This window comes from Eulemur rufifrons, chromosome 2 (assembly GCF_041146395.1).
Source record: "Eulemur rufifrons isolate Redbay chromosome 2, OSU_ERuf_1, whole genome shotgun sequence".
NCBI lineage: Eukaryota > Metazoa > Chordata > Mammalia > Primates > Lemuridae > Eulemur > Eulemur rufifrons.
The window spans coordinates 60,706,661-60,760,904 of NC_090984.1; the positions used below are offsets into that span (position 1 = coordinate 60,706,661).

Below are 54,244 nucleotides of genomic sequence, written 5' to 3' on the forward strand. Positions count from 1 at the left end.
GGGCCTCGAGAGTGCCAAAGTAGGGAATGAATTCCCATTCCAGATTTAATTTGACCTTACCGCTGACTAGTATATTCCTTCTCCTAAGTCTCCTTCCCCTTCAGAAATACACTGGGGCTGGATGGCACTTGGTGCTGAATGCTGGAACTCTGGAATCTCCATTCTCCTTGCTGCTCATTTGTAGCACACTCTTCAGTTCCAGGATCACTTAAATTAAAAAAACGCTGTGTGGACCACCTCCTCCTTCCCACTAACACTGGTAACCCTAAGTCTTACAGCATTTGTCTCCAGTGTAAAACCATTATTGTGGCAATATTAATAAATGTTCTCATAATTTTTATTGTTAATTAAAAGAGAAAATAGGCTTAGAAAGCATTCATATGTTTTCACTTTGAGCCTATAGCAACTTACCCCGAGAACTGCTTTGTTTCACCTATCACCAGCCTTGGGTTTAGCCCCACGGTGGGCTCTGGAGAATAAAAAGTCCCTGAGTTTCTGCTTCCTTTCTCCCAATTTTGATTTACTCACTGCTGGCTCTTACAGGAAACCCTAGGTGGTAAAGAGATCAAATCCGAATTCCTAGCCAGGAAAACCCTGTCTCTTAGCTACAATGACCCTTCTCTGTCACTGCATTCAGTTCTATGGCAGTTAACACCAGAAAACCTTCATCCGGCTTCACGCCCTCCTCACTTTTCTTCACTCGAGTCTTACACAATTTGTCGCTGATGGCAGACTTCCTTCTTGCGCTCCTTCGGTAGTCGTTCTTAAGGCTTTAAGCCCTAAAGCTTCCTAGATGCCTGCTACAAAAGGGGTGCTTTCTGAGACTAAGCCTTTTCTCTCTTTCTCATCCCTCACATTCTCAAATCAATGCCCTAAAGGATGTGTTTCCCCTCAGAGTATCCAATGACGCCCTTAGAAAGCCAGCTTGATGCTGCTAAAAATCCCATTCCTCACCCATCTCCCTGCTGGAGCTCCTGGAATTGGATTTTGCAGCCTCCTGTCATTCTAGCCTCCTTTTCCGTTCATTTGGAAGCTTTTCTCCATTGCCTTTGATAAATTCCTGGCTTGGCAGAAATCCAGTATTTAGGAAGATCCTGCAGAATGGGTTCCCTGTCTCCGGCAGCTTGGTTGACCCTCAGAAGGATCTGCTCCTGCCCTCTGCCTGCAGTGCTGCCATTCCCCTGTGCCTGGCCTGGGCTGGGGGGGATCAGTGTGTGGAAGTCCTCTGCACAGACATTCCATCCCTCTTCATCCCTCTTTTTCCATCTTGGCAAACAAAGCATGTCTCTGCCCCTTACTGCCTCCTCTTCCTTCTCCATTATTTATTTCTTCTTTGCCTTCCCCTACTTCTCCCTTCCCTTCGTGTACACCTTTCATTCCTCTTCATTTAAATCTCCTTCTTGTCCATTTGCTTCCTCTTGCCCATCTGTGCCCACTCCTCCCCCCATCCCGTCTTTCATTTTCAATAGCTGTCTTCCTCATTGCCTGCTCATGCTGAGGAAGCAGCATGGTATAGGAAGAATGGCAGCACAGGAGGTCCCTGGTTGCCAGGGTAAGCTATCCTTTTTTCTCCGGAAGATCAGTGGCTATATTTTCCCATCTTGTCCTCAGTGGTCCTTAGGAGTCAGGGAACCCCAAGATGCTGACTGTCTCTTGGGATGAATAAGCTCTCCTCTTGGCTTCTTCCAGTGTTGAAGAGGAGAGGAGTTACCGGTGCAAGTGCCTCATTCTTTGGCTCCTGAGTGTGGGTCCGTCCGTGTGTCTCCCTCCCTTTCTCTTGTTTGCTCCCTCTGTCTCTCCCCAGCACAAAGCAGCGGCAGGACTGAATGAGTCTGTCTAGAGACTCTGCCAGCCTATGCCCCTCACTTTTGCCCCTCCCCCCTCGCTGTGCGTGCAGTTAGGGGGGTTTGGAGGGCGGTGGCATGGTGCCAGCCAACCCAGAACCATCTGCAGTGCCTTCTGCACTGAAGCGGGCTCTGTCTGTCCCGCCCTCCTCCTCTCCCACTCTTCCTCTCTCATTTTTAATTAGCTGCTGAATTAATTAAATCCCGCATGCTAATTAACATTCCTACAGGGAAGAATGCCAGGTCAGAAAAATGGGGGGTGGTAAAGCAAGGCTTCTGTCCATTAAGGCGAAGAGATTTAGGAATAGGAACAATCTAAGAGTGGAAAGAAACCTGAGAGAGGTATGAAAAGACAGAGAAGGGAAAACATGGAACCTATTAAAAAGGAAAATAATTTGAATTATTAGCACTGGAGAAATGAAAGTGTCTTGAGGCCTCTAAAGGTTAGGAGGTAGAGCTGTGAATCTCAAACATTAGCATGCATGAATAACCTGAAAAATAATGACACAGAGCATGCTAATTTGCTGCCTTAAATATCTTCTAAAGAAATAAATTTTAATTTTTATACGAGTACTTTAGGTTAGAAATAAAGGAGAACTTCCTTGTTGCAAGACAGTGGATTGCTCTACTGAAGGATCTCTTTAGGAGGTAAATTCTTAGCTGTTGGGAATGATTAAAGTTTGCCCAAGGCCAGGGAAGGTACGTTGAAGGTTTTTTTCTAGATAAACAAATACTAATCCTGTAGTGTGTACTATGTCCTTAGAGAACCAAGAAAAATCCAGGATGGGAAAATTCAAGATTCAATCTCTGTTCTCTTTCTTCTTTGCTCTAGGATGAACTTTTGAGTTTGCTCTTTGTGGTCCTGTCAGCTTACTAGGGATGAACCTTCTCTTCAAATAAGATCATTGTTTTCCTGGGAGGTTTGGAGCACTGATTCCTAGCTAGGACTTCAAATAATGGTTGTCTGATGGCTAGCATGGCTTCTGTCCTTGACTGAGGGGTAGAGAGAGAGGAGAACAACTGGAGTTCTACATGGGGCCAGGAGAAGGGAAGTCGGGGGTGTGGATCAACAAATGTATGGCTGGCACAAAGGACTCTGCTAAGGTCACTCCTGTGGCCCAACCTGAAAAAAGGAGGAACAGCTTGCTTGTCATTGCTTTTGTCCTCTGAAAAGCAAAGAAAACCATATTTAGAATATATCTAAACTACCCCCTGCCTGACCCTCCCACCAAGAACTGAAGTCTGGGAGGTGTCCAGCAGGTTGGCAGAACCTCCTGATGGCAGCTACTCAAACCTTTTTCAGTCTGAAATGCACCAGGGGCAAGTACTATCTTATATTCCCCTAACCACCATTTACTTAATTAGATGGCATTCCCCACCATTGCTGCTATAATAATTCACTCAAAAATATTTGCATGTTAATTATGCAGAACATAGAGTATCATTAATTTATTAAGCACCTACTATCTACCAGACACATTAGGCATTAGGGTTAGATACAAAAATAAGGAATGAGATAGAGTTACTACATCTACGGGGTTTATATTCCAGTTCAAAGGTGGGGGAATGCCATGCAGAACAAAGGGTAGGAACTCCCTCTGAGTGTACATACGCACACAGATGTGAACTCCCGTAGTGCTTGTTGCCTGTATTTCTTTTGTATCATCTGACATTGTTACTTATTCTTTCTTACCTGTCCACAGAATGGGTAGCTCTTTCAGGGCAGAAACTCAGATCTTTAAAGTGAGGTGCAAACAGCACTGGCCTAAAGCCTTGCACATTAGCAACTACTTAGTAAATCTGAGGGTTAACATATACCCATATGTCAAGGTAGAACCTTGCTTTAGAGCCTGTGACATGCCAGTTGTGGCAAATATTTGTTCTCTGAAAGAAGCTCTTATTTTTTAAAAGTTGCAAAAAGTGTGATGGTGAGTAAGATACAATTATGTGATAAGTAAGATAGGCAACTAAATAGGATAGTATTCCTTAGGCTTCTAAATGGGATTTGAAGCCAGTTCTTCAAGGGTGGCAGGCCTGATGAGATGCAGTGGAGAGTGGAGAGAAAAGCGCACAAGCCTGTGCTTGTATGTACTGTATTTCCTCTCACTTTTTCCCCCCACATTTCCCACCATCTTCCCACTCCAAATTATGATTAGGCAATTTATATACATTTATATTGTTTTGTTCACTTAATGTGTCATATTTTCCTATGCTATTAAAAATCAGATTAAAAACATACTTAATGAACGTGTACTATTCTATTGTGGATGTACCGTAATTTGTAAAACCATTTCTCATTTGTTAGGCATTTAGAATGTTTCCAGGTTTTTTGTTGTTGTTTTTTTTTTTTTTTTGAGACAGAGTCTCACTCTGTTGCCCAGGCTAGAGTGAGTGCCGTGGGGTCAGCCTAGCTCACAGCAACCTCAAACTCCTGGGCTCAAGTGATCCTTCTGCCTCAGCCTCCCAAGTAGCTGGGACTACAGGCATGCACCACCATGCCCAGCTAATTTTTTCTATATTTTTAGTTGTCCATATAATTTCTTTCTATTTTTTAGTAGAGACGGGGTCTCACTCTTGCTCAGGCTGGTGTTGAACTCCTGAGCTCAAATGATCCACCGGCCTCGGCCTCCCAGAGTGCTAGGATTATAGGTGTGAGACACTGTGCCTGGCCTGTTGTTTGGTTTTTTTTTTTTTTTCTTTTCCTTCTATGAGGGACACCCACATCTTTATACATAAATCTCTGCAGTTTTCTAAAATGGAATTTCTGGGGCAAAGCATAAGAGCTCCTGTTCTGGTCTGTAAATTGATTGCATTAGATTCACCTGCATTAGTTTCGCTTATTTTTATTATTTAATTTTTTGAGGATTTATTTTTTGAATAGGTACAAAATTTAAACACTACAAAAGAGAATACGATGAAGTTTCTTTTTACCTTTGTCCCTCATTTCTCCTTCCTAAGGGTGTTCTATGCATGTGTGAGTACATGTGTAGGTATAGAAAGTTTTTTAAAAAGAGAGAGATCATTTGATCCCACCTACCAGAATTTCTAATCCTCTCTGAATTGGAGACTTGGAATATTTCCCCCTCCCCTCAAAAGATTTCTAGCTAATTCTATCATGCAGTGGATTTGGTAACCGATAGGTTAGATGAATTCTTGGGGTTCTTTCCAGCTCTAAAATTTAATGACTGAAACTCACAGAGTTAGTAATTTGAAAAAGAATAATGATTAATATAAAGACTAAATCATAATCAAATGTCATATAGATTCTCTTTGAAATGATCTTAGGGATCCAATTTTTGATACAGAATTTATTAGTAGTAATACAAGTAATACAAATATTGAGTGCTTATCTATAGCTAGTTCTGTGGAAAGTGCTTTATACATTCTCACTTAAACCTCATAGCTCCCCATGAACCAGCTATATAATTCTTAAATCAAGGCTTTGGAGAGATTAAGCAGCTTGCCAGTGATCACGGGACCAGTCAGTGGCAGAGTGAAGATCTGAACTCACACCTCTTACTCTAGTCTAATGTTCATCTTCACCCTTCCCCTGCCCCTAACTGTGAGATTATACTATGCCTGATGTTGGATGACATCTTTTTTTTGTTTTTTTGTTTTTTTTTTTTGAGATAGAATCTCACTCTGTTGCCTGGACTAGAGTGCTGTGGTGTCAGCCTAGCTCACAGCTGGATAACATCTTAAAAATCTTTAATTTCATATAGAAAGGTAACCTTTAGGCCAGGCGCGGTGGCTCACGCCTGTAATCCTAGCACTCTGGGAGGCCGAGGTGGGCGGATCGTTTGAGCTCAGGAGTTCGAGACCAGCCTGAGCAAGAGCGAGACCCCATCTCTACTAAAAAATAGAAAGAAATTATATGGACAGCTAAAAATATATATAGAAAAAATTAGCCGGGCATGGTGGTGCATGCCTGTAGTCCCAACTACTCGGGAGGCTGAGACAGGAGGATCCCTTGAGCCCAGGAGTTTGAGGTTGCTGTGAGCTAGGCTGACGCCACGGCACTCACTCTAGCCTGGGCAACAAAGTGAGACTCTGTCTCAAAAAAAAAAAAAAAAAGAAAACCTTTATATCTTAGTTCATTTTAAATTTTATTTGTGATTATTCACCATACGTGAATACATTCCTAAACAAATTTCAAATAATGTAGATAAGGGAAGACCTCTTTGATCCTTACTCCCCAAATTCTTGTAATCACTGTTACCAAATTGGTGTGTATCTTTCTGGACCCTTTTATTTACATTTATGTATGTGTAGGATACTATATGGTTTTGTGAGTGTTTTGTGGTGGTTATTTTTACATAAATGGGAGGACACTATACAGGAGGTTTTGTAACTTTTTTCTCTTAACATGATACCTTGAAAATGTCTTAATACTATACCTTTTCCATGTTTCTGCCCAAAGATCTAGTGTTCTTCTAAAGAACTAATGTCTATAGTTCATGTAACTATTTCCCTAATGATGGGAATTATTGTAAACAATGCTATTATCAAGAATGTTGAATTATTTCTCCAATAAATGCCTAGAAGTAGAATTGCTAGAGAGAAGTTTTAAATGTTAATGGAGACGAAAGTTGCCCTCCAAGAAGGCTAAACCAGTTTATACTTCTACTAGTAATGTATGACAGTACCGTTTCCCTTGCCAGCACCGGACAAACTGCGGCTCTTCACCTGAATTTGCTTTATGTTAATTGCTTCTATTGGATGGTCTCTTGCAGAAAAAGCCAAATATTGACAGATCTCTTTTGACTAAACTCTAGGGTAACTTTTCGCCTATTATTTCTGACCTCTGTCTGGGCTTGTTCTCTGAGATACATAGCCTTTTTTTTTTTTTTTTTTTTTTTAAGGGTCTAAGTGTCTAAATCTTGTGTCTTTTCTGGAAGATCCTTGTGCCTGTCTGCATTTCCCTTTTGTAGTGTCTACTATGCCTGGAATGGTTTAGGTATTACTCTAATGCTTAGAGTTAGAATGACTTCTCTTCATTACCTATTGGCACAAGGGGAGGCAAATTGAAGAATTTTTTTTCCTTCTCCAACAGCAAGCTTTTTGATGAACAATTACATAATGCTTTTTTTTTTTTTTTAACAAATTGCTTCTTTTCTTTCTTTCTTTTTTTTTTTTTCTTAAGACTAAGCAATGTTTATGGATCTTATTTTCTATTTTAACACTTTCTTTGTTTGGTAGCAATTATTTTGCTCTATTTGTGATTTGTTGAGAATGTGTGAGTCAGGCTGCCTTGGGGTGGAAGCCACTAAAGGATAGGATCAGAGTGCATGTGTATGCTCGCCAGTTCAGCAGAAGCCTCTGGGTCGTAGGGGCAGCACTCGCTAGCGCACAGTGAAAATGGGCTTGCCTTGATGACAAAGAGTACAGTCAGCTTTAAGCCCTACTGACTTTTGGATCACACACATAGAAATAAATAAACACTTATTTTTTAAAACAAGATGTAATAAACACTTTGCTACATTAACAAGTTCAGTTGCCTTAATAGTTATTATAGAAAAAATAAAGGAGGTAGGTGAATTCAGGAAACCTTCTATTCCTGAAGGCCTTCCTTGACTTTTCTCCTCTGTGAGTAATGGAAGAATAAATGTGTGGAAGGGGTAAGAGGCCTCTTCCAGCTCCAGGGATCTAGGATCCTTGAATAATTGGAAGTGTTTGGCTCTGTGGCCATAGAAAGTGCAAGTTGGGCAGTTTTGCTTCTAGATCTTGATACTATGAACAGATCAATGAAGAAAAACTGACATTGAGAGATTCAAGAAAGTCCAGAGCATTAGAGCTGAAAGGGAGTTTGAAGGTCATTTACAATGGCATATGGCTTATTGCATTTGGGATCTGAAAAAACTGACCTTGAAACTCAACCACTTGCTAGCTGCATAGCTTTTGGCAAGTCACCTATCATCTCTGGGCTTCTGTTTCTTCATTTGCAAAATGAAGATAATAGCTACTTCAAAGGATTTTTATGAGGAATAGAAATAAGTATAAAGCATTTCTCAAAGTGCCTAGCATATAGAAGCCACTCAGTATATGCAGTTATCATTGGGCCAGCACCCTCATTTTGATGAGGAAACTGGTTCAGGGAAGTGCAGTAGCCAGCCTGAGGTCACAGACCTTGTGAGTAGCTGAGGCAGCCTGGAGATCTAGGTATCTTGACTTTTGGTCCACTTTCCTTTCCACCACACCTCAATGCAGTCTTTTAAAAAATTTATTCTTTATTTTGAAAAGAAAAAAATTATGTAGTCCTGGCTGTTCAGAAGGTTGAGGCAGGAGTTTGAGGCTGCAGTGAGCTATGATCATGCCACCGCACTCCACCCTGGGAGACGGAGCAAGACCCTGCCTCTAGGGGAAAAAAAGCAAAAATGTGCCACTACCCTCACACCCCCTCCCCCAGCACACACACACACACACACACACACATCACACACACGCACGCACACACATCCTTCTTTGTCTTTCTTTGTGTACAGGGAGGTAATTGAGATAGGAACCTTATACAGGTATAGGATAGGAGGAAGTATTCAGTGGGACTTAACTGACCAGCTTATCAAAAGGTCTTGCCAAGCTGGCAGTGCACCCGTGATTCTGGATCCAGCTCTGGCAGTAAGCAGTGAGGAATGTACTTTGAGCTCCTCCACTCCCCTCATCCTTATCTCCTACTATGCTCACAGGCTCTGGTTAGCTGGGACTGCCAAATGGGTGAAGCTGATTTGAGCCAGTATCCTATTGGCCAACTTTGTTTCCTCCTAACCAGGACCTGCTGAAGGAGGAAAATAGCTTGTTGGTTTTTGAGATTTCTTTCTGCAATCTGCAGAGGGAAAGGAGGAGGAGGTGAAACTAGAAGATCCAAGGCTGAGAGTCTTGCCTCAGCAAAAGCAGGCAAGTGTCTCTGGGAATACTTGGCTCCCTTATTGCTAAATTCGGTGCAGAGATTGTCCTGGATGGATTGAGTTGACAACACTTACCTACTCTCCTTTTATAAAGAGCTAACTTCAGGGGACTGTCAAGTCCTATGTTAACCCCTATAGCTGTCAGATCCCTCTTCACTGTGGCACCCTGAGAGCTGGAACTTTACCTGCTTTTCTTAATCATATTTTATGTTTTCCTACTCCCATTCCCAAAGGGCCTTATTTTGTTAGGAGACAGTGAATAAATCATATCAGCTGATCAATGCTAATGTGTTTGTTCATTGTTTCTTTCCCAGGTGACATAATGCTTTAAACTATTAATAGGTAAGAGTAGCACATCTGCCTGCAGAAGGCCCTAAGGGAATGACTCCAGGCATGGGTAATTTGGGCAGCATGGTATCTGCAACAGGTGGCATTTGCTAGGCATGCACTAACTCTTTCTGAGCACTGCTTTTTGTATTAGGCACTGTGCAAGGTGCTGGGCTGAGACAAGATCAGATCCCTCTCCCAGAACAGTTCACAATTTGGAAGAGAATTGGGCATGTTCAAATAGTCATTTCAGGCCGGGCGCGGTGGCTCATGCCTGTAATCCTAGTACCATGGGAGCCTGAGGCGGGCGGATCGTTTGAGCTCAGGAATTCAAGACCAGCCTGAGTAAGAGCGAGACCCGTCTCTACTGAAAAAAAAATATAGGAAGAAACTAGCTGGACAACTAAACTATACATAGAAAAAATTAGCCAGGCATGGTGGTGCATGACTATAGTCCCAGCTACTCGGGAGGCTGAGGCAGAAGGATCACTTGAGCCCAGGAGTTTGAGGTTGCTGTGAGCTAGGCTGATGCCATGGCACTCTAGCCCAGGCAACAGAGTGAGGCTCTGTCTCAAAAACAAAAACAAAAACAGTCATTATAATATAGGGTATGCTCTGGAGTGGACCATTTGTGTAAGGTACTATGTAAGATCAACTGAGTGAATCCATTAGACATGTCAGAGAGATTTGGGGTCCTTGATCCAGGCCTCTGTGGTCACAGTGGGGGGCCTGTACTTTAGCTGTCTGCAGACTCAGGGTCATAGGGAAACCTGGTACAATCAGTGGTGGAGATACTCCTCTCTCTTGAGGGGAGTTTATTGGAGCAGAAGCCTTGATAGAATTGTTGGGTCACACCTGGGGGTAGGGACACTCTTCACATGCTTTCACCAAGTGAAAGAATCTTGGAAGTCTGCTTAGCTGGGTTCAGCTTCTTAGGTCAGTGATAAAGCTAATAGTAAATAATATTTGGAAGAAAAGATCTGGGAACATAGGACTCTTGGGTTCCTTTGCTTTTGTGCTTGATCATAGGGTCTGTCGTGTTGGGGAATCCAAGAGGATTCTGAGGGCTCAGGTTTCCTAAAGTGAATTCTCTGTAGATTGGTCCAGTTACTAATAAGGTTACTATATTAAAAATTCAAAAATATGCAAAATATAAAGCTTAATGAAAAAGGGATTACTTATAAAATGATTGGAGACATTTATGTGCTGTAGAGAACAAAACCCTGGACTAAGACTTAGCAGCTCCGCATTCCTTGGCTTTGCAGCTGATTTTCTGTGTGATCTTTGATAAGGCGCTTCTCCAAAGCTGGGTTTCACTGTTTCTCTCTACGTTGAGATCTCTCTGGGTTGACCACTTGAGATCATAGACTTAAAGTTTTTAAAGCTTATAAAGGAAGGAAGGAAGGAGATGAGTATGTGTTAGCATTTATTGAGTGACTCGTAAGTGCCAACCTTATACTTTCTGCTGCACAGCAATAATCTGCTTGTAGTTCCGTTGCCCTTTTGCAGGCCTAGCACAGTTCCTGGCATTGAGTAGGTGCTCATTAGTTGTATGTTGAATGATAGTGAAATATATTAATTTGAGACCCCCTGGAATAGAAGTATTCCAGGTTCAGAGCTTATAGAGTAGGATACTAAGGGACCAGCTTACCTATACAGCTTAAAATTTTTCTGAGGGGGTATGTGAACCCTACTGACTTCATAAAATTCTTTCCTGCTCTTGATTCTATGGTGGGGGGTAGGGGGCTCCAGTCCCAGAGCTGTCCTGGAATTTGGGAGACTTAGACTTAGTTTTGGATCTATTATTTGGAGCAACTAACATGCCATCTCTAGGCCCAGAATCGGTGAGTAAGCAATGTAGTTAAAAGAGTGGGCTCTGCCTTTACTTGAGAAAGACTCACCATAAAAAATAAGTATGTGAGGTAATACATATATTAATTAGCTCAATTGAGGCTCTTCCACAATGTGTACTTATTTCAAAACATATTGTACACAATAAATGCATAAAAATTTTTCTTTTTTTTTTTTTTTTTTTTTGTTTTGTTTGAGACAGAGTCTCGCTCTGTCACCTGGACTAGAGTGAGTGCCGTGGCATCAGCCTAGTCACAGCAACCTCAAACTCCTGGGCTCAAGCAATCCTTCTGTTTTCAGCCTCCCATGTAGCTGGGACCACAGGCATGTGCCACTATGCCCGGCTAATTTTTTTCTATATATATATTTTAGCTGTCCAGATCATTTCTTTCTATTTTTTTTTTTAGTAGAGACAGGGTCTCGCTCTTGCTCAGGCTGGTCTCGAACTCTTGACCTCGAGCGATCCTCTTGCCTCGGCCTCCCAAAATGCTAGGATTACAGGCGTGAGCCACTGTGCCCGGCCGAAATTTTTATTTTTCAATTAAATAAGTGAATTAATTTTTTTTTTTTTAAAGAATGGGCTCTAGGCCGGGCGCGGTGGCTCACGCCTGTAATCCTAGCACTCTGGGAGGCCGAGGCGGGTGGATCGCTCGAGGTCAGGAGTTCGAGACCAGCCTGAGCAAGAGTGAGACCCCGTCTCTACTAAAAATAGAAAGAAATTATATGGACAACTAAAATATATATATACAAAAAATTAGCCGGGCATAGTGGTGCATGCCTGTAGTCCCAGCTACTCGGGAGGCTGAGGCAGGAGGATCGCTTGAGCCCAGGAGTTTGAGGTTGCTGTGAGCTAGGCTGAAGCCACGGCACTCACTCTAGCCCGGGCAACAGAGTGAGACTCTGTCTCAAAAAAAAAAATAAAAAAAAAAAATAATAAAAAAAAATAAAAAAAATAAAGAATGGGCTCTTTAGCTCAGTCTGCCAGGTTAGAATCTCAGCTGTTCCTCTCACTGGTTAACCTCTCCTTACTTCAGCCTCTTCATCTGTAAAATGGCTATAATAATTATCCCCATTTCACAGTGCTGGTAAATTAGATGAGTTAATATAGCACCTGATATAAAGGAAACGCTGAGTAAAAGTTGCTCACTATTATTATTGTTATTGTTGAAGGAAATAAAGTTGATCTTTGGAGACCTTCAGGTAAAAGTTATGAACTTAACCTAGTGGAAGTAGAGGGAACCCAGGGCTCCTTTTCAATCCCTAGTCCTGGGGTCTGACCTAGCTATATGACATCTGAGTGACCCAGTCTTCCCTCTCTGTGGGATGGGCAGGAATAATGCTTGCCTCTAGCAAGTTCCTGAAGAGTGGAGGAGCCAAAGAAGAAAGAGAACAAAGGTGAAAGAAGACCTGACAGGGTGTTCCCTATCCCTGTCTGCATCATCCTCCTGAGTGCCTTCGCCCCTAGGCTCCGAGAGCCCTCTTGCTGTTCCTAGGGCTCTGGGACAGCCACAATAACCCTGCTTGTCTCTGGCTTGTTTCCATCCTCCCAGGCCTCTCAGAGAATGCAGGAGCCTCTGGGCTGAGGTCTGATGGATGCTCATTGTGTCATCCCTTTGGGAACATCTGCTTAATAGTCACCCCTCCTGGAAAGGAACAGCTGCCTTGAGGAACAGTACCCTCAGTAGTTGGAATGTTGGGTCTCTTTCAGTTTTGTCCATTAGCACCTGTCTGGAGAAGAGTCTATGTTGTACCTGGCAATTGGAGTCATCTAGCGGGATACAGGCGCAGGCCACTCCCCTGACTTATGCTGGATAAGCCCACTCTTAGGTCCATTTCTTCTGGTCCTAATCCTGGGCAGAGCCACGTACTGGAGTTAGATATATTGAGAAGAAATAGCAGTTGGACTCCCTTAATGATAAATCACCTAGCTAGCTATCTATACCAAAGTTCCTCAAGGTGTGGCCCAAATAATACTTGTTATCGCAAACACCTTGGGAGTGGGGATGGGGGTTGTTAAAATGCATATTTCTGGGTCCTTCCTCTGTCCTATTGAATCAGAGTCTTCTTATGCTTACTCAAGTTGAAGAACCATGACTCTAGAGGTTGGTTTTTTAGTCTGGGGTGGCCTGGAGTAGGGGACTGAAGTTTGTGGAGTTGGGCCAAGCAACTTCATTGAGTGCAAGTTGGGAAAGTGCTTGGAGTTCAGCAGAAGTCACACCATTGAAACATCCGAGTCTCCTGACTGGCACATGCTTGAGGCTGCAATGGAGACAGAGGAGCATGTGGCACGTTCACCAGCCATCTTGCCAGAATATGGAGAACACTGAAATGATGACCCATCTTTCCCTGTTCCCAGCCCCAAATGATGGAATTAATCAGATGAGTCTGACCAAAACATATACCATTCTACTTTTATCTTCGTTCATTCAGCAAATATTTATTGAGTACCTCCTCTGTGAGGCACTGTTACTGGTGCTTGGGATACATCAGTGAACAAAGCAAAGATCCCTACCCTTGTGGAGCTTACATGCCAGAGATGAGAAACAGAAAACAAACAATAAACATAATAAATAAATTATATAGTATGTTAGAAGGTGATAAGTGCAATGGAAAAAAGAAGTAGAGCAGACTAAAGGGGCCATGTGGGGGACAAACTGCAGTATTAAATAGAGTGGTCAGGAGAGGCCTTGCTGAGCAAGGAGCAGGAGGCTGCCAGGGAGCTGGCCATGCAGTTAGCTGGGAATACATTCTGGGCACAGAGGACAGCTAGTGCAGAAGCCCCAGGCAGGGAGCATTTCTGGTTGAAGTAGCCTGATCCAGAATGGGGGTGCTGGAGAAGTGGTGGGTGCTGAGGATTTTTCATCTTCCTCAAGGTTCGCTGGCCTTCTCTGGTTTTCCCTCTGCCTAGCCTCCTCAGCCTCCAGGGGCCACCACAAACCAGTCTCTCCCCCTTCTTTGCTGCTAATGGTAGGAGGCCTGGAGAGTGGCTGTCAGGCAGAGTGATGGTTCCAGAAGACAATATACAGTTTATCAATATTGAATTTTGTAGCTTGCCTCTGCTACCACTGTTGTAGGGAGCTGGCCAGGCTTGGCAATGTTATTTGATAATGTAATAATCATCATTTATATCGCAGCTCTGGAGTGCCTCTGCTTCTGACAACAGCTCAGTGCCTGGGTGTTGGAGAGATAAAACAGGCCCTAGAAGGGAAAGTGAAGCAGGTTGGAATCCATGAGCCTGGCAAGGTGGACCTCGATGACCCCTGAGAGGGGGTAATTTAGCAAAAACGTCACTGATAAAAGCAGCCCTGAAATGCTTTCTTTGAAAAATGTGTCCTGTGAGAACAATTAGGTTTTGCCTCTTGCTCTGTCTTGTTGGGCAAGTGACTCCACTTTGTCCCGCATGTATCTATTGTTCCTCAGCTAGAGGAGTACTCAGCAGGTGGACAGTTGGTCACACTCTGAAGTGGCTCTGTCGGTCCAGGGCTATTAGGAACATGGGGCTTCTACAGGAGGCTTTAGCAAAGGAAGGAGGAAATGGAGTCAGATGGTGCATTCATAGACTTTGAGAGCTTGAAGAGACCCCATCACCTGGAAATGTGAATGTAGATCTCATTGCCGAATCAGAATTTTGTATTTCAAAGCTATTCTGTATTTTAAATAGTATGTAAATTAATCTTGTGATGAGTCTGACGAGTCATCACTCTTGTTAAGTTGTGGAGGGTGTGTGTGAAGTAGGGCAGGCCCACACAATAGGACACAGAAAGCAAAAACAGTTTGGTAGTGTCCTTTAAAATGAGCTGGTCTCCACCTATCACCATTGTTCTCCAGCTCCACAAAGGGCCATGCAAGAAAAGGTGGGCTCACACTGTGGCAGGAGGGAGGTTGAGCCATCATGCTGGCGGATGCTCAGAAGCTCAGGGAGACTGGCTCCAGGGTCTCCTTACTCCAGTGAATCCCATGTCCCTGCAGGTTTAAGACAGTCCATCCTCTTGAGGATTCTAATGGAGATGTCAGGTGACCTCAGGGACTCCAGATGCCAAAGTGAGAACAGGAAAAGGGAAAGTTGTTAAGACTGCAACAGGAGATGTCCCAGGAGACATTTGGAGTTTTGGGACCAGAATGGGATTGAGCAGGTGATGGGAGTAGAAGCCTTGGGTTGATAGCAGTGGTAAATCAGGAGGGGTGTCCTAGAAGAGAGGGCAGAGATGGCTTAGAATTGAAGTTCTGAATCCAAGATACAGGAACACTTGGGGAAGATTTGGTAAGACACAAACTCCTACCCCCATCTCCCACCCCCACAGGGAGACAGAATAGACTCTCCTGGGGCAGGTAAATGCTGGAGGGTTCTAAAGGTGGGGTGAAGGCAAAGGGCAGGGCTGGGAAAGACCAGGCCCAGGCCTTGGTCAGCAGAGGAGGGGGCTCCATAAGACCTGTGTGTAACTGACCAATCCCATGCTGGCCTTGTCCTGCAATGTTAACAACAGAAAATGGAGAAACAGTGCTAGGCTAGAGGTCAGGAGATCTTGGTCCTAATGTCAGTGCAGTCACTTTGCGGCTTTGTGACCTTGGACAAATCACTTCACCTTACTGAGTCTCAGCTGCTTTTACTGTAAAACTAAGGAGTTGGACTTAATGGCTGCTCAGGGATCTTTCCAGCTCTGAAAGTATGGGTCTGTGATTCCAAAGGGTGATAAGGGTTCTCTACCATGAGCTGGCTGGGTACTTTACTGCATTACATTCACAACACAGAGCCTCATTGCTGTCCTTTTGTTTATGGACTGTTAGGATCCTGCTGACCTGGAGCCAGCTTCCAGGCCAGAACCATCCTGGTCACTTATAAGAGCTTTCCCTAAAGTGGAATACTTCTTCTGTGGGGACAAAATTAATTAAATGAAAGAAATTTACAAGTAGGGGTTCCATGGCCAAATGAGTTTGAGAATAGTGGGTTAAACATGATCAACAGTTAATTTTTTTACAGGATTCTCAGAGCCTTTAACATACCAGTATGCAAGGTGGGAATATGCAGTATTTCCAAAATTAATTTGATGGAGGGGTGGTCTGTTCTTTTGAGGAGCATCTCACCAGATTAGTGTTTCATAGAGCACCCCCAGAAAGAAGTTTCACTATACTGGCATCTTTCTCTTTCTTTAAAAACAACTTGGCTGAGTGTGGTAGTCCACACCTGTAATCCCACTACTTGAGGAGGCCAAGGCAGGAGGATCACTTGAGGCCAGGAGTTTAAGACCAGCCTGGGTAACATAACGAGATCCCATCTCTTAAAATAATGGTGGCACATGTCTGTAGTCCCAGTTACTAAGGAGGCTGAGGTGGAAGGATTGCTTGAGCTATGGTCATGCCACTGTACTCCAGCCTGGGCAACAGAGTGAGACCCCGACACACACACACACACACACACACACACACACACTCCCCCAGAACCCCAACAACTCAAAGTTAGATGGCCCTTACTTTTTCCTAAGTTCTGGATCTCTGAGATGGGTAGAAGTGCTCACTTTTCCTACTCCGGAACCCCAACAGCAGGCAATGTTTTGTCACGGTCTTCCTAAGGCAGCATTGCAGGCAGTGCCAGCAATTCTCTGCTAATTCTAATTGAATTGACACCCCTCACAGTCCCCCAAATCTATCCCCGATGTCTCCCTGCATCAGATGCTCATAGAATACCCCTTATCTTGACAGAGAGGTAGACAGGGCAAGTCATTATGGTCCCCTCTGAGCCCAGAGCCTTCTCTTAGTGACATAGTCCAAGGGTCAGTATGGCAAGATTGACAGACAGTAGCAGTTGACTTTCTGGTTCAGGGTTGTTTTTCTATAAGAGAAAGAAAGAAAACTGCCAGAGTTCCCCATGCTAGGAATATATACTTTTCCTGGCTGGGCTGGAACTCTGAACCTTGAGCTGGGCGGGGCAGAGGTGAGCATGGGAACAAGGAACTGGCGGTGTCTTATTTGGGCGGGAAGGCTGGGCTGCACTCAGTTGGACCCCAGACAGTTTTATATCCCATTTTCCATGCCTGGTCTCCTCCCCCTGACCCGGCCTGTCCAGTGCCACTCTGCCCTCTTCCTCCTTCATCCTTCTTTTGGGTTCTCTCTGTGTCCACACTGTTCTAAGCAGACAGGCTCTCCTCCTTCCTCCTCCCCCAGCCCAATCTCTACTTCTCTTAACACTCCCTCTGCCCCCCGCCCCCAGCCTGGCAGCCTGCCCTGTAGGAATGTTAATTAGCATTCTCGATTTAATTAATTCAGTAGCTAATTAATGATTGGGAACTGGGGGGTGGGGAACTGGGGTGCAGGGGATTGGGGGCTGGAGGTGGCAGGGAGAAATAGCGGAGGCTGCAGAAGGCATCGCAGATGGCTGTGCGGTGGCTGGCACGGTGCCCACCGCCATGGATGCAAACACATTTGCGCGCACACACACATAACACACACACATACAAAAAGGATAGGGTGATCGAGGAATCAAATCAAAAGCAGGGAGAGAAGGGCACAGGGGCCCTGGGAACTGGGGCTGTGGGGCTGGGGGTGGGGAAGGCTCTAGATCTATTTGAATCTGCTCCGGAAGTAGAAGAGCAGGAAAAAAAAGAAACAACCACAGGCGCAGAGAGAAGAGAGCTCTCCCGATACCCCACCCCACCCCCACCCCACCCCAGCCACCCCTCCTCCCTGGCATGGGATTCATGGGCACCAGCTGAGGACAGGGTCCCCTCCCTCTGCCTGCCATAAATATTGGCACCGAGGACCCAGACTCAGAAGGATAGGACATTCCCAAAGAAAATAGTTTTTCTTTTAAGTTGCTTTTAAAAATATATATGCGTATATATATTTTAAAAATTGCACCCGTTTTGGTGTGAGGGCGAAGGCAAGTGAAAGAAGGTGACTGAGCCAGGAGGAGAGAGCACAGATGGCTTGGTGGTGGTATGGTGTGGTGAGTTGTGGGGAGGAGAAGAGGGGGGTCTGGCAGAGGTTGGGGGTGGGCAGAATGAGGACCCTGTTTTCTTCTTTTCGGTTTGCTGTGGATGAAGGGGAGAGAAAGAGAGAGAAAGGGGGTGGGGAGAGAAGCGAGACAGATGGCAGAGTGGAGAGTCGGCAGCCAGTGCCGGCACTGCCCAGCCTGGGCGGACCCAGCTCCCTCCGCCTGCCAGCTCTCCAAATGCCACCCTTCCCCCATCCTCCCCTCTCCCCATCCCCCCAGCTTGGCACTGATCTCGGGGAGAGAGAGGGAGGGAGGGTGGGCAAAGAGCATCTGTTCCCTCCATTCTCCCAGCTCCATCGGCTGCCAACCTAGGGCCATCGTCTGCCTCCATCACCCCTCCGCCCGCCCGCCTACCCACCCAATCCCAAATGGGTGCTGGATCAGGTGCTGAATCCGGCTGCCTCCTCGGGTACCAGTCACTGTGCATTGCTGTGTGTCTGCCACCGCTGCCTGGCACTCATGGGGCCGTGTGTGTGTATGTGTGTGTGTGCGCGTGCATGTACATGTACGCATAAGCGCGTGCTGTATGTGAGCCTCCTGGGCATGGGTGGGGGTTGGCATTGCGGTTGCCAATCTAGTGTCCAACCAGAGGACAGAGGGATGGAGTGGAAGAAAGAAGGGAGAGGTTTGGGGCCTGGGAGGGGAGAAGAGGGTGCATGAGTTGCTTCATGCTGCCTGCTTACAGGCATTGGCACTGCAGCTGCCACCCCTTGTGCCCACGGAGATAGGAGAAGGCGAATGGAGGGGGGCAGCGGCAGGAGTCCCCGTGCTCTGGGAGGAAGGCTCGGTACCCGGGAGCTGTTGGCATCACATCTGTCAGGCTGGTGCCCAGCACTGGGGCAATGGGGAATGGAGGACCCAGGAGGCAGGGAGGAGGGGCAGGAATGTGTTGCTGGTGTTGCTGTCCCCTTAGAAGCTTAGCTCTGAGAAATGGTTGGACTATGAGGTGGTTAGTGCTCTTCCAGCCTGGGAAAGTACCGTGGTGGAAAGAGTAGCCAGGGAAGTGCCAAGAAAGAGTCTACGAGCTAGGGAGTAGGGATTGTGCCACCCCTACCCAGGGAGAACTTGTTGGGGTTAGCAATCTGGCCCTTTGTCAGAGCCCTGAAGGAGGCAGCAAGGGCACTGGCACTGCCCATGGCGCCTGGCACAGGCTCTGGCATTGTGTGGAATAGGGAAGGGTGACGGTGCCTCTCACCAATCTGGTTCCGAGGGCTGTTGTGCCAGGAGTGAGAAGGGAGGAGGTGAGATGTTTACAGGGATGTTGTTTGGGAGTACAGACTTTTTTCTGCCAGGACCCCCTTCCCATTCTCTCTTAGGCATGGGGAGTGGAGCAACTGACACAGAGAGAGCGGCGTGAGGACACAAAGGAGGAAGCACGCCATTGCCAAGACCCGGAGGAAGAAGGATGGAGAGCGCTGGCAGTCTTGCCTGGCCTCCAGCCAGTTTTCTGCTGAAGATGGCCATATCCCCTTGCCTGGTCTGTATATGCCACTATTGCAGCAGTGGTGGGAGGGAAGGGCTGGCCTGCTGAGCGGGGCTCTGGAATGGGAAGGGCACCTTTCTGGGGATCCCACTCTAACAAGTGAGGTGTCTGGTTTTTCCCCCTGGTGCCTTCCTCTCCTCCCCCTCCCTTCACTCACCCTTCTTTCATCTCTCCATCACCACCTGGGTCCTACTGCTTGGCACCCAACCAACTGGATGCTGCCACGCTTGGCAGTGCTACACTGGCACATGCAGAGCGCCTCAGATCCTGGCACTGCGGCAAACCCAAAGCCACCAAACATGCTCATGACGCCACTTGGCGGCAGTGAGAGAAAGAGGCCATGCATATAGCAGTGCCAGGCACTGGGTGGAGCTCTGTGCTGGGAAGTGGCAGGAAAGGATGCCCTTAACAGCTGGGCTGAGTCAGCACTCTCTGGCCAACCCCAACTCTGCCTTCCTCCTAATTAGATACCCACCTCCCACCCCCACTGCCCCAAGACGGGGATTTAGATGGCACCACACTCAGTGTTTGAGCAGCCATGCAAAGGGAAGCTGGAGCACAGAGGACAGACTGTAGCCACACCCAAGACCTGTGGATTATATACCTCTTTGGGCATCAAGAACAGAAAAAAATCCTACGAGGGCAGAAAGAGCCTGGACAAAAGCATGCCAGCTATGTTGTTTCCAAGATGGTACCAGAAGAGATAGGAAGGGAAGAAGTAGGAAGGAGAGACCCTCAGGCCTTGCTGTTGGGTGATGGGGTGGTTTGTACCTATATGTATTTCATTCTGCCTTGTGCCTTGTGATTGGCTAAGCTGTGGTTGAGGTGACCTGGTTCTTTCTTCCTTGTTAAAGGCTCGTATTCAAGAACAGTTCTAGAGAGATAGAGAGGTGCTCTAGGCCTAGAGAGGTAGGCAGGCGTTAGGAAGACAAAGGCATCTGGTACTTGTCCTTCCAGAAAGACTGTTGCAAGAGATTTTGTGTTTAGGCATTTCTCCATTGTACCCCAATTAGAGTTGGATAAATTTCCATATCTTTGAAATCCACCCCAGAAAGGGAGACTGAGGACCAGCACTGAGCTCTGGTAGAGGGACAGGCCCCTAGGAGGAGAATTGGTAGCATCTGTGGTGACACAGTCCAGCTCCCACAGAACTGGACCTCGGACCCCCATCTGAAAGAACTTCTAGTAGGTTCGTCTTTCCCTGTATCCTGGGTAGCCAGAGGCTGTAGGTCAGTGACCGACAAGATCTTCAGGTGGAAGGTTTGGCTCTGGGTAATGTTGAGGGGGAAGCTGGGTGGCTCTGGGAGATAGGACCTGCCCAGAGGGAAGTAAAGCCCATGCTGGGCCAAGCTGCTCGGGCCTGGGGAGCTCTGATTTCAGCATCTCTGGAAGTAGATGGCAGCCTCAGAAGAAGCAGAGTAGTTTCCACAGTGGAGGAGAGAGCAAGGAGGCACTCAGCCAAGGAGGTGAGTGGACAATGTTTATATCTTTTCTCCTGCTCAAAAACAGCAGCATGAGCAGAAGACACCATCAGATTTCCAGTGTGTTGGACATCAGGGATGGGGGCGATGTCAGCAAAAGGAAGAAGACAAATCTGAGGCGATGGGCCACTGTGTGGTAGCTCCTGGTGCAGCAGGGTTGGTCCTTCGGTGCTGGAGTGATGGGGGCAGGTCACAGATGGATATGGGCTGAGCTCTCTAGGCCAGTGATTCTCAAACTCCAGAGAGCACGGAATCACTTCAGGAGTTTCTGATTCAGTTGGTTTGACGTGGTCCAGGAATATGCATTTTAAATAAGCACTCCTGTTGCAGGTGGACAAAACTTTGAGAAACACTGTTCTGAGGGATGGTAGTCGCCTTGTATGTAGGGCGGTGATCTAGTTTGGATTTCCCTTGCCTTTTGCCTCTCTCCTCTTCCTCAGCCACACTCATGTCTTTGTGCTGTCACACTGGGGACACATTTGTTGTAGGATGTGCATACGTGTGTTTTGGGTGAGGACAGTAGGAGGAAAAGGAGATTGTGAGGTCAAATCAGGCAAATGTAACTTGTTAGAACAATGATCCTCGTCACAGTGGTTATCACAGAAGAATTCCTTTGGGAACACTTTCAAAAGTCACTCTTCCCTTCACCCCTAGATTCTGAAACCTCACCATTGAGAACCAGTAGGTTAGGAGCATTGCCAAGAGATTATTCTCTGTGGTCCCGACAGGTTTGTATGGATTTTGTAGCCAGGTACAGGATGGGTCTAGTCACGCTTCTTCCTGGAGGCAGCCCTGGGTCCTGGGCAATGGAAGCAGGGGTCAGCAGAGTACAGGGCCCAGCCTGCTGCCGATACTCAGCAAATTGCAGATGGTGCTGTCGCTTGAGCACTTGGTGGGGATGTCCAGAAATGAGCATTTTCAAGTCTAGTTAAGAAGACACGGTGCAGGGTTTGGTACCAGGAAGGGACGGTGGATTCGGGCAGTGCTGAGCCCCTGCTGATCACTGGTACCTGGGTTTTAGCCATCGTTTGTGTGAGAATGTGTACGCTGTTGGGCAGGGTTATGAGTCAACCCGGGAGCTGCATCACCTATCCCCTTCTCCTTGGACAGGTTCAGCTTCCTTCTGGTCCACCTATAATCACTCAGCCTGCTTCTCCACTAGTTTCTAGCCAGACATCTCTCCATGGCTGGGGAACTGCAAGAAATAGCAGGCCCAGACTACTGACAGGGAATAATGACATTTAACCCTTGTCTATGCTCTGTGTGAAGGGCTATTTGGGTCCTCTGTATCAGTGGGTGGTCACACAATTGAGTCACCCAATTTTATGTTCTCCCCGTAAAGTTCAGTCTCTCTCAGGAGGGGCTTTCCCTCATGGTTACTTCCCGTTTCTCCCCCAAATGATGTGCTATGGTCTAGGTCTTCTGTAAATGTCCCTTCTTGAATTTTTTTTCATCTCATCTTTTCATAATATATCCACGCTATAATCCTGTAGACCCTGAGGCTGGGTCTTCCACCTTTCTTGTAGCAAGAGCTTCCTTGGTATTGGGGCATTTCTTCCCAACTCAATCCTCTAGAAGTGACACCCTCATGGCTTACAAGTTTCTGACTAGTTGCTTCTGAGGGAAATGCTCCCCAGTACCTGGCCTTCCTGTAACACAGTCTTAGCCCTGTTTACCATAGGAGTCTCCCCAAAAGTTTTCTTCACATTCACCTTCTACCTCTCCCCTTCCTGGTGTCCAGAGGAATTTAAGGTCCTTTTCCCATGGGTTAATATTCAACATTTGGTCATTCTTCGTAATACTGGTTACATTTTCCTCTTTTCTCTGTTTATAAGCTTTCTCTACCTACTTCTGTGTGAGGAAAATTTGCATGTATTAGAGAGTGTTTCTACTTATGGGAGGGAAGGTCATGTGTTTTGGGGTATGTCCCTTTGTACCTATACCTATGCCCATGTGGCCTCATCCTTGCTGGCATTTGTGTGTGTCCCTGTAGCCCTCTCTGCTGCTGGGGTCTTCTGCTGTTTCCCAGGTTTGCTTGCTTGTTTCATTGGTGCAGTTATACAGAGTTCTGTATTTCAGATGTGACTATCTTTACAGAGATAAATGACTAGATGAACAAGTGTGTTTTAAAATGGATCAGGATGGTGGAGATTTGGGGAATCAGTGATCTGGTCTATAAGCCCTGAAAGTGCTTAAGGAACAAATAGAAGGAATTAAGCAGGTGGGTGCTATTATGCCTAGAATAACTGGCTTTCTTGGTTCACATACTTGCTTCTGTAAGTACACTGCAGGGCTAGAGGGGCAGGGTAGGAAAAGATTTCTTTTTGTGGTCCTATTGTACACTCTCATTTGGCCACTTAAACTTCAGATTTACTCATACTCTTCCAGCACATTTTATTTTTATTCCTAGTTGAGGATTGGATACCTTAAGCCATCCCCACACAGACTTTGGTTTAGAGCAGACAGCCAAGATTACTTCCACCTTCTGCTTCCCGGTTCCTACCCTGGCCGTAAGTCATGTAGGCCTCAATTTGGGTGCTTCCTCAGGGACCTGTGTATGTTAGAAACCCTACGATTTTGTCCCAAGCCATGGAAGACCAATCTTATCAGTCTTCCATCAATTCAGGCTCACTTTAGGGTTGGGGGTCCGTAGGTACTGTAAAATAGGTGTTGCTGTGCTGTGTGCTTGAGTTGAGTCTATTCCACAGGAGAAGCAACATGATTCAATCCTGGTGACTTGGCATTCACCTCTAACATTCTGCATAGGTTGTGCTGACTCAGCCTTCTGTCCACCAGAACGGCCACCATGTGTCACTCTCTGGAACTGGAATGCTACAACTAAGGACTTCTAGTATGAGAAAGGGGCTGGGGAGGAATGCTTCCAGCCACTGGGAACATGGAATGATACGGACCCTCAAGCAGCATGTTGATTGGTCTAAGTCAGCAGAGTCAGCCAGGCTCTTTTGCCCCCAAAATTCCAGGGTTCCAGGTAAGTACAGTTGCTCAGAATCAGCTCCTTTTACTGTTGTGAATGTGGTGTCTCCAGGCCAGGAGGTTTGAGCGAAAGAGAGTATGTTGGCACACAAGAGGAGGAAGGGTTTCTGGGTACGTTAACTCTTGGTGAAAATATTAACAGTTCAGACTAAAGCCAACCTACCCTGGTTGTAAATCCCAAGATGCATGACGCGACACCTCTAATCATCCTTTGCCAGATGTTTGTCAAGGTTTTCTTTAAAACGTTGCCTTTCTCATTTTTGTTCTAATTTTTTTTTTTGTTTTGTTTTCAACTTTTATACGCAAGTCACATTTCCAGAAAGCACAGAGTGAAAAGGCCTCTTTCCTCATACACATGCTGCTAAAATAATAGTTTTATACACAGAATTTTAACAGGAGAGAGAAAAAGACAAGAAGAGAGGGGGACAAGAGAGATGTCAGAGGCAGGGAAAGGTGGCAGCAAGTGCTGGACTGCAGTGGGTCACCTTCTCTTCTGTTGCCTACATTTGTAACTGGCATTTTGGGTATCATCAGAATAACTAACTTCACCCCACCCCCAAATTGCTTGAGTTGGAGTTTTTAATTCTAGAAGTGAATGGGACAGGAAGTGAGACTCACAGAATATATGAGGGACCAAGCTGAATTTTCTCTCCCCTCCCATTTTTTCTGCACACAAGTCACTGAACAGAGAGTGGTGTGATGGACAGATGGGAAAACCCATGTCCCAGGGCTGGATGAATTTGTGTGTGAATATGAAATGGATAATAGTGGCAGAAGAAGCCTAATGGTGGAGAAAGAATGGAAGGAAAATACCTTGTAAGAGGGAGAGGTCTTAGGGACAAGGGCAGTAGGATAAACTATCTGGAGAACACGGGAAATGTTGCAAGCTTTTCTTTGCTAAAATAAAATACCCACTTCTCTACCCCATGCCACTTTGCTGGACTTTGGGGTTGTCAAAATTACCGCTTGATGGTTATAGAAACAATTAGGTTAGGGATGGGGAACCTTCTTCTAGGTCATTCCTCTTCTGTTGGTTCCCTTGGTGATATCACCCTATCATAGATTTCCTTATGCTTCAGTCACCTCTTTGCCTACCCATCCCCTCAGCTAACATCAGCTCTAGACTGCCATAAGCTTCACGGATGGGTCCTGACTCCTTTGGGGATGCCTCCATCAGCTGCTGCTTAATGGAGGAGCTGGCTGAGCTGGGCTGGAGGACACAGATGGGAACAAGGGACCAGCCAAGGCAGCCACTAGGGAGGAAAGCAGGAGGAGGGCTTTGTGAAAGAAGTAAAGGAGAGAAAAGAGTGGTAGGCAAAAGGGAAGCATACCTTGGATTCAGAAACCAAACTGCCACCCCTTTCTTCCTGGGACTGCCAAGATACTTTTGCTGACATTGATTTTTCTAAGTCACAGCTGGGAATAAGGGGATATTACCTGTCCTGTCCCACAGTACAGGCTCTTCTCCCCATCACCAGCTCCCACCTGTGAGACAGGGCATGGCCAGGGGAAGGCTGCACTGCTCTCAGTCCTGTGAGGATAACCAGACCCGTGGCAAGGAGTTAAAGCCATTTGATCTTCCCAAGATGAGGTGGTATATAGAAACCCTTAAAATGGGGGTGGGGGTGACACACACCACAGGAAAAAAACACTTCTTTAATGGGAGAGTTTTCTTTTCTTTTTTTTTTTTTCCTGTATTTTCCAAGTTTATGTTTTTCTTTAGTTCATTCCTCTGGTCTCTCCAATTCTCTCTTTCATGTGCATGTGCACGCGCGCTCTCTCGCTCTCATTTTTTTTTTTTTTTTGGTTGTGTGTGTTTCAGTTTTTGAAAAGAACTTTGGATTTGCCGTTGGTGGGCAGCGCCGGTCCCTGGAGGCTGGACCCCCACGTGGCAGGGCTAGGACAAGGGGCGGGCCCACGGCTGCTGAGAGGATCTCTGTGTTTAAAGCCTTTGAGAATAAGTTACTGCAGTTCCCAGGGTGCAGGGTGGGGGTTGGCAGAGGGGTTCCTGGCGGCGGCTTCCCCAAAGAGTCCAGGCCGCAGGGGCTCCCACTTCAGCGAGGAGAGGGTTAGGAGGGAGAGGGTGAGGAGAGTGAGCTGGGAGCTCTTTTCCCCTGCCAACCTCCAGTTTGGTTAGAGTTTTGTGGGCTCCCTGCCCACCGGGGCTCCAACCTTGGGAGCCAGCTGGGTATTTGGAAAGAGTTTGTGAGCGGCATGGCGCTCTATACAGGGGGTAGCACAAGGGGGAGTGGCAGTTTATTTTTCTTCCCCATCTTTGCCTTGGGTTTTCTTTTTCCTTTCTTCTTTTTTTCTTCTTCTTCTTCTTTTTTTTTTTTTTGGTGTTTTCTCAGTCAGTGGAACATCATGGGATAACGTTTGTGTGTGTGCGTGTGTATGTGTGTTTATTGGGGGGGCGGAATTTAGTGAGGAAAAGGCAGGTGGAGCCAAGGATAGATTTTGTGTGCAGCGCACAGACATGTGAATAATCATGATGCCAAGATGGGTGTGTGTCTCTGTGAAGACATAGGGGCAAGGGCTACGTCTGCAAGGAGCTGAGGATGAGGATCAGAGTGTGTCTGTAGGGGTGGGGAGGAGGCAGGACTCTGCTGGAGGTGGGGTGTGTGAAGCCCACTGAGGGTGGGAACCGAAAGGTTCCCATGAGGTGGGCAGAGCCGAGGGTTGGGGTGAGGGATTTGAGCTCCCACCAAATACCCCTTGGGGTAAAAGAGGGAGCCCTAAGGCCCTCCCCTCTCCCCATCTTGGTTTATCTGTTTATAAAGCTAGAAGTGTAGAGGTAGTAGTAGTTTTTGGGTTGGTGTCCGTGTGAGGTAATCTTGCTTCCTCTTTGGCAAAAGCCACAGCAGCCGTGGCGGCAGTGGCAGTGTTGGTGACGGTGATGGGTGGGCCCCCTGGGGGCGGGGCTGCCTTGCGCCTGTGGGCCGAGGAGCGCAGGTGGGAGGCCAGGGCTTCACGCCCACTCAGCAACACCTCGCAAGCCAGGCAGTGGTAGGTGCAGATGGGCACCCGCAGTGGAGGGGGCATGGAGCCCCCAGAGCCCCGCCCAAAGAAGCAGAAGGATCTCTGGTGGGCAGTAGCCGGGGCCTCCCCGTCAAATGCCATCTTGCACTGGCGGCACAGGTAGCGGTGGGTCACATCCACGGTGGAGATGCCAGTGCTGCCTGTCAGCAGCTCATCGGCCTCACCAGCCTCCCCCTCCCCTAGAGCGGGCAGTTCAGGAGGCTTTGGAGGCGCTGTGGCTGTGGGTTCGGGGGCCTGGGGTGGTGGCTGGAGGAGGGCATTGGGGAGCAGCCCAATGAGGGTCTGAGGTATCACGGGGTTCACGGGAAAGAGCCCCTTCTTCATGCCATAGAGCTGTTGGAAGTAGGCCCCCTGTAATTGGGGGCCAAAGACAGCTGGCGGTGCTGCCCCCCCAGCAGGGGGCAATGGGAAGGGCAGGAATTGGCCCCCCAACAAGGCTGGGACTGTGGCCTTCAATGCTTTGAGGTTCTTGAGGGCATCATTGGAGGAGTTGGTGGGGGCTGCAACTGGCTTTCGCTCACCAGAGACCGAGTCTCCTGAGGGCTCAGTAGGGGTGCCCAGGACAGGGTCAGTGGTGCCTGCAGTGGAAGTGTTGGTTTGGTCGGGCACAGGTCTCTGAGGTAAGGGGCGGCCTGGGCCAGCGGTCTGGACCACCGTGGTAGTAGGCAGGACCGAAGTGGCGAGGCCAAGGAGGCCTGAGGAGGCTGCAGGGCCTGGGAAGATGAAAGGAGTGAGAAAGGGTTAGCACCTCCTGCCCCATCGTCCTTCCTGCTGTAGGTGACCACCCTGCTGCTGTGCCCCTTCCCTCCCTCCCTTCCCCCAAGAACCTGAAGCAAAGGAAGGCCACAGGAGACTGGACATGGGAAGAGTCAAGAAGGGAAAGGAAGGGAATGTCATTAGAGGGAGACATTCTCTGAAGTACAACTCCTCTATCCTCCCCACTCACCTGAATTGAAAGGAGCTAAGCTGCCCAGGGGGGGTTGGGCCAGAGATGGGCCAGACAAGAGGACTGGGGCCAGGCGAGGCAGGGCTGGGGCAGACCCAAGGGGCACAGAGGCAGGTGTGGTAGCAGGTGGGGCCTTGGGAGCCGGGGGTGCCTCTGGTGCTGGAGCCAAGTCGTAGCACTTGCTTTCATTCTTCAGCTGGGCCCGGACCGCCTCCTTGAGCTTGGCCAGGTGCTGGCGGGAAAAGAGATGGCCTCGGCAGGAGACATAGAAATCATACTTGACATCACAATAGGGGCAGTCGGTGCGCTGGGCTGCCAAGGGGCCCTCACTGCTGCCCCCAGTTCCCCCAACGGTTGCCCCCTGCAGTTTGGCCTTCTTTTCCTTGGCACGAGCATTCTGGAACCAGACCTGGATGACCCTCTTAGGCAACCCAATCTCCTCCCCTAGCACCTCACACTCCTGCATGGTGGGCGTGCGGTAGGCTTCATAGCAGGCTTTCATGATCTTTAGCTGCAGGCTGCTCATCTGGGTCCTGTAGCGCCGCTGGCCCATTCCATCTGAAACCCCAGTCCCACCTCCTGGTCCCCCACTGGTCCCTGCAGCCCCAGGGGACTCTGGTTCAGCTAGGCTAGAAGCAGATGAATCACTCAGATCTCCTGCAGACGGACTGCAAGCCTCACTCTCTGGAGAAGCTTTAGATGGTTCCTCTGGGCTCTCGTCCTCACTGGGTGGAGGGGGAGGTAGGAGAGGTAGAGGTGGCTCTAGTGTTGGGGTGGTGGCCTCTTTCCCAGGTGGTAGGAAAGGCAGGGGCCCAGCAGCAGAGGTGACTGTGGGGTAGGGAAAGGCAGGTGCTTCCCTCTTTAGGGCCTCTCTCCCCATCCCATCATCTACCTTGCCCAACACGAGGTTGAACTTGGGGAAAGATGCAGGGGTGGGTGTGACAGGGGGTTTGACTGCCGGACTGGACACACCCCCAGGGGTGCTTCGAAACTGGCCTTTCCTCTCCCGGGCCCTGGTGTTCTGGAACCAGACCTGTACCACTCGCTTTTTGAGCCCCACCTCCTCAGAGATGCAGTCGAGCATCTTGCGCGTCGGGTTGGAGTCCTGCATGTACCAACGGTATAGGATCTCTAGCTGCTCGGGCAGGATGGTGGTGCGCAGGCGCTTGTCCCTGGGGGGCTCGCCCTCCCCTCCTCCCCCTGCTTCACTGCCTGTGGGGGACAAGCTGCCATCCTCATGCTTCCGTTTGAGAGGTGGCCCTGGCACTGGTAGGGTGCCTGCCACCAGGGGATTTCGCTCCCCAAACACCAGCAAGGGCAGATCTAGGAGTTGCGGGGGAGCGCTGGGCTGCACAGATGGCAGGAAATGTAGTCGGCGGTGATTGGTCAGGAGGTCCTGGCTGGGGAAAGAGATGGCACACTGGTCACAGGTGTGAGCTGGAGGAGGTGAGGGAGGAGGGTTCTCTTCAGCCTCTTTGCCTCCTGGCTTCATTGCCTCTGCTTGGCTTAGCTCCTCCCCTTCTGGAGGTTCTGGTGATGGACCCTCAGGCCCTGCTGGGGGTTCGAGGCTCTGTTCCTCCTCTACTTCTTCCTCTGCCTCTTCCTCCTCTTCCCCTCTCCCTGCCTCTTCCTCCTCCTCTTCAGGGGTCTGGTCATCATAGCACTTCTTGAGGTGCCGCACCAACTCAAAAACACAGGAGAAACTGGCGTGGCAACGCCTGCAGCCCGAGGCTCCCCCAGTACTGCCTCCTATTGGCACAGGGCCACCCTCACAGGCATTTTTGCGCGCTTTCTGGCGGGCATTCTGGAACCACACTACCACCACACGGCTCGCCAGACCCAAGAGACTTGCGAGCCGCTCCACCTCTCCGTCCTTGGGGTAGGCACTGGTCTCAAAGAAAGACTGCAGGGCTTGGGTCTGGAACTCTGTGAACTTGGTTCTGGAGAACCGTCGGCCTGCAGGCACTAGGGGAGGAAGATTCCCTCTGGAGCCTTCTTCTTCCTCTGCTGGCCAGCGTCCTCCTGCCCGGCTTCGCTCTTCAGGAGCACGGGTCCCCCCTGCCTCAGGATCTGGGACCAGGAAGGGTGGACCCAATTGGGGAGCAGATGAATCCACAGACCCATCAGGAGGTTTGGGGGGCTCTGCAGGGGGTGGGTACAGGCTATCATAGCTTTTACGAAACTGAGCAGCGTAACGGCTCAGGGCCTCAAAGGGCAGAAAGCGGCGGTGGACGTGCTCCTCGTGTGTCTTGAGGATAAGCATATTGGAGAAGAGTTTCCCACAGGCCCCACAGGCCAGCTTGTCCCCACCTCCCAGGGCCTCGGGTGGAGGTGGGGTTGGGGGAGGGGGCACAGCCTGCTTCCCTTCATTGTACTGGATCACCAGCTCAAAGCCAAAGTTTTCTAGAAGGGCTTTGGCTGCAGTGCGGGCAGCCTCATTGGGCGATGGGTGGGGGGGTGAGGAGGGCCCTGCCTCATTCCCCTCTTTGGCCATGGGGGGCTGCTCCCACTCCCGCTCAGCCAGCTCAGCCTTGGGGGGTGGGGGTGGGGGAGGAGGGGTGGCAGCTGGCAGGGACAGCATGGGTGCAGGCCCAGCCAGTGCCAGCTTGGGCCCCACCTTGAGGTCATGGAGGTAGAAGGGCAGGAGCAGCTGCTGCTGCTGGAGCTTAAGCAGTGATTCGGGCACCAGAGGGAAGGGGGGCAGGACTGGTGGGGTGAAGAGGGGGGCAGGAAATCGGTGCAGGTCCAAGGGAGGGGGCGGAGGGGACAGGAAGGGCAATCCAGATATGAAGCCACTGGGGTCAGGACCCTTCTTCTCAGTGCCCACGTCCCCCTCAGTCTCGCCTTCTTTGGGCTCTTCTTGGCTGCGCTCTGGCCCCTCAGTCTTGGCATCAGTCTTGGCTCCCCGAGAGCGAGTCTGATGTAGAACTGACCGCATGTGGATCTCCAGGGTGGAGCTCTGGTTGTAGGAGACTCGGCAGACCGTGCACTTAAAGGGTTTGTCGGTGGCAGCAGTGGCGGTAGGCGGGGCACCAGCCTCCCCTCGGGCAGGGGCAGAGGGATCAATGGCAGCCTTCTTCATCTTGTGAAGGTGGGAGACAGAATTGTAATGAACCAAGAGGATATTCTTCTGGGTGAAGGACTCCTTACACACAGTGCACTTATAGGGCCGGGCAGGGTCAAGAAACTTGTCCAGGGCAAAGTTGGTGGTCTTCCGATAGGTCAGAGGGTGGCGAGAGTCAGCTGGAGCTGGCTCTGTAGAGCGGGGCTCCCCAGCAGTCCCCTCTTCCTCCTCAGCCATGGTGGGTGGAGGAGCCACCTCTTCAGCTTGGGCATCAGGCTGAGGGACTGGAGATGGGGCTGGAGAAGGGGGTTGACCAGGGCTTCCTGAGGGCTTGTCTGGGGCCTCAGCTGAGGCCAGGGGAGGCTCAGGAAGAGGATCTGGACTGGCTTCTGGAGTCAGGTTAGGGCCTTCTAGAGGAGAGAGAAAAGGGTACAGTGAGCAGACCCCACCCCCTCAATATCCAGGGCAACTGACCCTGGCCTCAGTTATCTTCAGACCTTCTTGGTCCATGGAGCCGGGGTTCCCTTTCCTGCCACCTTGGGAGGTTTGCTGTCCCCTTCCTTACCTGATGCCTGGTCTCTGCTGGGTACAGGCTCTGGCCCAGGAGTGGGGGCTTCTGGGCCATCTTCCAGAGGGCCAAGTGTGGGTCCAGGCAGCACTTTGGTCGTAAAGGTCATCTCTACAGTTGTGGCCTGTGATGGGAGAGATCCTGGTGGCTTCCCCACCACCTGTGCTACCCTGATTCCTCTGCACTGCACCTGTGCTGAGCTCCCTTCCAGATCAGCCTTCTGTCTGGACAAACCTCCCACCTAATTGCTGCTTTTCCCACAGACGAGAGAGCCTGGGCTGCTGCCTCTCCTATCTGGCTCCCTCTTTCCCCAGGTCAAAAGTCAGCTTTCCCTGAGGCACCTGGTCCTGGGAGGCCTGTGCCTGTTGTTCAACAACTCTTCTCAGGACTTCACAGAAGTGAAAAAACGCTTAGTTTCCTCATCCGTGAGTAGAGGCAGCTAAACAAGCTGAGTTCTGAGGACCCCTCCAACTCTAAAATCCAGCTTCAAATCTGTGCTACTTTCTTCATCAGAAACCACCCCCCAACACAGACACCTGCCTGGATACCCCTGCCTCCTCCTCCCCTCCTGTACAGCCCTGACAGGGCCACACTGGACCATCCTCACCCAGCCTGGACTCACCACAAGCAGCAGCTTCTCAACGCACTCGGGCACCACGTTGTGAAGGTGGCTAAGGTGGAAGTGCAGGGCAGGCCGGCCCACCAGCTGCTCTTGGCACAGTGGACACCTGTACTTGGGCTGCACTGCATGCTGGGAGAGTGTATGAGCCCTCACCTGGTCAGATTCCGGGCTCAGGAAGCTGCAGTATGGACAGCAGTATACCTGTGGGGCACATATGGATGGTGGAGGAGGTAGGTGTTAGGGAAGGGTTTGGATTCCTGAATGCAGCACTGGCCTCCATTCCCAATTTAGGAGGAGCAAGCTGGATAAAAAACCATCACAGCAGACCCAGGGTCTAGCCTCAAGTCCTAAAAGCTGGCTCCTCCCTTGTTTCTCTTGGATTGGCAAAAAGTCCTAGCCTGGGCCACTACCTCGCATTCCCTCCCTGTCTGGCCTTCTCCCTCCATCCTGGCCTCTCTCTACCTTTTCTTGGTGTGTCTTTCCCAGAGTCTGCTGCCCTACTCAATTTTCTACAGCTGACAGATGGCCCTGTACCTGCCCCCCCACTTGGGTTTAGTTTTCTTTTCTTACCCACCCCCATCTTGCCTGTGTCTTCTCTGTGAAATGGCTCCATTTCCTCTGGGCACTTTCTGGACCCAGAGGCTCCCTTGTCCCTGCCCACTCTGCCTCTTAACTGTCTCCTGAAGAGGGGCACTGCCTGTCTGCTCAGAAGCCAGCCCGTGCCGCCTTGGGCTCAGCAGTTCCCACTCTTTTCCATCCTTTCTTCTCCTCAGCATAAACAAACACCACAGCTCCCCCAGTGGCCCAGGAAAATTCTGGCCTGGCCCCTTCAGCACATTCTCAGTGCATTCTCGCCCACACCTCCAGAGGGGTGGGGCTGCAAGAGGCCTGCTGTCACCTGACTGCCTGACCTGTCCAGCCTGCATTTTGGCTGCTGCTTCAGATCAGGCTTGTCTCCCTAGCTTACTTCCTGTCCTGTTGCCTGTGCCATTGGTCCAGGCCTGTGTGTCGGGGAGGGATGGCCACAAAGGAAGGGGACCCAGGTGCTCATCTTAATGCACCCAGCCCTTGGTCCAGACATGTGGAATAGGTCTGTTGGAGGGAACAGGAGTTAGGAAGAAGAGAAGCTGAGGACATAAAGCATGGCTGCAGTTTGCATATTGCAGTCTAGTCTGGAGAGCTCTGAGGCACACGATGGCATTTCAAGACCAGAGGCTGGGAATTCCCTCAGAATCAACACTTTCAGGCCACAGAGCTCAACTACTTCTGGGTCCTGCTTAGGTTCGAGTCCTGGGGATTTAAAGATTTGTGGGACATGCTGTCAGGGTGAATCATTTGGTTGGTGCCTCCACCCTCAAGAAAAGGGTTCCAGGACAGTTCTGTCCAGGCTCAGGGCTTTCTGTCGGATATGAACGTCTGAGTCTAGTTGTCTTTCTGCTCCTAACTGAGCAGTGAAGAGCTGGGCAGCAGCTGGTTTGTTGCTTTTGCCTTTCTCTTTTCGTTTCTTCACTTCTTTCCTCTCTTCCTTTCTCTACCTGCCTCCAGTATTTTCTACTCTCAGTATAGTTCCTCTCTTCACCTTTCCCTTAAGTTCCTGCCATCCCTTCCTCTCATGTCCCTCTATGCTCCACCCTTTGGGGCCAGCTCTACCCCCATATGGTGCTGAACATATGTAACTGGATCTGGGTGGGATTTCCTAAATGTGCTATTCTGAGTGAAATAAGTCACAAGCATGACAAAATGAGGTCTGCCTTTAGAATAGGAGCAGATCTCAGTAAAGCCAGACCCCCAGCTCAGCACTTCCCAGTTACCCCAGTTCTGACCGTGGTCTGGTTGGCAGTGTCTCTGGAATGGCTGGTCTTGTTCTCTGCCTCTTCAGAAGCTGAGGATGAAAGGAGAGGACATTAAGGGACTCTGACAGCCCTCCCTCTTCCTGTCACAGACCCCCAGCCCTTAAGATGATTTGTTGCAGAGAGCTTCCAGGGTAGGGGGTTGGGCTCTAGGGAAAGGGAGAAAGGGCAGGAAACTCAGTAGGCAGGTGAGGCTTGGCAGGAGCCACCTCCAGGTTAGCAGAATGGCCAGGTTTAGGTCCCTGAAGAGGGTGGAAGCACCCAGCCTTCTGTGGCTCAGCCTCCTGCCCCCCACCCCCCACCCCCATGAGGCTTTTCTGTGGTCAGTTTTGCTCCTCCAGCACAGGGGGCATTGCTGGGCTCCTGGATCACTGCAAGGTCCCAGGGGCTCTCAGAATGTGTGAGGACTTGGGAGAAGGGAGGGAAAATGGACTGGATGAACAACTCACCCAACTGTTCTGTCTTGTTCTGGAGTTCTTTCTCAGGGTTGGGTGGCTCAGCTAAGGGGGTGACAGGAGCCTTCCCTGTGTAGGATGGGGGAGTGTCAGCTTAAAGAGGTAAAGCACCAGGGAAGGGAGGACATAGGGCAGAGGAAGCAGGACAAGCAGCCAGGCAATGAAAGAGAAAATGGATGAATCAACAGGCAGGAGAGGATGAAAAGCCACCAAAAAGACACACAGAGGGTGGAGGGAAAAGCTACACTATTAGAACTGGTAGGGCCTGAGAGTCATCTTGTGCAAGTCCAGAGCAATAGGCAACAGAACAGGACCACACTTGGCTCCCTGTCTTGACTGACCCAGGAAGTGGGAAGCCCCAGAAGTGTGGGAGGGGCACTGAGGAAAGAAGCTGAGGTTGAATGGAAGCGGCTGCTGCGGTGAGCAGGAGGTGGCAGGTCTAGCTGGGAGAGGAGATTACCACTCAAGTAAGAATTGACAGATGTGTAGGAATTTATTTTCGGTGGCAGCCTAATTAAAGTGTTAAAGTTCCTTAACTCCATTCAGCCCTGCGCCAGGATCGTTAGCTATTGATCTGGGCCCCTCCAGCACTTAACTCCAGCCAGCATATTGGCAATTCAATTAGCACCAGTCAATGCTGCCTATTCCTGGCTCCTGCTGCCCGTGCCCTCGCCCTTGCCCACTGCTGGCTCTCCAGAGCTCGACACCCATGCCCACCTCTAACAGCCCCTTCCAGGCTCTTCTCCTGTACCCTCTGGATCAATGGCACCTGGCTGGCTGTTCCCAGCCTCTGCTGGTACAGCCTTGGCTGCCTAAGGGAGACTCTAAGCCCAGCCTTAGGGCTGAAGACTTCCTAAGAGACAGGAAGAGGCTGGGAAGCTTGTCAGAGGTTTCTTCCCATCCCTGCTGCCTTTGGACTATGCCCACAGCTCCCATCTCCTTCCAAGTCCTGGCCCAGCATGAAAGCAGGTTCCATTCTTTTTTTCCCACCTCCTCTCTCCTTCCTGACCAGCTCCAGTCTGCCACCCCCCACATCCAGTGTTGTTAGGACACTAGTCACTGCTCAGAATCACTAGGTGATTCCTCCTCACCTCCCTTCCTGTTTTCTGTTCTCCACCCAGCAAAATCCCTGCCCTTCTCTTCCCCTCCTCGCTCAGCAGCCCCCACTGGGCCTGTCTTATCCCTTCATATCTTCTCACTTGCTACTGATGGCCCACAGACCCATTCTCCCTCCTTGTATCCCTTTCTCTTCAGCCTCCCAGCTCCCCGCACCCTGCTGGCCCCCCTGCCCAGTCCTTATTCTCCAGTCCCCTCTTCCTCACCGGGAGTCCGGAGCTGCCCATGGCTGAAGCTCAGGATGTTCTGGAGAGCTGAGAGTCCTTCCTCAGCTGCTGGGCCACTCTGTAGCAGCTGCAGACGCCTCTGGGCCTGGGCATCACGGTGGGCAGGTGCGCGCAGGTGTTGCAGCACAGCCAAGCGGGAGGGTGTCTCCCAAGCACACAGCAGGCAGTGGTACAGCCCCAGCTCTGCCCCTGCCTCTGCTCCCTCCATTTCCAGCAGAAACTAGAATCATGGCAAGAGGCTGGCTCAGGCTCAGAAGGGACACCTCCAGATCTCAGGGGACTTCTTTGCTTCCCCCAAGGGAGCCTGACTAGCAGCACCCTTCTCCCTACCCACTCCTTCCACCCCTTCGAGCCCCCCTTTTCCCTCCTAGTATCACTAGAGCCCCCTGAGTATTACTGCTTGTTTTCCCCAGTCTTCTCCTCTTCCTTCTACCACTCCTGGACTCCCTCCCAGTATGTGAATGGAATCTGGTTCCATCCTCTTGAACTTCTGGTGACATGATGGACTGAGCTGACCCAGACCCCTCCCTCCAGCCCCAACACCAGAAGAGCTGAATAAAGTCTTTGTTTCATTTCATCAGAGTCCTCTATCCTTTGGTCTCCTTCTCCATGTCTGTCCAAACTCTTTGTTAACCTGGTGCATACTTCCCTTTTTCTCCATTTCTGTAACCCTGGGTTTTCCCGTCACTTCCCTACTCTGCATCTCCTCCTTCCATCCTCATCCCTTTCTCCTCTTCCCTGCCCTGACCCTCCCCAGCCTCACCTTATAGATCTGGCTGTTTTCTTCATGGGCTGCACCCCTGGCATGCAGCTGCATCTTCTCCTTGCTGTTGGACTCAAAGTCACAGATGTTGCAGCGCAGGTGCAGTGGGGAGGCAGACCCATAAGGGGCCCCATCTCCCAGGGGCACTGGGGTGGGGGTGCCCATGGCCCCACCACCCTCTCGCAGGTGGGCTGCCAGCTGGTACTTCTGAGCATGTTTATCAGTCTTGAGGTGGAGTTGGAAGTTGGCCTTGAGCTGGGTGCCGTAGCAGCAGAGCTTGCAGCGGTGGGTGTCACCCGCCACCTCCTTCCATTCAGCTTCCGGGAGGCTTCGGCCTACACTGCAGTGGTATAGCAGTAGCTCCAGGCTGTCTGTGCTGAAGGCCTGGCACACTAGGCAGCGGAATACCCTCAGGGACGGGCTGTCATCTGGGGGTGGCGAGGTGGGCATGCCATCAGATGAGCCCAGGAGCTGACTTGGAGGCAGGTGGGCATCAGGGGAGAGGCTGCCAGGGGCTAGGGGACAGAAACAGATTAGTGGCCCAAGGAAGAAATGGGGCAGGGTCAGTTTGCTATATGGAGGGGTGAGTTAATGAGTGGGACAGTGCTCAGAGGGGATTTATGGTTACCTAAGTAGGGAGTTGGCCTTTGGGAGAAAGCAGGGAATAGACTGTGGCGCTGGGGAGGAGAGAAGGGGGAAGAGGAGCAGGGTTCAGCGAGCTTACCAGGTGTGGGGAATTTGCGGGCAGGTGCTCCAAGGTGGTGGAAACCATTGAGAAGCAGCTGGGCTTCCAAAGGCTTGTCTGGCCTCAGCCCGGGGCCAGACAAGGGAGTCTGAGGCTGCCCTAGGGCCTGGGGACCAAAGTACTGGAAGAGTTCAGGGGAGTTGGTGGGGGCAGTCCCTGGTGGTGGAGGAGGGCCTGGCCCCATCAGCCCAGGTGGCAGGCCCAGTGGCAGCCCCTGGTGCAGCATTAGGACATTCTGCATGTGCTTCTCAGAGGTCATATGGATGCGTAGGTTGCGGGAGATGTTTGTCTCATAGCTGCACACCTTGCACTGCCAGGATGATTTGGTCTTGGGCTCTTTGTCCCCCGCGGAGGGCGGGAGTGATGCCTCTGGGGGACTTCCCTGCCCACCGGGGCCTGCCTGGAAGCCTTGCAGGTTGGCCAGGTGCTTGTCGGACTGCATGTGGATGCTGAGGTTTCCCTTGGTGGTGGTGGAGTAGTTGCAGACATCGCAGCGGTAGGGCTTGTAGCCACAGTTGTAGCTCTCTCCACGAGCGAGGCGGGGGTGGGCCCCCCCAGCACTGCAGTAGTTGCAGTGACTATTGCTCTCAGGGTGTTTCTCTCGCATGTGCACATCCAGGGTCTGCTGGTACTTGTAGTGCCAGTTGCACTTGGGACACTTGAGTGTCTTGCAGGAGTTGCGCGAATGTAGCAGGGACATGTGGCTGGACAGGCTGAGCCCTTGGAAGGCTGCAGGGGCTGGGGTGTAGTCGTCAGCCAGGTGGTAGGGCTGGGGTGGGTCATTGGGGTCTTCAGGGGAGCCCACTGGGGCGGGGAGACTGCTCCCTTCCTTGGAGGTGGGTGAGCTTTGGTTGAGTGAGGGGCAGAGCCCTCCATCCTCTTCTTGCCCTTCGGGGAACCAATCTGGCCCTGCCTCGCCTGCTGCTACTGGCGATTCTTTGGCTTGGGTTGGGCTGGGGTCCCAGGTGGCTGGGGTTGTGGATGGGGAGAATGGGTTGAGGGCCATGACTTCTTCAGCAGGAAGGACAAGGGTGTGGACTTCTGCCTCAGGGGGGCCATCCTCTGTCTGGGCTACGTTCGCCTCTGTGTTCAGTGTGCTGCCGTTGTTAAGGGGTATTTCAAAAGGGGTGTGAGCAGGGTGTTTTGGTTCCAGAAAGCTTATGAAGGCCATGCAGCCCTCATGCCCTTCCTGGAGCACGGCTGGGCTGCTTGGCAGGCCCTGGTGTTGGGCAGGGGTTAGCTTCACCCCGTGAGACTGTGTGTGACCCATAAAGGCCTGGGGCCTGCTAAAACCCAGGCGGCACAGAAGGCAGAGCCAGAAGAGTGCCATGTGGTCTCCCCCACTGTTCCCCATAGGGCCATCTTTGGGATCTCTGGGTGGGTTTGCAGCCAGCTGGTAGCTCCAGAAGGCTCCATCCCTTCCCTCACAGGCAGCTGGAGACGGCGCTGAGGTATCGTGGGACAGAATTTGGTCAGAAGAGCTAAAGCCTTGGATTAGGTCAAAGCCATGTTGGATATGAAGGGCAGTGAGGTGTGCAGGGGGTGGGTGGGCAAGGAGGGGCAGGCTGGGCTCTTCCTTGATGCCTGCCTCACCCCAGGGGAAGCCCTTTGGTAGCAGGAGTTCACTGCCGCCTGGCAGAGACAGCTTGGCCACTAGGTAGGCCTCACCGCCAGCTGTGAAGAATAGGTGGTTGCTTAGGTCCACAGGAGGGAGTCCTTCCTCCTCCTGCTCCTTGTCCTTCTCTACCCCCAGGTCCTTTGGTGGGAAGCGACTACAGCCAGGCCCTTCTTGGGGTTCCCCAATCTCCTTTGGTGGGACAAGGCCACAGCCCGACTCTAGGGGCTGTCCCCCTGGCTCTGAGGGCCTCATGCTCTCAGAGGGGGAGGGGGCAGCAGAGGGATCTTTGGTGACAGGATCAGAGGGGGTGCTGGAGGAGGAGGTGTCCGGAGGCGGAGACGGGGCATTGTGCCTAGGGGAGGGGGTGTTGCCAGCGGTGGAGTCTAAGTTAAGGGTGGCCATGGTAGACGGAAGAGTGCTGGGGGTTCATTTCAGCGTGACGGCCAGTACCCTGCAGGGAAACACCAAGAGAACAGTGCTGTGAGGCTGCAGGGACTCCAGCCAGGCAGCTGAATCTCTGGATACTGCAGTCCCATCCTCCTCCGTGAACGTCAGACTCACCCGTTTGCCAACCAGAAGCTTCACTTAGCGTCTAATAGGCTTCAAAACTTAACATGTCCAAAATCAGAACTCCTTATTTGTCCTCTGGACCTCCTGCTCCTTTCTATCTTTCCTACCTCAAATGTTGGTACCATTTATCCAGTTGCTTAGGCTGAAAACCTAAAAGTTTTCTCTCATCCTCCCCTTATCCAGTTCAGCAACAACCTCTAACACGTGTCAAATCCCTCCACTTTTCTTCTTCACGGGCACCAGGGTGGCCCACGCCATTATCATCTCTTTCCTGAACTAATGCAACCCACTCCACGTTGGCCTCTCATCTTCCAACGCTGCCCCCTACAATCTGTTTTCCCTCCACCCACAACCAGAGTCGGGGCTAAGGTCTGCTTGATTGCTCTGTCCTTAGCACATAGAACTTGCCTGCCTCACAGTTAATAGATGTCTTTGGAATGGCAGAACACTGGGAAGGACCCTCAGATTTTCTGTGCCCTGAAGAGGTAAATTCCCTAATCAAGGTCTTCTTGCCAGAGATAGGCATTAACTGATTTCCCCTGGCATGAGGTACCATGTTGCTCTCAGATGGCTTCCAGATCCATCTATGGTCACATGTGGGACCTTCCCTGGCCAGCTGAAAGACAACAGCTTATATGTTGCCTCCTCCTCCCCAAAGAGAGGAAAAAAAAAAAAGTAATAGCAATAATATTACTAATAGCTATTAAGGTACATCTACCATGGTCCTGGCACTATGCTAAATGCTTTACATCAATCACCTCATTTAATCTCATGGCAATCTTATTTTATAGATAAGGCAGCCAAGAAACGGGTTAAGTAAGCTACTGATGGTGACACAGCTCCAAAGAGGGGCAACTAGAGAAGGACTGGCCAAGCACTAAGTAAAGTGCAACGCTGTGGCCTGACTCCTCCATCCGGCTGGACTGTCCCTCAGACAAAATAAAGGCCAAATGAGCCTCCAAAGGTCTAGAAATCATGACTTGCAGGCAGCCTCCAACTGACTAGAAGCACAAGGCTATCATCCTTTTGTTTACCGGGATCCTCCCCTCTAACTCACCACATTCCCATGCCTCCCCATTCCATACTCCTCCCAAGGTCCCAAGTGGCCCGTCTACATACTCTCCAGCTGTCCACATCAGATCTCTAATGATTAAACTTAGTGCTCAGGCCAGAGTGCTTCAGGGAAGGGGTGAGGGGTGTGATCTCTCTTTCCTTAAGCCACCTCTAACCCTCACCCCCAGATTCCTAGGTCTGAAATGGGTCCTTAGTCTGGCCCCACACAGCCTGTAGGTTCCATTCCTGCTTCCCTCCTCCTCTAGGGGGTCTAGCCAGGCGTGAAGTCGGAGCCATTAAGGAGCTCCGATTGGGGCTGGATTAGCATGCTAATGAAAATGCAAATCAGCACCTGGAAAAGGAGTGGAGGTGATGGAGAGGTGGGGGAGTTAGAGAACCAAACGGGAAGTGAAGGAATTGGACTGAGTGGGGGTTGGTTCCTAGATAACCAGAAAGCAGAAGTCCTAATATTGTGGGAGAAAGGTATTCCTCCAGCGGAATCCTTGGTGAGGGAGAGGAGGTAAGTGTGCTGGTTTGTGTGGGTCTGACATTTCACTGTCATTCCCACAGGGTGGGACCCACCACCCTTTACCCCACCTGGTGGGAAGGAATGAATCTGGTCAAGAGAGGCCTATTCTGGGCCCTGGCTCAGGGCAGAACACTGGCGGGTGCTCTCTCCCAGCTGGCCTAAGCAGTAGAGCCCACCTGCCTACTTTGACCAGCTCCTTCCTGGCTCCTGACCTGCAACTCTAGATCACACTTCAGGTGGGCTAGGCAGACCTAAGCCCCACATCCTGCAGTAACTCCCAGATGCTCTCTCCAAAGCATCTGCTTCCCAGGACTGGAAAAAGACACAGCTGATTCCTAGATAGAAAGCAAAGGAGCTTCGTTTTTGGCTAGCTTGTGGGTGAGACTCAGCTTGGCCGAGGGTAGGTCGGCAGCTGTTTAAAATTGCAAATCTCTTCCCCACCACCCAGCCTAACCCTCCTCCTCTTCAGGAAAGAATTTCAATTGCAAATTTATCTCTGCCTCAGTGCATTTCCACCACCCCCCCATCCACTGCCACCAATTCCCCCTCCCCCTTTCTTCTCAGTGCTTCTCCCATCACCCACTATTTATTACAAACCTTTAGCTGCAGCAATTAGTTTTTCACTTTTTTCCTCCTTCCATGTCCCGCCTCCATCTTAACTTCCTTCCCTCTCAGAATCTCTAGGTCCCTTTCTTTGCCCTTCCCACCTTGAACTAGAGACGTTGCGGAAACATACAACAGACCTAAAAATCATCCCCCACGTGCCTCCCCCAGGTCAAGATTCTTGTTCATCCTCAGGCCCATTGCCATTCCTCCCTTTAGTTCCCTGCTTTCCTTAAGGGCATCGCCCTTGGTATGCATCTCAGATGTGGGTAAAGGGACAAGGAGACCGACCGCTCAAAGGCCCTGACATTCTTGCTTCTGGAGGAGGGAAGGAGGAAGAGGGTTGATCTGGTATGGAATGGAGGTGGGAGACAGTCAAAAAGAAAGACCTGGGTAGAGGTGAGGGCTGGGGGCCTCTGTGGAGGAGAGGGTTAGGGGAGACAGAGCAGGCAGTGGTGGTGGTGTGATTAGAGAGGAGATTGATGTGAAGGGGCGCCACAGACGGCAGAGAGAGTCAATAAAACGAGAGGATCACATTAGAGGCGACAGAGAGAGCTTTAAATTACAAGGCTGCTGCCACCGAGGGGGATGGGAGGAGGAAGGCCTGGAGCCAAGGGAGGGTGGAGAGTTCTGAGGGTGTAGTCATCCCCTGAGATGAGTCTTCTAGCTCCAAAATGGCCCTCAGTCCTCAAAGCTCCCTGCTGTCCCTTCATTCTTCCCTCCCTCCCTAATGTGTCCTTTCCTCACTAGAGGGAGGGCGGCAGGAGGGGGAAGACGGAGAGAGAGCTGTAGAGAAACAGAAGAGATTTTTCCCCCTATTGGTATTGCCCTCTTTCTCCTTTCCAGACCTGGGTCTCTGGTCATTCCTCAGGATAAGAAGGGAAGGATGGAAGTGCTACCTTCAAAACTCAGCGAGGGGGTCACTGCTCCACAGACATACAAGATACAGAGTCTTAACTACTGAACTGCAAATATTGTGGGCAGATAATACAATACTTAGAAAAGGAAGACACGAGGGAGCCAGGAGGCTGCAAGACATATGCTAGGACCCAGAAAGCTACAGAGATGGGGAGAGGTTATGAGACAGACAGAAAGGCTCAGGTGTGAAGTTGCAGAAAAAGAAGTGGAAAGCTGAAAAGTTAGGCTCTGAGACCAAGCAAGACAGGGGAGACACAGTGAGACTTACAAGAGCCAAACGGACAAGGGCAAAGGAAGGACCAAAAACATGAAGTCTGAGCAATCTGCCCCTCACTGAAGGGTAGCCAGGTTGTGGGTTCAGGCTGGGGGGTACTGACCGGTACAACTTAGAGGGGGTTCCAGGGGAAAGCAAGGATTCCCCTTGGTACAGCCCCCTCCCACCTCTGGCCCACCAGGAGAGGAAAAGAAACACTACTGCTCCCTAGTGGTTACAGAGGGAACATCATCAAGGAGGGTGCAGGCCTGATGGGGGACAGACTGGCTTTCTCCTCCTCAACTCCCCTCCAAAAACCAGAAAACAAACCCCCTCTCTCCTTTTCTCCAAACCCAACCACATGGCAAAGTCTTTCACAGGCAGTGCAGCAGTCTGTCAGGACACCATCAAGTTTGCCTAAAATTTGCATACAATGATTTCCACATCAGAGCCTTCTAAACATTTTTGCCTTTCACTTTTCTAATTGTTTGATCTACCCACTTTTCCTTACTCAGAGCCAATTTTAGGACCTTTACTTTTTTCTTTCCTCTCTCTGAAATTCTTGCCTAAGGCATTGCTCTCTTCCACACTCACTCTGCTCTGGTCTTTCTCCCCTTTTTGTCTCAACCTGTTGCTTCCAAGAGGAGGCAGCCATGGAGAGAAGAGAAAGAGTAAAAATGAAGTGTGTGTGCCCTTAACAAGGGGGATTGTTTAGTATAAACAGCAAATAAAATCTTAACTAGATAAGCCTTATTTTTTTTCAAGACAGAAGAACATGGCTTTGGATCCATGCGGAGCCAGATTCATTCCTGGCTCCACCGCTCACTAGCTGTGCAACCTTGGGAAGTTACTCATGGAGTCTCAGTCTCCTTGTCTAGAAAAATGGGAATAATGATACCTTCCTTACCCAGTTGTGAAGATCAAAATAGGTAATGTGTAAAGTGCATATCCTGGGTGTTCAGTGAGGGTAGTTCTTTTCCTTCTCTCTTGGCTGTCTCCTCCCATAGAGCAGAGCAAGGTGTTTTCACAGAGGCTGACAACTTTCCTCTGCTTCGCCTCCTCAACTCCCCTGCAAAAACCAGAAAACAAAACTCCCTCTCTCCTTTTCTCCAAACCCAACCACATGCAGAGGCTTTCACAGGCAGTGCAGCAGTCTTGACCAAGACTCATTATCTACTCTCTACCCTTTCTGAGGGCAGAATCTTAGGCAGACAGGATTTCAATCTAGCCTACCCAGCAGCAGAGTTCACTTACTACTTGGCCCTCTTGATTGCTGGGCTTAGAGATACCTGTCATTACCCCAGAGCAAAGAGTGGAAGCTTTGCCCAGGCTTACACTTAGACAGGGTACAGAAGTAGCTAATACCTGGATCAAAACTATTCTGGCCTGTCCCTGCATTTCTTTTTTCTTTCTCTCTCTTTGTCCTAAATACCCTTTCCAAGTCATCCCTGCATTTAGAACTATCATTTTCTCTGTTTCTATTACCTTCTATATTTAAGAAGAAAACCAAACCAAAAAAACCCCAGTAATCCTGTTCCTCCATTTATTTATATTCTATCTATCTCTCCTAGGCCTCTCCCTTCCCCCCTTCTATAAATATTTAGGGAGTGCTTACTTTGTGCAAGATAAGTTTTGTCCAAAAGAGAGACAGAAAACCAGTATGGCAGGGAATGAGATAGACATGTGGGAAAAGGAGTGTCATAAAAGGTAAAGAGACAGCTAAGGTAGACGTGAGTGAGGAGGGAGGAAGAAGGGAGGGAAAGAGGGAGAGGTAGGCAAGTGAGGAGGGAATGAAGCTGGATCTGGATTTGCATATGTAAATATTGAATCTCTTCCACCTCCCAGCTCTGGCACCAAACTGGGCAGGTGGGCATGAGGGATTAGGGATGGGGTAAGGTGTGAGAAAGGAAGCTGTAGACAGAAACCACACCTGTCCATGTTTTCATGGATTTGTTGAGGTGTGCTGCAGAGTGTCTGCTACTTGTCGGGGTGGGTGTCCAGGAGAGGAGCCTCTTGCCCAGCCATCTCCCTCAGTGTTAGATGTGTTAGGACTGCAGTGTGAAGCTGCTCTGCTGCACTAATCTGTGTGATCTTATAGTGCACTGAGAGACTCACATTCTGCTGGATGTGGTTCTCATACACTACATACTTAGCCAGCACAGAACCCTTTTCTGTATGAGCACTCAGTACTGAAAAGACAGGGAGTTGTGCCCTGAAATTCAGAATCAGGATCCTGGCATGAGGGACCTCTATAAAAGAGAATCTGTGTGATTTAATGACTCAATTTAAATACTGTTACAACAATAACAACTAATTATAATAATAAAATAATAGCCAACATCTTTAAATGTTTACCACGTGGCAGCCACTGTGCTAAGCCCCTGGCAAGTATCACATCACCTAATCTTCTGCTACAATCTGATGTAATAGATAGAGCTATTCATTTCCATTTTACATGGAAACAGACTTTAGACAGGTTATTTTTAAGGTCTCCCAGTTAGAAAGAAGTAGAATCATTGAGATTAGAACTCAGGTAGCCTGCCACACCTCCCCCTGCCCCCCGCCCCCACACACCCCTCTGCTTTTGCTCTTGGGTTAATTTGTAAGCTTCTGAACGCTGGCTGGTATGCATTTTGAATGAGGCCTTTGAGTTTGAGTATGTTATTCTGCCCTTATGCCTGTCACTTTGAACATATGTGCCATCCTGCTCTTCTTTGAGTTTAAAGTTGCTAGAGGGCTGTTTGCCAGTTAGTTTGTTTCTTAGTGTAAGATGGGCCAGAAAAGGACCACTGCTTTATGAAACTCCAGGGGGCGCCATCCACTCAGCAGTCTATGCAGGGGCACTGACCATTCTGTGTATGTGTATGGAGAGAGAGAGAGAGAAGGGGGAGATAGATATGGTAGGTAGTGTTATTTGAATGATGATATGTGTACTCATTTGTGGTGTCTCTTAAATGTGAAAGGCTACACATGTGTATCCATATTAGCATATGAACTTCATCAAACAAGCAGTCTGGAGGCGGGGCATGGTGGCTCACACCTGGAATCCTAGCACTTTGTGAGGCTGAGGCAGGAGGATTGCTTGAGCCCCGGGAGTTTGAGACCAGTGTGGGCAACATGGTGAGACCCCCATCTCTACAAAATTTTACAAAACAGCCTTTAGAATTAAACAGACCTGGAATCAAATTCTAGTTCTATTCCTTAATACATAAATGACCTTAGGTGAGTTGTTTTAAGCCAGCCTCAATTCAGTTTCTTCATATAGAGAATGGGGATTAGTACCTCATGGAGTTGTGTCCACTGAGGTGATAATTATTGAGATTGACACTTTGGATGTGATCAATAAATGGAAATGATGATTATTCATCCACATGCATTATTCTTGAGTTGGGGAGTATGTGTATGTTTATTGCTTTTTGATTGTGTTGGGGTAACTGGTAGCCTGGGTTTAGCCCTATCTCAGACCTCTTTAGGGTTAGTGAAGGTGCTCATTCTTGGCCCCTGGCTGGATTTCCCCTAGGCCCTCCAGTTACACATGTGTGGGCCCTGGGCTTCTCGTTCAGCAACGGGGTGTCCTATGCGGGTGTGTTGCTGTGTGCCTGTATGTGCTTGGTGGCCCGGCTGGCGCGGGAGTGTTTGGGGTGGTGGTAATTACTGGGATGGCCCAGCCCTAATGAGTGTGATCTTGTTACACTCCCGCCGCCTCTAATGGAGCTAACCTCATTTCACAGCCATTAGAGATGGAGATGAGGCCCCGCCTACTGGCCCTGCCAGCTGCAGCTTTTGCAGCCCTGGCCACGTTCTTTCCCTCCCGCTCGCCATTTCTCCATTCCACCTCTCCTTCTCCCTCCTTTCTCTTCTGCTCCTCCTTCCACGTTTCCCTCTCCTGTTCCCCATTGTTCTTTTCTCTATCCGTCTTTCCGCACCTCTCTCCTCTCCCCCTTTCCCTTCTCTTTTCACGTCTCCCTCTCCTTTCCTCTCCTGCATTCCTGGGTTCCTCTTCCCTTCACTTAGCACCCTCCCTTTTCTCTCTCCTGATTTGTCCTCCACATTGCCATTTCTCCATCCTCTTTTCTGCACCCCTCCCCCGCCCTTCACTGCTGCTTTCCCTCCCCTCCCCCACATTGCCCTGTCTGGCCAAAGGACAAATCTCAAGGGGAAACCAGCAAAGACAAACAAGGAGCAGTGACTTCATTATCGTCGTTAATTTGCCACTTCAGTTCCTCCCACAAGGGTCAAATCCAGCACGGCTTGAACTCAGGACTGACACGGAGGCTGAGACCACAGCCTGGCTTTTCAGCTTTACGTGTCCTCATCGCACACAACCCCTCGTCCCCCCTCCTCCTCAGCTGTCTTCATTTCCCTGCGGGGGGTCAGGCTCCCTGTTTTCTCTCCAATTTCATTCTTAGTCCTTACAGCCAACTGCCCTCCTGTCTTTTTCATTTAAATTGCGGCCATCTCTCTGGTGCTCTCCCATCTGGAAGTCACATGTTTTTTACCTTAGGCTCCTCTATCTCTGTCATACTCTCTTTTTCTCCCCACTCCTCCCTGCCCGATCTGTCCTGAACCTTTCTTGTCCTTCCCTGCTCTTCTCTCTTCTAACCTCAAGTGCACTTCTTTCCCTAAAACACAAGGATTTATCTCTAGGTTCCACACAGCCTGAAGAAGCTGGAGGAAGAAAAGCATCCATGGCCCAAGCAGGCCAGTGATACAGAACGAAGGGAGAGATGCAGACAACTGTGATGGAGGCGAGAGGCCCATAGGTCAAGGGGAGCAGCAAAATCGAGACTACACCCATGGCCAGGAAAAGGAGGACAGAGGCACAGAGGCTGAGGCTGAGGCAAGGGGAGAGAGGGGGATCAGACAGCCAACAAAACAAGGAATGAAAAATTTGAGGATGCAAATGGCGTTTACCCCATCCGGTCCTTGGGGAAACACTATCTAACACTCCTGTCCCACCCTCTGCCCTCCTTCACTGAGAAGCCAAATGACTGGCAATTGACTCTTGACCTCTAGCCCAAGCCCAGCCCCAAAGGGAGAGGCCCAGGGTAGTTAGCTGTGACTGGAGGAGGCACTAGGGAAATATCCACACATGAAGTAAAAATGCCTGGCCCACACCCGTCCTGTCCCACCGACTGCATACCAGCTTGTTCCACAGGACCAGACCCTACATGCACCCACCTCTTCTCTCCACAGAGCGCTCTTGCACACCCTGGGCCAGGTGTGGCCTCCTAATTGCACGGGCTTGCAATGTTCCAGTGGGTGGCTCTACTGGGAATTCTGGGCCTGAACTTTACCTTTGATGTAATCCCATATTCTTGTCCAAACACAGAAGAGGGCTCTTGTTCTCTCATTTGACTTTTGGAAGAAAAAATAAGTTGAGGGGTACTGAGTTGTCTCAGTAGTAATCAGAAAAAGATGACTTCCTCCGGGTGTATGCAGCCCCCACACGAGGGTATAGCTTGGTGATGAGCATGGGTGGCGGGGGCCCCCTAAACAACTGCACATGGGGGCCCTGGTCTCCGGACTAGTTCCTTCACGAGGGGGCCACTGAGAGCCACTGGGATTACGTCAGGGGGCTGGAAGTCACCTCTGAATCTGTCACCCCTGCCTCACCAGCCTGGGGTGGAGGAGGGATGGGCAGGCAGTTCCCTGGGGCTTTCCCCAGAGAGGCAAGGGGCTCTAGGAAAGTGGGTGGTGGGATGACTGAGCTTAGTATGAGGAGCCCAAGAAGAAAGATGGAAAAATCAATGAAATGAGTTTCTAACGGTGAGGTAAAGGACCGCTGTGTCGACAGCCTGTCGCCTACTGCAAAATATGAGCTGCCCAAGCCCGTGGCGGCGGCTGACAATGCATACAGCCACCACTGTCCTCCGTTCAGGCCCCCGCCCACCCGCCAGCTGCCCTGGCCTTTATTATAGCCAGACTCTCCCCCAGGGCTCCTAGTTCCCTGTTCTTTTTCTTTCCATCTTTGCTAGATTTCTCAACACATTCAGGGGCTTTTGGGCTCTTCACCACATTAACAGGCTATACGCCCTGACTGGGTGCCTCTTTCTCCCCTATGGCATCTGTGCATTTAGACCTCTGTCTCTGCAGATTTCACTGAGAGCTGTTGTGAGCTCTGCATCTCTTGCCTCCCCCTCTTCTCCTAGATACCTCTGGACTCTTTCTACAGTGGGCAGTCAAACGTCAAGGCCATCCCTCACAGGGTCCTTTACATCAAGGTCTGGGCAGCAGTAACCTCTGCCTCCTTCTGCCTTTTGGCCCACGTGGCCAATGCTGACTTCCTTATGTCCTACTTGGGCTAGGACAGGTGTTTAGAATGGGTCTGGTATTGATTTATGAACTCTTTGTGGCCATTGTGTATATGTGGGTATGACCAATTCAATTGTGGCTTCATGATTGGGAATGGGGTGAGGATGCTTCTTCCAATTCAGATTTGCTAACCCTCTTTTTGGATACAACTCTCAACCTTTTCTGGAAACCACCTCCTTTCTACCCTCCTCCGCATCTTCGTCTTGGGCTCCTAGGACTGTTCATTGATGTTATCCTCCAATTATCTCTACAAAGACTCCCCACATTAGCCCTCATAGTCACCCTGGCTATCTCCAAGTGTTCCCCTAACTCAGTCTTTCCTCTCTGTGCCTCAGATCTGTCATTGGTTAACTCCTGTCCAGCCATTCCCTCCAGTTTCTGATTTCCCAATTTGCTCACTTATACATACTTGGGGGTGGGGGCAGGCGGTGAGAGTTAGGTGGGCAACTCTTTTCCCTAGCTTCTCCCTATCAATTCAATATTTGATCGACAGATATTTATTAAGGCTTTTCTGTGTGATAGAGACTGTGCTAGGTGCTGGGAAATAACTGGAAACTAGACAGATGCAGGCCCCCCACTCACAGGGCCACGATGACTAACCCTGAGTCTCTCGCCAGACAGCTTAGACTAAGGGACTCACTTAGTGTCCCTTTTATTCCCCCTTCTACAGCCAAAATCCACTGTGCCCTCTGGCATTTCAGAACCCTTCTCTTTTCTCTATCCCTGTGTCAGTTTATACTTTCACACAGCTCTGATCCCCTCCCCTCTGCATTTCCAGCTCTAGCGTCCATTCCTAAATCCAAAGCCAGGTTCATCTTACATTTTCAACAGCTCTCCTCCCTGCTCACAAAGCCTCTCCTTTCATGTTCTGGAACTGCTGTTTCCAGTTCTCTCCCTTCTCTGCCTGCCTTTCAGTCTTCCCATCCCGACCTCTACGCCCCAGCCTCTATACCCTGGTCATCTTGGGTCCCTTCCTCTTGCTCCTGTCAGGCTCTAGTGAACCTCAGGCACTCACAAACAAGAGTTTTCTGTGACAACTGTTGTTCTGAGCTGAGAACAGCTCCAGGGAGGCAAGGTCAAACTACCAGAGCCAGGAATCCTACAGATTTGACTCAGGGCCTGGCCCCATACATGATACAGCTCCGCTAGCAAAGCAGCAAGTTGTTCCTGTACAGGTCTCAAGGTAAAAGCAGCTGCCTCTGACATCATGGAGGGAGGCACCCTGTCAGGTTGCCAAGGCAACACCAGCAATTTATGACATCAGAGGCTTGAGGTCTTTTGGTTCTCAGGGGGCTAGGAAGATTCAAGTTCCTGTCAGCTGAAGTAAATGGGAATTCTACTTTTTCATCTCCTTGCTTGTGTTCTCCTGGCTTGGGAATGAAATGCAAAAGCCTGTGGTAGGGTAATGAGTGATTATGCCAGTGGAATGAATGTTTGTAAGGTTCTCTCTCCCTCTCTCTTCCCCAGATATCCCTGGGCTTTCTCTCTCTTTGAGGGCTTCACCCAGTGGTATTTCTGCTATGCTTTTTTTCCAATCCCTTCCTGTTCCCATCGCCCCCCTCACACTCTCTTTGCATCAGTCACGATGTGGCTGTGTCCTCCTCACACCAGAGGCATTTGTTTCCTTTGATACCTCATCCTCTCCTCTTTCCCCTACCAGCTTAAGCTCTGTGCAGCTCTGATCTGCCTCAGCACTCCTCCGTTTGCCATCCATTTACCTCCTTTGTACCATACTCTTTTCCCAACTCATTCTTCGTCAATTCCTCCCTTCCCCCGCTTTAACACTGTATTCATTTCATAGTGCTATTTCTGTTGACCTCCTCTTTAGGAATATGCTATCATTTCTCTTCCTCTTTTCTTCTGTATAGCTATTAACTCACGCTTTATTTCATTTTCCCAATTTCCCATTAATCACCCCTCGGTTCCTCCCCTGCCCCCCCATTCTGCATAGATTTTCCTCCCTTCCTTTGCAAGTCCCTCCCGTCATACATTTCTCTACCCCATGTGTTTATTGCACCGATCTCCCCTTCCTTTCTGTAATTCTGTTCGCCTCTGAAATCTTCCATCTTCTGCCCATATCTACCTCCTCCTTTTACCCTTCCAAGCTCCTGAGGTCAGGAAAAACAATGATGGGCTTAAAACCAAGGTAAACTCTCCAGATCCTTTATCCACCTTTACTAATTCTTTAGGCTGTATGAACCTGGCCTCTTGATAAGACAGCTTTTATCACACTAATAAAAACTGCCTCGTTAAGAATAGTGCTGAATCCAAATATGATAATAGCAGGGGCCCAGGAAGAAGATGAACTAAAAAGTGAAGAAAAAGCCATAGATATCTAGAATGAACTGAAGGATGGGGCCAACCAGGCAGGGTGGAGCTTAGAGTCCTAGAGAATGTCTCCTTACAAAATCAAAGTTGACGGTTAACTGACATAATGGCACTGACTGATGAAGGGGTTATAAGCCCCTGGAAGCCCATTAAATTGATTTCTTGGCCTGTTTATGTGTCTTCACAAACTATACCCCCCACCTCTCTCAGCCCCTTGCTTGCTGGTACCTTCTGCTGCTGGGGTTAAAATGCTGGGTAAGAGGATAAGGGATAAAAGAAACTCAGGGTGACCAAGGAGAAAAGGTAGGAAGAGGGCAGATTATGGGAACAAAGGTGGAGAGATCATTGGAAATGGATGAAAAAAAGGGGGTGAGACAAAATGGGGAGATGAAAAAATATACAATGGTAAAGTGGGGGAAGGGAGGAAAATTAAGTCAGCATGGAAGAGGTTTTGCGATGGGAAGCTCCTGGAAAGACAGATGATACACAGGAGACCAAGAGGTAACGTTCTGATGGGGGAGACAGGCACATGGCAAAGGGAACAGTCAACAATGCTAGGAAGTTCCAAAGCTTCCCTGATGAAGGTGGAAGAGGAGGCTGTCCTGGCCACACTGAAAGGGCACCAGAGTCTTTGGAGGGGAGACACATCTGCTCCATCCCCCTACTCTTCCAGGCCCTTGACCATGACCACCACAATCATGACTGATCAGCAAACTCCAAAGTGGCCTGAAAAGGCCAGAGATATCGGAACAGACCCTGGAGGAGAGGACATGGAGTCTTAGACGGGCAGAACAGTTGGGCAGCAAAGGTGTGACACATAGTGACAGGGACACACAAGGAGAGGATCACTCGGATAGGAAGGGTCATAAGCAGAGACAGCGACACACAGACCAAGAGATGGATGAGGTGGGGAGATGAGATGAAGAATGGCAAAAGCAAGAGGCAGAGACACATGGACAGAGACCGGAGGGGCTACAGGCGCAGCGAGAAGCGTGGTCCAGTGCTTGAAAATGATAGGGCTACTCAGGGAGAGGGGCAGACAAGAGCGGATGCAGGCGGGGGTCAGGACTAGCAAGCTTCACCTTGAATGGGGGCTGTGTGGCCTCCCCTCACCTACTCGCACCTTTCCAAAAAAAAAAAAAAAAAAAAAAAAAGCTCAACTTCAGAGAAAACGAACGAGGACTGAAGACTAAGGGTATCCGCGTCCCCTCCCACCCCACGCCCCAGCGGGCTAGCCCATCCGTCAGCCAGCCGGCCGCAGTTCTTCCCCCATCCCGCAGCCGGCGGGGGGCCGCCGAGACCCTGGCCCCTCCAGGCTGACAGCTCCGAGCTCTCGCACTCACCAGGCCTCCCCTTCCCTCCGGGACCCCCGCTCCCCGCACAGCTCCGCGCGGTCCGTCTAGGCTTTCGTTACCCTCCGTCTGTCCGGCCGGCCCCTGCCTTTCCTTCCCGGTCTCTCCCTCCACCCCTGCGTCTCTCTCTCTCCCTCATCCCCGCTTGCACGCCCTCTTCCTCCCACACCCCTTCCCCCCTTCTCCCCGAGTTCTCGGTCTGTCTGTCCGTCAGTCTGTCCGTCTCCCCTCCCCCAGCCCCTTCCCGTCCCTCTCCGTCCCCTCCAGCGGCAGTCTCCGAGCGCCTCCTCTCCCCTCCGTCTCGAGCTTCCAAAGAGCAAGGAAGGGAAGAAGAGAGAGAGGGAGAGGAGAAAAAAAACCAACCCAGCAGCATCGGAAATCGATGCACTTACACCTCAGCTGGAAGCAGGGACGGGAGTCGAACCGCGGCCGCCGAGCAGCGCGAGGCGGGGAGGGGAGGGGGCGGCTCTTGGAAGGGACTTCTCCGATGTGTTGATTCCTTTTTTTCCCCCTCCTCCTCCCTCCCTCCAGCGCTCGCTCCGGGGCGTCAGGGACGGAGATGGAAAAAATAAATAAATAAATTCACGGCGGTGAGGGAAGTGAAGGAAAATAATCAATGCTATTTGGCTGCGGCTGAAGTGTTTTCCCGGCTTCGTGAGGGGGTTTCCATTGATTCACCCTGGGCACTCGCTCGCTCCCTGCCTCCACCTCCTCCTCCTCCTCGCCCTCCTCCTCCTCCTCCTCCTGCTCGCCCTCACTCCTCCGCCTCATTCACTGGCTGGAGCCGAGGCGTCCCACACAATGGAATAATCAATACCCAGGCGCCCGGGGCGGCCCCACTGAGCAGGTGCAGCGGCCCGCCCGCCGCGGCGCATGCCGGGAGTTGTAGTCTGTCCGCCCCCGCCCTCCGGCCCGCGAGCGCTGTCAGCCCGCCCAGGGGGACCCAGGGTCGGGACTGGGGTTCCAGGGCAGGCTCGCCAGCCTACCCGGCTGTTTCCTGCTCTGGCACTACGTCCAAGCGGGTGCCTGCAGAGAGGGCAGTTCACGTTAAACTATTTCCCGTCTCCTCCTCTTCATCTTGCCTACAGAAGTCATACATGTGTTTTGTTGGCGTTTTGTTTTAAATCAGCTCGAGAGCAAGCCCTGGCTTCTACCAGCTTGCCAGAGCCGCCTGAGGCCCATCTCTCTTTTTTCACTACCTTCTTCCTGACCTCTTATTACTCCTCCCTTCCGTTTGGGTACTAGAACCTTCTCTTCTACAGCAATTACTCTGAAGTCTCTGAGAGCTTCTGTCTCCTCCATACAGTCATACAGTCCCCTGTATGAGTTGGGTAGGGGGAGGGGAAGTTCTGGCTCCTCCTCCTCCTTATCTTCAGTTTATCAGCTTATAAGTGCTCCTATATTCTAATAACAATAATTCCTAAGATCTACTGAGTGTAC

General features: G+C 50.1%; 1 protein-coding gene across 1 annotated transcript; it reads right to left on the minus strand.

Annotated features, from left to right (window-relative positions):
• Nucleotides 1-25,529: 25,529 nt before the first annotated feature.
• ZFHX2 (zinc finger homeobox 2) lies at nucleotides 25,530-53,612 on the minus strand. The gene is made up of 10 exons (XM_069463648.1): nucleotides 53,197-53,612; nucleotides 37,245-39,334; nucleotides 36,521-37,035; nucleotides 35,737-35,977; nucleotides 34,409-34,483; nucleotides 33,933-33,991; nucleotides 32,110-32,310; nucleotides 31,485-31,611; nucleotides 27,856-31,329; nucleotides 25,530-27,622 (listed from the first exon to the last, which is right to left on the minus strand). The coding sequence occupies exons 2-10, from the start codon at nucleotides 39,283-39,285 to the stop codon at nucleotides 26,643-26,645; spliced, it is 7,713 nt and encodes a 2,570-aa protein (XP_069319749.1). The 5' UTR covers nucleotides 39,286-39,334; nucleotides 53,197-53,612; the 3' UTR covers nucleotides 25,530-26,642.
• Nucleotides 53,613-54,244: the final 632 nt, after the last annotated feature.

Bases quoted from the DNA above. Each gene is read 5' to 3' on its own strand.
- ZFHX2 (XM_069463648.1), bottom strand. From the start codon at position 39,285: ATGGCCACCCTTAACTTAGACTCCACCGCTGGCAACACCCCCTCCCCT. The intron at 33,992-34,408 runs GTGAGTTGTTCA...TTTCATCCTCAG, and splicing joins GAACAAGACAGAACAGTTGG to CTTCTGAAGAGGCAGAGAAC. The intron at 32,311-33,932 runs GTCAGAACTGGG...TGTGCCCCACAG, and splicing joins ACACTGCCAACCAGACCACG to GTATACTGCTGTCCATACTG.